We start from the raw sequence: 72089 nt of genomic DNA, 5'->3' as shown, positions 1-72089 counted from the left end.
CAGCAGAGTACTTGTAGTCTGGGTTTTAATACAACCTCGAGCACTGGCTGCCCATTATTTCAGACATGGAAAGCTCTTACTTCTCCAATATGCTTTTGTGGTGCATTAATGCTACTGTGCTTTTAAAAGACTGGCAGCTGACTGAACTGCCCTGTAATGGCTTCAGGGAGAGAAGGATTCAAGGGCAGAAATACATTCTGGCTTGCCAAGGTGACTGCAGTGAATTGGTGCCAGAAGTGTTGGCCCAGAGGAAGAGAATTTATGGGGTTCCACAAAATCATAAGGCCAGTTAAAGCCTGAGGTGCAAAGAAACATGGCACGGTGGTCATGACTGAATCTGTGTGTGTGTGCGCGCTTTCCAAAGAAAATGCTGGGCACTGTGAGTACGGGGAGAACTGCAGAATCAGATATCAGACACCTCCTCAGCCAGCAGCCACCATCTGCCTGGAGCAGCAGTGCTGGATCATCGTTACCCTGTGATACTTTGTGACTGCAAAATTAGTGAGTTTGCAAAGAGCTGAAAGTATAAGCAGAATCTGTGTCAAAGAAAAGAGGTCCCAGAATAACTCTCAAGAAGTCAAAACTATCAAGGTACCTGAGATCTGCTCCTCTCAATCACCAGAAGTGGCCCTTCACTGCTATTTCAGTCCCTATAGGACAACAGCTTTAAAAGACCAGTGTTTTCTGGCTAAAACCAAAATGATGGGCTGTGTAGCACTTCCTTGCTCTCCAGTCTGGGTGCAGACCTCTTTTGTCTCAACTGACACAAGACCTGGATACATGGCATCTGTCTTGGTCTCCTGTGTGGGTCAGGAAGCTGGGCACCTCCTAAGGCACAGGTAAGTCATGTCCCAGATGGGGCAGTCAGGGTACAGAGCCCCCAGGCATGCCATTTTTTATGGTTGATTTTTAGACATGGATGGAGTCATTCTCTCAAAACACATTGGATTAAATAAGCTCATTGCTACTGCTGTGTGTAAACATTTTTTATTCTACTCTACAATAAATGTTGGAAGGGTGGTTGTAACACTGACTTGAAATAAGAAATCATCATCCTGAAAAGACTGAGGAACACTGGCCTAGAACACAAAGAGGTTATCAATGCTTTTGAAAAATATGCCACCTGAGCTTGAGTCAATAGCCAGTGAGGCAATTAATATAGAGCAAGACTAACAATATATTTGTATTCTCTTTGTGTACAAGATGTAACTGAATAGACATAAAATCCATCCTGCCATTGTCTTTCTCTTCTCGTGGTTGTGATGGAAAAGAGATGAATGGATTTAAGAGTGGTTTCCTATACAGTGGTAGTCTTGTACAGTATCCCATTAACAATACAGGATAGGATTGGTACTGCAATGAATTATCTAGACAAGAAGCTCTATACATACTGCTCTATCACTCATGCAGGGTATGTGACTAGACTTTCATACAAATTCTCCAACTTTTCACAGAAATAAAACATAGCTACTCCTGTAAATTCTTTCTTTAGGAAAAATAGAATCCTGAAGATTTTTAAAATACCCATTTTGAGGAAAGTAAAATGATTTCTTGTTTGGGCCTTTTATGCATTTATTTTGAAATGTTTGGTTTATAATGTTATATTGCACTAAATCTCTCACTTCATGTTAGGTTGCTGGGACGCATGCTGACAGTTGATTTTAGAGCAAGCTGGTGCTGGAAAGGCAGGTTGCCTTCTCCCCACAGCCCCAACTGCATGCTTCCTTCCTCTCTTCATGCTGGAGCACCCTTTTGTGTGGTGAGCTGGGTTCACTTAGCAACTTTTTTGTTTTTCTGGCATTCTAGGTGGACCCTGGTCTGAGTGACAATTAATGTCATGCGTAAGTAGATGGGTGCAAACCAAATCAAGTTTCCTTTATTCATATTCCAAGGCAAGTTACTAGCTCAGGCATATGTAGCTACCCAATTTCCAAGCCAGAGTTGTATTCCAACTCAGATATATAGCTGCCTGTACAGACCTTGACTGGTTCACTCCCAAGCAAGATTTAAAGTTGTTTTAGAGTAACAAACTTTAACTCTAGAGGTTTTGCCAAAATAAACACAAAATCAAATCAAAGCAGACCTTCCTGATAGCCAGTCTATACAGTACTGTTCAAACAGCTGCAGCACCTGCTGCTGCAAGTCCCAGCACTGAAAGGCTGGGTGGAAAGCGAAAATGGATTGCAATATGCATCACAAGGTAAAGCACTTCAGTTACAGGTGACACAAGAGTTGCAACAGTGACTCTGTGTCTTGGTGTTTCAAAGATCTTAGAGCCTCATGCAAGTGATCTACCATTTACTGAAAAGACAGCTAAAGAGGATCAAAATTATAGAGTGAAAAAATAGAGAGATGCATAAGCAAAGCCATTCTGAGCTGTCCGACAGTTCTGAGCAGCTTTTCATTGAATTTGGACTGATGCATTGACAATTCCTTTGTATATTCTAAGTTTATTATTTAGAAAAATATTGTCAAATACCATTTACATTAAAGGACACACTTTTTTTGCCTGTGAAGCAACACAAATCTTCTGAAAAAAAATACAGAGAGAAATCAGGTCCTGCAGCAAGAAAGTTGGCAAGAAAAAAAATTGCTATAAGTGGCCCAACCACAGATTACAAGAGAATGAACACTGAGTTTCCCTGTACAAATACTTGCTTAATCTTCCATCAAGTTCTTTTCTATATTATTCCCATTTTCCATAAACTGTATTTTGCATGCTTTCAGGGTGCTGACAAAGAAAAGAAAATCATATTTTAGAATCTCTGAGAGGCAGGATTAATGAGTCACTTAACCTCAGTTCCTTTGAATGGGCATTTATTGATCCTCACAATAACATAAAGAAGTGAATGATGGAGAATTCACTTACTCACTTTGTCTAGCTCACTTCTCTGGTGTGGTGGACTAAAAAGGATTGTGGCTAATGGTAGTGAGACAGTGAAAGTAATATATGAGACCTAAGAAACTTGTGTCATTTAACACACCAGGCATTCTTAGTTTCCTCTTACAATCTTACCTTTGCAGTTTGCAACTGTAGGTGCACATATGCTATTTTAAAATGAAGAATTTAAATAAATCCACATAAGAAAATTATGTGCTCACTTTACAAGGTCAAATGCAATTTTATGTTTTCACTGACAACTCAGCTTGATTGTGTTGGACATTTAAAATTCAATCTATGTTCCTTCTGCTAAATCTAGTACATAAGCATCAGCAATAATGATTTGGAAGCCACATATCTGTAGAGTCTTAGCTGTTATTCCTAATGTGACCATAACTATAACGTCTAGGCAGAATACTGATAGCCTTGTTAAAGATTCATGCAGTGCCCGGGACACAACTATGTTCTATAGCTACATCAGTGCTGCTGGGCTGACAAATATAGCATTGTTTTTCTCACTGTGGTGTGACTCAGAGCGCATCTCACAGTAACAAGACAATACTTTTACAAACAAGTTTCTGAGCACTGCAGGATGCAACAATAACTTGTGAAATAAAAATAAATATAAATTAAAAATTAACATTTAAACAAACCGTCTGTAAATCTCATTCTCATTTAGCTTGGCTTACTGTGGAAATAGTAGCAATTACAATATCTAAGATCAAACTGTTTGGAAAACAGCAATGCAAGCTTCAATTTATGCTGTTATGCCTTAGTGTAATTTGTAATAATTCAAGAATTTTACAATCACTATTCACTACATTATTTTATTTGTCCTAATTTTATACAAGTCAACATCCTAACTCTTGGAAATTATCTTGATTTACACAGGTGTGAAGAACAGCAGTGGGTCCTTCTGTGCAAACACTGCAGGTGCAAATTCTGTGCTATGTCATGACCCACAGCGCCCTGTTGACCACGGTGTGACTCACACACGGCGTGTGAGACACCGCAGCTAACATTTCCAGAAGCAGCTCCTGTGCCCATCAAAGATGCCTGGCCCATATTCTATTTCAGCACCCAAAATCACAAGGCACCTTCACAAATGTGCCAAATGTTATGCCTCTTTCCTGACATTTCACTTGCTAGCTCCCCTATCATTTTTTCCCATTGGCCAGCTTAAAGTTACATCCTGACCTGATGGCTTGCTCGAACAGCTTGTGCTGCAGCACGTCTAAGCTGCCACAGGAGCTCTTCAGGTTCGCTAAGGAAACGCATCCATCCAAGCAGATCTTTGCTTCCCATTCTGCTGGTTGTTTCTCTGATCCCTCTTGAGCAACTGCAAGGAAAGAGGTGAGGAGTACAAACTATATTTAGTCCAAACTACATGTCCAATATGTCCAGAACTGGTTTTAATCCAGAGAGGAAGATTCTGCTACATTCACAGAGTTCTGCTCTGCTCTCTGAGATGCTGCAAGCTCTCATTGCTAATCATGCATGTGAAGAGCAAAGGAAATGCATGCAGACCTTTCATATGAGGTACACTAGGATACACACTTGAGGCCATAAGGGTGGGCTTTGGTGAGAGAAGCCATGATAATAAAGATGCCAAAATTCAGCATCTCCTCAGCTGCAACCCACAGAAGGCAGGGGCCGGTGCTGTAGCGCTGCCCTCCCACACTGTGCCATTGCCCGCAGACATATTTCCCATCACATGGACCCACATTACTCCAGCTTTGTGCAGACACTTGTCTGACCCATCACCATCACCACCATGTATTGGCTGATCTACACACCTTCTTCTGACCCTTAAGTAGTGTTCCTACGAAATGCTGCTTTTCCTAGAGCTGGATGCAGCCACACATGGTGCCACGGGCTGTGTGCGGTGTGTGCTGGCAGGCAGCAGCACCCCTGCCAAGAGCTCACAGAGCACGCGCTCAGATGGCCAGAGATGTGCTGTAGGATCGTGGATGTGGGGAACAGGTGTCATGGGCCATAGAGAGGTGGGTACATGACTCTGTACTCAGTGCAGCAACAGCACATGGGTCTTAACTTATAACTTCATTTTTCCCCAATTTTATTCTTTGAGAAGTGAGGCTCTGAGACTAGCTTTATTTTGGGGCTGGCTCAGAATGGTTTATCTCACACTTAGTGCAGTTGCATTTTGGTTGGCAAAAGCTGTGGCCTTATAACAGTTAAGCTGGTAATAAACTAAAAGTGCTTTTCCCAATTAAAATAAAATCTACATTTGTTTTATAGAAATAAAAATGTCTTACAACTTTTCTTCCTAATTATAGCTTTAAAGTGCCAAATTCTTTCAAAAATTCTTACAAGCCAGCTAAAAGGGAGGTGAAAAAGTGTTTTATCATAATTATACTTTTGTAAAGTTTTATAATAAAGAAGTATTTCAGAATTTCCGTTTGTCTAAAGTGCCTTGTAGATTTCTCCACAGTGTTTTAACTGCACAATCAAAACCAAACACCTGTTTGAAATTAGCATACATCCAAACAAGAAAAGAAGACATGCATTTTTGACAATGAGAATAATTAACCACTGGAACAGGCTATCAAAGGATACAATACATTCTCATTCACCCTCTTTAAATCAAGAGTAGGTCTGCTTTTAAAAGATACTGTCTCTTATCTTGGGATCACTTAGTTGAAGTTCCACGACCTGTGCTATGCAGGAGATCGTAATAATGATGGTCATTTTTTCCCAGAGATGTCAAAGAACATTTTGGCTCCTGGGACACTCACATACGACATCCCAGAGCTCTGGCTCCTGTCAGCTGCCATCAGCCTGCAATCCCTCTTTCCTGCAGGTGAAACAGCCAGCAAGTTTTAGAGATATTTGTCCCCATTTGGTCTGCAACTCTCACATTGCCCCTAGTACACCCCTCCACCTGGCCTTGAAATCTCTTCACTTGTTAGAATAAAAATAATATAGTAATTGCTCTGAAAAAAATGTTTTACAGAAGAAAAAGTTATCCTGTGCCTTTTATTAAGATGTAAGAGCCCAAGCCCAATTAAGAGGTGTTTTAGCTGTCTTTCATTGATTTCACTACCCTAATACCTTTAAAAATACAGCTGCCACTTCTTAGACTTAAATATTTGGACCCTGTTGTGCCAAGAGTTGTTCAAATACTGAATTAAATGCTGTCCCAGGCATGAATAACTTACTTACCTGCTGCAAAGCAGTGAGCCAAATTCCACTCCAGTGCAGAATTTTCCTTATTTCTACCCTAAGTTTTTCCTACCCCTGCTGCTCTGGCGGGGGCTGCGACTAGACCTGCCTTTCACTTAAATAACCAGAGGATCCAGGAGCCCAGGGGATGTCCCTGTATTCACTAAAGGACAGAGCCAGCCGCTTGAGGATTTGACACCCAAATCCAGCCGGCCTTAGTCCTATCCTAGGTAGGGGAGCTATTGCTGGCCTAAGCAGCACTTACAAGTCACGTAGGGATTTCTGTTGGGTAATCCACCCAAGCGCAACAGGTTTGCACTATAATGGTTTCTTCCTGCTTTTTCTCTGTCCTCTCTTCTGCTTTCCTCTCATTTCATAGCCCAGTGGAGGTGTCTGCAGCTCCCAGGCAGCAGGCAGGATCCTCAGAAAACATCCTTTATGTATCTGTAATTTTAGTCAGTGTTTTTAATTTTCCACTCAGTTTCAAGGGATGAACGTGTAACTGTGGTCTTAAGTATCTTGTTATGGGAAAATATTCAGCCCAAAATACACAGTTTCATAATACAGAGCACAAGTAATAACAGCAAGGATGTGTTGTTAATGTGGTGTAAGGCAATAGATTTTCACTGTAGCATATAACAAAGGCTGTAGCTAAAATTACCCCAAAGTCATACAGTTCCATTTGTTAGACCACCAGTCACCTTCAGGCAACACAGACCTGCTCCACAGGTTGTGTCCTAGGCATGTATCTTTTAAATATACATTTTTTGTCAGTGCTGTCTAATGCTCAGATTTTTACTGGAAAGATTTTTGACTAATACTTCGAGAGAATTAATTCCAAGTATCACTGTGAAATTTTTTATCAAATTCTTGAAATTGCAATTGTGTCATAGTAAAATGACGCAATGAAACATAATTTGTACAATTTTTTTATTTATATGAAGTCAGTAAGATTTTATGAGAAAATCCATGTGAAGAATTTGTCTCAGGTTCATGTATTTCAGATTGGGATTTGTGGAATAATTTGCTTGGCATGACTTTAAGTCTCTGCAAGTTTTTATTACTAATTTAATTAAGAGTAACATTAAATTCTGTTCAAAAATACTGGCTCTTCTCATGCACTGAAGAGGCTGGATAACATTAGCCTATATCCAGTAAAGGTCTTAGGTGCTTAAGACAAGAATTGGGTGGAGCTGAGATCTGTAAAGCCAAAACTGTAATCCAGTGACTCATGATGGCTTTTCATCATGATGTCTGGAAACTAGCGAATGTGACGGCCCTCTACAAGAAGGGTTGGACGGAGGATCCGGGGAACTACAGGCCTGTCAGCCTGACCTCTGTGCCAGGAAAGGTCATGGAGCAGATCATCCTGAATGCCATTAAGCAGCACATGCGGGACAACCAGGGGATCGGGCTCAGCCAGCATGGGTTTATGAAAGGGAGGTCCTGCCTCACTAACCTGCTCTCCTCCTGTGATAAGGTGACCCACTTAGTGGATGAGGGAAAGGCTGTGGACGTTGTCTACTTGGACTTTAGTAAGGCCTTTGACACTGTCTCCCACAGCATTCTCCTGGAGAAGCTGGCTGCTCACGGCTTGGACAAGCGCATTCTGCGCTGGGTTAAAAACTGGCTGGATGGCTGAGCCCAGAGAGTGGTGGTGAATGGAGTCAAATACAGTTGGCGGCCAGTCATGAGTGGTGTTCCCCTGGGCTCAGTGCTGGGGCCGGTCCTGTTCAATATCTTCATTGATGATCTGGATGAGGGGATTGAGTGCACCCTCAGTAAGTTTGCACGTGACACCAAGCTGGGTGGAAGTGCTGATCTGTTGGAGGGCAGGAAGGCCCTACAGAGGGACCTGGACAGGCTGGATCAATGGGCTGGAGCCAACGGTATGAGATTCAACAAGGCTGAGTGCCGGGTCCTGCACTTGGGTCACAACAACCCCATTCAACGCTACAGGCTTGGGGAGGAGTGACTGGAAAGCTGCCTGGTGGAGAAGGACCTGGGGGTGTTGGTTGACAGCTGTCTGAACATGAGCCAGCAGTGTGCTCAGGCAGCCAAGAAGGCCAACAGCATCCTGGCTTGTGTCAGGAATAGTGTGGCCAGCAGGAGCAGGGAAGTGATTGATTCCGTGTACTCGGCACTGGCGAGGCTGCACCTCAAGTACTGTGTGCAGTTTTGGGCCCCTCAGTACAAGAAGGACATCGAGGTGCTGGAGCGAGTCCAGAGAAGGGCAACAAAGTTGGTGAAGAGTCTAGAGCTCAAGTCTTATGAGGAGCGGCTGAGGGAGCTGGGGTTGTTTAGCCTGGAGAAGAGGAGGCTGAGGGGAGACCTTATCGCTCTCTGCAACTACCTGAAAGGAGGTTGCAGCGGGGTGGGGGTCGGTCTCTTCTCCCTAGTAACAAGCAATAGGATGGAAGGAAATGGCCTCAAGCTGTGCCAGGGGAAGTTTAGGTTGGGTATTAGGAAAAACTTCCTCACCGAAAGGGTTGTCAGGCATTGGAACAGGCTGCCCAGGGAGGTGGCTGAGTCTCCATCCTTGGAGGTATTTAAAAGAAGGGCAGATGTGGTGCTTGAGGATATGGTTTAGTGGTGGACTTGGCAGTGATAGGTTACCAGTTGGACTTGATGATCTTAAGGGTCTTTTCCAACCTTAACGATTCTATGATTCTATGATTCATTGCAAGGCAGGGTCCACAGTGTATCCCAAGTTACAGTCTCCAGGTCATCCCTATCAGGAAACCTGACATATACCTGGTGTCTCTTCCTCTCAGTGACCCCAGAGAAGGAAACGCAGATGTGCAGAGTGGTGGGGCAGCCCAGTCTTCCCCAGCCTGGAGTTTGGGGCAGGAAGCTCTTGGTGGGGTAGGACTCTCCAGAGTATTGGCACCTCTTCCCCCCTGTGCACACTCAACCACAGCTTCTACCTAATTCTGAATGTATTTAGACTCACCAGGTGTCTTTCTGTTCAAAAGAGAGATGAGACCATATTCAGTGGGTTTCTGAGATGTCCACTCCATTGGATAGTGAGCACAGAGGCCTTACTCAGGGCTCTGGGTTGTGTCCCTGCTGGTGGGCACCTGAGCCCTCCACTGGGTCAGACTCTGTGGGTGTGAAGAAAACTTGCTCACAACAGTATGACTGGCTTAAATATCGCACAGATTAAACAAACATGCAAATTGTGATGGCTAGTGCACAGCAAAAAATGTAGCTTTGTATCCACACAATAGAACATGGTTTAGCACTAGTTTATTAAAAATACAATTAATGAGATTACAGTTGTCGTGAATCTAATTTATAATCAATGTTTATTGAATGTGTAAGTTCTTGACTTTTGTAGAATTAGAAGGAAAGTACATGGCAAGTCATGCTATTGCCTTATGCAGTATCAAACAACACACTTGAAAAAAATCACAATGTTTGCTTCTCACTTGATATGTCTGCACTAAAAGATGATGTACAGCTACAGGTGTCTGTCCAGATCAGTTGGTCTAAAAGGTCGCAGCTGCATTTGCTAGTGTTGAGTTTCTTGCTCTTTATGCCTTGCAATGTTTGATAATTTCAAGATAATAACAGATTATTTAAACATCTTTACACCAAATTATATTTCATTTAGTGAATAAAACAGTGCATTACAGTACATGCAGTTTACCATGCACGTTAGCATAAGATAAGCATAAGATTGAAGGCAAGTGTCCGTGCTCCAGGACATAGGTAGCTTTGTTTATTGCTAATGGTCACATGAATGGGTGTAGGTGAAACGTGGAAGCAGAGTCCCAGCAAAGCAGGCTGATAGCAGGTCCCAGCCACACCATTCAAACACTATGTTTAGAGCAGCCTGCCCACCTCACCTGTAGGGCTCACAGAGGAACTGCCCTTGCCCCCAGGAACACAGAATCACAGAATGGTAGGGGTTGGAAGGGACCTCTGGAGATCATCTCGTCCAACCCCTCTGCTTGAGCAGGGACACCTAGAGCAGGGGGCACAGGAACGTGTCCAGGTGGGTTTTGAATGTCTCCAGGGAAGGAGACTCCACAACCTCCCTGGGCAGCCTGTGCCACTGCTCTGGCACCCCCACAGGAAAAAAGCTTTTTCTCATATTGAGGTGGAACTTCCTGTGTTCCAACTTGCGCCCATTGCCCCTTGTCCTGACATTGGGCAACACTGAAAAGAGCCTAGTCCTATCATCCTGACACCCTCCCTTTAGATATTTATAGGTATTGATGAAATCCCCCCTCAGTCTTCTCCTGGCTAAACAAACTCAAGTCTCTCAGCCTTTCCTCATAAGGGAGATGCTCCAGTCCCCTGATCATCTTTGTAGCTCTCCTCCAGACTTGCTCAAGCAGTTCACTGTCTTTCTTAAACTGGGGCACCCAAAACTGGACACAGCACTCCAAATGTGGTCTCACTAGGGCAGAGTAGAGGGGGAGGATAACCTCTCTCGATCTGCTGGCCATACTCTTTTTAATGCATCCCAGGATACCGTTGGCCTTCTTGGCCACAAGGGCACATTGCTGGCTCAGGGTCAGCTTGTTGTCCACCAGCACTCCCAGGTCAATCTCAACAGAGCTGCTTTCCCGTAGTTCAGCCCCCAGCCTGTACTGGTGCATGGGGTTGTTCCTCCCCAGGCGGAGGACCCAGCCAGTCATGCCATCGTACAACCTTCATCAGTCGGCTTGCTATTCCTGATGCTGCTATTATTACTAACACACAAAGAGAGGAAATGAAAAGACTTGCCTGGGTTTGTGCCCTTTTCTGGACTGCAGCATGTCTTAGAGAACAGGATGTGTTGATCACAAGCTCAACCTGAACTTAGAAGAATAAAAATTTCCTATTTCTGAATCTCTTGCCTGCTATGGAACAATGCAGACACATGCTTGCTTGCCTTTTCTCTCCCTTTTCCAGATCTCTCTCTCTTCTCTCTTATTTTTAAAGGTTTTTTAATAATTCTGCCACAATCCTACAAAAATACTGCATTATATAAAAGGTTTATACACTAAAATTGCATCACAAAATTGCTCAAAAGACTTCTAGTTAGTACCTAGAAGGTCCTTGTATTAGGCAAATACTTTGCTATGGATAGACCAGTAGTTTATCAACCAGTATTTCTCTTTAACACATAATCTTTTATAAAAGCCTGACTTCTGACCCCCACAACATGAAATTATGGTGGCTATGAGCCAAGTGCCCCTGTGACTGCTGGCTCATTTCCATGTTCAGGGAGGTAAGAAACATACTTGAAAGAGGCCTCCTACCCTTGTCATCTGTCTGTCATGGATCTATGCTCATCCATGCTGACCCGTGCATGGATGATCCATGCTCATCAGACAGGCATGTAGCTTGTATGAAGAAATAAGGAGTTTCTGAGGAGCTTAATCAGGACTTTCCCCAAAACAGGTCTCTGTTGTTGTATTTAAAGAGCTCAGGCTGCACCTAATTGTCCATGATTGCCCTGGGAGTAGATGGTATTCCTCCCTAATAAAGGGGCTTTAATTAGTAAGCTGGTTCTTTCACTGTCTATCCCTTGGCAGTTCTCATTTCCCCCTTCAGAGACACCAGGGAAGTATGGCAGTATGGAGCAGTCTTCTGTCTTCCCCTGGAGAAGGCAGTGTCAGGAGTACAAGCAGTTGGCACACTCAGCCCCAGAAAGATCCCCTGGTGGAGAGGAGAAGAAATTTCCACATGAAACAACCAGTATAGTGGCTTATATGAGTCTGCATGTCCTATGATCTCCCTGCCATCACACATATGCGAGGCACGTTCATGTGCTGTGGTCAAGGGAACCTGAGTGTCCTCCTGCAGCCATGCGTGATAAAAAGAAATTAAAGAAGCTCTTAGGTGGCTCTGAACTATACTAGACAACACAAAGATTGCAGGAGCTTAACTATTTACAGATAGTTTTATATTTCTTCACTAATGATCACAGGCTGACATGTATTCTTGTCACGTCACTGGGGATTGACCTGAGTAAATGGCCACAAGTGGTTTGTGGCTCTAGCTGGAGGCTTTCCCTCCCTGGAGGGCTACAGCATCCTGAGAAGGAGCCTGTTTCTGGTCCTCAGAGCTATGCTCTAATCTTGAATCAGTGACTATTAAGGTCAAGGGCAAGATATTCTCCACTATAATTCCATTAAATGGTAATTGATGTTACAAAAAGAAGTTAGCATATACTTTAATTTTTACTACTTTATATAGCTAACACTGTATTTGTGTTATCTGTCCAACCTACTCAGAACTTATTAAACTTTCACATCTCTAGAGAAGGCTGTTCAGAAACTTTCCAATTAGCCATTCTGTTTATTATTTCTTCTCCATTCACCCATGAAATCTAGTTCTCACCTTTCCACCCACTTGTCCTAGTGCCACCCACACACGTATGCACACACACATCTCCTGTGTACCACCAAGTCATACATACCTCACTCTTTAAATGACTCAGCTCACATAGTTCATGCCTGCTCGAAAAACAGAAATTATCAGTTCCCTTCAACCTACCCACCCTGTTTCACAAATATTGTCCTCACTCAGGCATATGTAGTTTTGGTCAAAAAATCTCCCCTGATACACAGAGAATACCAGAGCCCTGGATTGCCACCACAACTCTGAATCCTCAGCAGCATCAAGACCTCCTAGGTCAGCAAAGCATCCTGAATCTTGTCATTATCCATGTACCTCTATGGTGTCCTGTGCGGACAGTGCTCTCAGAAGAGCTGCAAGTCTTAGAAAGCTCAGGTGAGATTCATAAAAGGGCATGGTTGCCTGAAGTGAGACTGTGTTGGGATTTAAGCACTTTTGTAGGTCTGAGAGAGAAATGCACAAATTCCACCTATCTTTAGACATTTACACCATTTACCAGTCTACTGCCTTGGTCCAGTCTATGTAACTGAGCAGAGCAATCCTGACTGTGCTTGTTCAGGAGAGGCCTGACCTTGAAGTACAGTTATAAGATCAAGCTCTTCAAAAAACACAGTGGTATCAGCCATTGGAGGTGTAACCCCTTTTTCCTATGATACCTTCATGGCTAGAAAATTATCCATTTCTGATTCATGAGGCACTGGTGTAGGCCTGGAAGAGTGACTTTATAGACTAAGAAAGAAGTTGACCTCACTGAGGAGACATGGAGGTCTTGGTGTCAGTTTTATATTTTATCTAACTAGAATTTCACATAAAATGCACAAGTTATTCTTGGAACGGGGATTATAATCAAATATCCCCTCTTAGATGAACATCCTAATCCATGCTTCAAGGGGTTAAACTTTTCTTTTTCCAGTCCCAAAACTCTGGGAATTTTTTTTTTGCAAAGTGTTCTGTTTCTGAAAGCAGCAGCTTGGGTACCTCAGTGACAAGAGGGCTGCAGGATGTGAAACCTGATCTGATAAAAACGTATCCCAGCAACACAGCATTAAGTATCTAATCCCTCTGACAGGGCAAGGGTATAAGACCCAACTCTGCCATCAGGGTTTCCTATTAGACAACTTTGGCAGCTCCCTATTCAACACATCATCTATTTTGATTCTCATTCATAGGTTCAATGACTAGAGAGCTTAGGCATTTTATTCAGGGGTGCAGATACCACTAGGCACCTAAAATTTAGTGTAGCGACTCCAATTACCATATTAACCTTCCTTTAGGGATCTAGTTCATACCCTGTCCTCCTTATTTTTCATTTTGAATATTACATGGACCTTTAAGGTCTGTAGCTTGCTTCTGGAGCCTATCTAATGTCGAGCCAAAAGTCACTGATGGATAAGAAGCAACACAGATATTTGAGGCATTAATGATGTGGTTTGTTCTCACTATCTCCTAGCAAGGTATCTGGATACAGAACTTCCACTCCTCTCCCTGCTGCCCCAAATTTAGATTTAAGTAAATTCAACAGATTATAGATGCCACAATATGAAAATTAATGTATTTGTTACACCTACAGTTCAGATAATGGCCATGGGACACACCTCCCATGGTATGGGATGTGTATACCTCATATACCTGTAGTAATGCAAGCAAGCTTTTTCCTACATTATTTTTAATCTCTCTATTATATCAGAGTCAAGCCTTTCATGACCATGGGCCTGCCACATAAGATCATACCTTCTTTCTGTTGCATAGTCTAAACAAATAACTAGAAACTGCTAGAAATGAAAGCATTAACTAGAAGTGTAACTGAAGCCTAGTAGGCAAGCTAAATATGAATCATTGCAAAAATGCAACACATCACTTCTTCCCTGAAATAAGTAAAAGCCAAATACTTTGCCAATGTTATAAAGGTGTTGTTTTCATACTACAAACAAAAATAAGAGGATTTTTAAAAGATAGCTTATCAAATTATAAATAAAAAAGATAAAATTACTTGCTTTGTTGTCTTAAGTACATAAGTACTTAAAAGTTCAGGCACCTGTGTTCACAGATCAGTCTAGAGTCCTGTTTTGCAATCATAAGGTACGATAGGCTGACTAAATATCTTAAATATAGAACATAAAATCCCATTCCAAATCTGAGAAATGCTAACAGTATTCCACTTGTATGTAGATGAAATATGCTTATTCTAACATTCAAATATTTACCTTAAATTCCAACTCTGAATAACTGTATGTGTTAAAATTGCAGCCCCAGATGTTTAACCTGTTGCACACAGGAATACAGCTGTTTGAAACTAGCTTCTGTAGAGATTGAAGTAACTTAGCTAAACTTCAATTGATATTTAGCAACTGGTTTAAATATATTATGACACAGACTAAAAGCCCACTAATTTTTAATGAAAGTCTGTATTAATAGATCCTCTCTATTTATCCCCTGCATTCTTTTTGCAGGTCATATTGACTCTCCTGGGCTCTCTGTAACATTTTTCTGCCATTCTCTGGAGACTGGTTCAATCCAATGACTTTCTTCCACCCATAGTCCTGGGCCCATCAATTATCCCTGACCCCTTTTTCTTGCTGTCCAATCAGCTGAGCTGAATTTTTGACAACCAACCAAATATTTTGGGTTGAAATAAATGAGAGAAACCACTTTCAACTTGCACATTACATACAGAGGGCCACCACACAGAGGATGTCATGGCTCCCAGGTAAAAGAGCACTCCTTGGAGCCCCCAAGATTCAATAAAAACCACAACCAGGCTTTCCCACTTCCATGGTGGCTGAACTGCCCAGCAATAAGGCCTGTGTCCAAGATATTTAAAGTTTTTTTAGCTATCTTCTCAGATGCTTAAGCATTTGGACTAAGTCTGATTTATATTTCTCTAAGAAATAGACATTACATGTCTCTTTTAGGACCAAAGCTCTGAGGGAGCTTTAACCCTTAAAAAAAAAAAAAAAAAAAAGAAAGAAAGAAAACAAAAACCTTGAGGTTTTTAATCCTCAAAGGGAGAAGAAAACTGCCCTGGGATGTGAGCTGCAAATAACAGACTCTATCCCCAAATGGAAAGTAAAGTAGCTATTATTCTGAGCAGAGAACAACTTTCAGCTTAACTCAGTTGAGAAAGTCGTAACTCACCTATGCACAGAGGTACTTCCAAACCCTGGGGATAACAATCCTCCTGACAACAACAGTAGTCCAATGGTTAAAGTACATCCTGATGGAGGGAAGGCCCAGACTTGGTAAAGCTGCAAATATTCAAACAAGGGTTTGAATCCTGTGGTTTATTGAGTAGAGCATTACCTAACAGGACCGGAACCTGGGGTTTGGTCCTTGCTCTGAATTCTATGATTTTTGTTTTAAACAGTTATAGGGTAAATTAGATTGAAGAATGCTTTGAACTGGGAATGGAATCTAAGGATTCTTCTTTCTGGCATGGTGGTTTTAACTATTAGACTAAAATGTATCTTCTGGCCCCAGAAGCCTGGTACTTGACTGCATGGTGACAGTTTCAGTAGAACAGATACAGGGTGCTTTCTTCACCTTTTTAGCCCTCTGAGGACCTTGTCAGAATGTATTAGGCAGTACTCAAGGTCTCCCACGTGCTGGGAAGTGAAGCAATCCTGACGTCTCTATCCCAGTGAGGCTGAAATTCTGAACCACTTAGAACAGGGATTTATCACACTACAGAGGGGAAACGACCAAAACTAAGGGAATGTCATGCTTTTTATAAAAGTGCCTATAAACATCATTAAAAGGCTAAGTTTTTTTAGCATTTGTGGTCTCAGGTAAAGAAGGGTTTGCGATCATTATTTTGGACTTACACAGATTCAACCTCCATTCTGCTTTAAGTCTAAGCCTAAGCTTTTTATTGGGTGTAACTCTTAATGCCTATTAAAGTAATATCTTTATCTCAATTAACATTTAGCTCCTATATACCTTTGAACATCTGGACCAGTATTACAGCCTGCCGTGTCACTCTGATGCCTCTAGCCCATCACTATAACTCATTCATGGATGGCTGTCAAAAGTTGTCAGGGTATCCAGCCGTCACCACACACATCAGCAATAGATCACCCACACTTTTGCTTACCCCACTGAATGCACTGCTCCCACAATGGTCCAGAGTTTTGCCCCCCTGGAGAACAGGAATGCCAAGGTGCCTCCTGTAGCAGAGTCCCCTAACATCCTGAAACATGTGAATAAGTTTAAATGGACTTTAAAAGATTTACTTCAGAGCTAAGCTAACAACTAAATAACTTCACTATTATGTAGTTTCAGCCATACATTGCAACCAAGCCTTTCACAGTTCATGTGGTATTTCACAGTGGCAATGAGGAGGGAGAAACCAAGCCAGCTTCAAACCAACTCTGTCCTTAAATTCTAAGGCCTCAGTAACATTATGTAGCCCTGGTCCTTCTTTTAGCATACTACCTATGACGACATTTGTGACCATCGTCTGGAAAATGGCTGAAGCGCAATATAATCTGTCCATCCTTTTCTTTCCAGACAAACTTTGAGCATGACCCTATGTGGGAGCCCCACGATGTTGGAGCAGTGGACCTCCCAGTGTGCCTGCCCTGTAGGACTCCTGCTGCGCGGGATCAATCTGGGCTCTCCTTAGGGCAGATACCAGGCTTTTCTGCCTCACCCAAACCACACAAAGCAGCCTCACTGAACGCCAGGTCTATGCCCTGTGTTTTCTCTTCGTGTTTGATTAGCTCTAGGAACAAGCCATAAAAAAAAATCAGTAAACCTAATTCAGACATGCTCAACACAGTCATAGCACTCCTTTGTAAAATTTATTTAATTCTTTGTAGATATGCTCAAGTAACACTGATGGAAAAATGTCATTCAAAGGCTTTGTCTGGAATAACACTTAGTTCACTGAAATTCTCAGTCATGTTACACAGTCCTCATTTAGAAAAACCAAAAACATCCGTGCATGTGAGTGAACAGTAAGAGGCCTGCGGCTGTGGCCTTCAAGCTCTTCAGGGTGGAAATAGCACATCTGCTACGCAGTTGCATCCTGAAAGTTGCATGATGTTACTGACGTCAAAGCCTTACATTTTTCAAACAGGGGTATCACTGGAGCTTTAAGGGAACAATGAAGTAAAAATTTGGAAAAAAATATTAACCTGTCAATGGATGTCATATTTCCTAGAGCATTGGCTAATTACACTAGCAGATTATGGACTGCAATGTCAGTACCAAAATACCAAGTTAGTTTTTATACCATTCCTTGTGGTGTTATGTACTACACAAAACCTTAGAAAAAACTCCCAGAAAAATATGAAGCTTTACTGCAAAAGAAATTAATGCAAGAAAGTGGTGGTTTTAAGTACTAAAGAGATATGAAGCATTGCTTCTTCATACCCTGCTAAGGAGTAACATCTGTACTTCAATTTAACTTGACGTGCTTCAGAACTCATATTCATATAGGTATTTAATGATCCAAACATAATGGTCCTATATAGTATAATTTCTTATATGAAGGCTCAACTTCATATGTAATCTTTTAAAAAAGATGTTTCAGTGGAAAACTTGCTTTCGTTCTAACAGTGAATAAGCTCTTTAACGGTGAAAATGCTTTGGAGGGGTTGGAGACTATTGACCATGGATCTTGAGCACAGTTGAAGATCAATGTTATTCCTTCTTGACAGACTCCTTGTTTCTTCCTCCTTCACAGTATAGCCAATACAAGGAGAACAGGTAAAGTGCAAGACAAACCATCAAATCATAGTGGTAGAGTGTGGCAGCAAATAAAAGAAAGAAGAAGAAATAAAAGATTTTGCAAGCAATATGTTTTAAACTTGGAGACTCACTAGGTAACTTAAGTGCTTCACTCTTCTGGTTAGAAAGATCTGCAGAATCAGAAATATGCTGGTTTTCCTTCTGTGAGTGATCAAGCCAGTTTAGCGTTTTCCCCTCATTTATTAAATGGTCAGACTGAGAGGCTGTCCCTCCAATTTCTTCAGTGGGCTTACTAATTAAAACCTCTGGCCTTGATGACTTCTGTTGTTTGAATTCTGCTTGATCGAAACATTGACCTATATTCCTTCCTCTTACTTCTCTATAAACTGGTATGTCTGAAGTGGAAGGTACTTCTCTTTTTTCAGCTTCAGGAGAGAGGTTTTTATTAATACATGTCATTTCTTTTGGTAGACTTAAATTGTACCCTGACTCAGCAGCAACCTTGTCAATGACTTTGAATTCAAAGTGTCTATACAGATGTTCCATACCTCCTGCCACAGTGGACCCTTCAGAAGATGCCACTGAAGAGCTTTTATAATTGTAACTGGGCACAGCATTTGTACCAGAAGGTGGCATTTTTGTTTCAGCTTCAGCACGTAAATGGCTTTCTTCCCTACAGAGTGCTTCTGCTTCCTCACTGTATAGGTGCCTCTGGGAGCTTTGGGGATGCTTAGATACTTCTGAATAGAAACCCTGCTGCAAATCTTTCTTTCCCGTAGCAGAAGCCTTTACTGCTTCTTCTACAGGTAGAATATTGCCGATGTCTGGTTGTACTTTGGCACGTTTTTCCCTGCTATTGCATACAGACATCGTTCCTCCTTGCAGTGTTTCGTGTACGTGTGCATTATAAATATCTAAAACTGATTTCTTTTCAAATTCAGTGTCATATAATACACCCACTGTGTTGAGCTGACAAAGAGCATAATGTGAACCATCATTTCTCCCTTCATGTGTATCAAACGCTGTTTCCTTTTCCTCTGTGGGCCTGTCACTTAGTGCAGTCTCTTGAGGTAGCTTAGCAATTACTGCTTTTTCACTGGCAGACATTTTTTCTGGAGCACTTTCTGATGTTGTTTTAATTATATAAGCTGTACCTGCCTCTGCTTCCTCTGTAATACCGTGCTCAGAGACAGAAGACTTTTCACAACTCTCTGCCTCCTGGCAGGTAAACAACTCCTTTGTGGAAGCCGTACTCCAAGGCCCTGTGTTCGCTCTCGCTCCCCACCGAACCTCACTCCCCAATCCTTGCCACCTCTGCTCCACGGGGTTTGCTTTGCTTTCCTTTCCTATCAGTCTTCCCTTATTTGTGTTGTCTGACTTTCCTCTGTCTTTTAACCTTGTGAATCCTTTGTGTTCCTGGGTGTCTTCAGCTCTCCTTTCATCCCCCGGAGAGGGTGCCAGGGGATCTGCCTGTGCAGGCCTAGGTGCCTGTTTGTTGTCTTCGACTGACAGAGGCATTGTGTTCAACGCTTTGGTGGCCTGTTTTCTATGTGACTTGAAAAGCTTGGGTGCTTCCTCCTCGCCGATTAGTGCTAAATCTGCTACTTCTATGACTTTCTTCTCCTTCCCTGCATCAGTGTTATAGTTCTTTTCTGACATTTCACCAACTCCTTTTTTTTGCGTATATTGGCTTTTTGAGGAATCTATTGAGACATCATCATGTGCAAAAGTGTCGGCATATAAATCTCCTCTTAAATGTACCCGAACCTTGCTTTCAATCATCTTGATTTTTCCTTCATTTTTGTCAGCGTCTGACAACAATGAATCCAGAGTTTGGTGAGACATTTGCGGCGCCTGGTGCTCCGGAGCTGGATTAGCATTGCCATCCAGCGTTCCTGCTATGCATGTGTTTAATTGCATGGATTCATCATGCTCTGGAGAAATGGTTTCTGGTCTCGTTGCATAGGCCCCTTTCGAGGTATCAGCAGCATCCTCACTGATGAATAACCTCTCCATCATCTTACTTCCTGAGGCATTATCTGTTTCACCTTTTGAAATATCTGTGTGGCTCTCTCCCTGACGGCTTGAGACAGCAGCCATAATATCCATAGCTTCATTCTGCCTTGTCCCAGGAAAATATTTTGCCGATAAAAGGCTTTCACTGGTACCAGTATGTTCCGAAGACCTCTCACCACTGTTTACTGAGCCAGCAGCAACTTCCTTCCCTGATGGCTGACTGTTATAATCTCTTAGGGAATACTCAACTTTATCTTTTAATTCTCCTCCTATACCTTGTGAAGTGTTTTCAGATGAGGAACTGATAGGCACAGGGTGCCTTAGCAAGTCACTGCTTCTTTCTGTATAGGTTAGCTTTTTCTCCAATCTTTCAGTTTCACTTGGAAAATTAACTGGTTCTGTTGTGTATAAATTCCTTTCATCTCTGGAAGAGGTACCTCTAGCTCCTGTGAAGTGCTGGTTTACCTGAAACAATAGAATAGAATGATCAAAAAGCACTTTGCAAAAATATGCCAAATAAAGGAGGCAGGATTTTGTTATGGAAAGTTTTGTTTTCAGTAACAAAGCTTTTATGGAAACATGTTCCAAACCATTTGCAAAATTTGCATTGTATGTATTTTTTAACATAGGTAATGAGCTTTATGGTGGTGCTGAAAGGAGCAGGAAATAAAATAGCGTTCAGAACCCTCTCTCTTTATTCATGAGTTCAGTAAGCTGCTAGTGCATTTTATACAAATTCAATCTGAAGAGAATATTCCCTTAAAGGGAGGCTAATTCATTCTCTATACATTCAGTTCTAGGTTTGGAGAAAGGGAGGCGTGGGGTGAGGGGAGAGGATTGGTGCTTAAATGAGTGCATTGATACAGTGCATCAAAGCCTGGTAATGTACAGTATTGTCCAGTAAAACAAAGACACATTTCACACTGACAAATACTGTAAGGATTATCTGTGCTTCATTTCTCTCAGAGGCCATTTTACAGTCTTCAAACCAGACTGTTTTTAGACATTCTGGTAAGACATGAGTTGGAAATGAGATTAGGGAAGTAAAAGGCCAGAAACTAATCACTCTCCCTCCTAGCTCCCAAATATCATATTGTATTATTCGGCTATGCCTGCTTGTCATTGCACTTTAGCATAGTCACAGTGATAGCACTAGCTGATCAATTAGAGGCTAGCTTCTTGGGCACCCCTTTATGCATTTGCACTTGCTGTAGATACCCCCATTACAGTTTCTCTTATTAATATGTTTTCTGCAAAGCCTCTGCAAACTATTAATAGTAAAACGTCACTCAAAGAAAAGTGAGGGAGCTAATGTCTCTGCAAATTCTGTTTTAATGACCCTCTGCCAACCAGTGCTCAAGTGTATTTGAGTTCTTCGGTGATGCCAACTGTCAGGATTTAACAGTGAGATGCCTGTGTTTTTTTCCCCTCCTCATAACTGACATTTGCATGATCTCAATAATTATATGCAAATCTTACGATTTCCCCTTCTTCTCACATAAGGCTCATGTTACTTGTCAACTGCACAGCTGTCTTGTGAGCCAATGCCTGTGCGTTTCAAAGATTTGGTTGTATTTCCATCTATTATAAGCCTTCATTGTTTAATTCATTAAAGAGCGCATAGTGCAAATTAACATCTAAATTATAGTTCCCCCTTCATTTATTGTATGGACAATCCTGGCAATTGATAAACAAACGGTTATATTTGATCCTGCTTTTTGTAACAGGGTGGACTGAGAACAACAAGGGATTTCAGAGGTCCTCCTTTTTGTGTTTTACCATTACAAAAAAAAAAGAGAGAGACATTGACTTTCAGGCAGTGAAAGGTCCCACAAAAGGCAACAATTTTCAACTTTTTTTAACTAAAAGACAAGAAAAATTTATATTCAAATAAGAGGAATTTATTCACTCTCTATCAAGAAGAAAAAAAAAGAATGGTTCTCATCTTCCTCTCCTGTCTGATTCAGCATTCACATTTTCACAGGTGATAGCTATTATAATCTATGATTATGAATCTATGCACCCAAATGATATGAGCTGAGAACAGACACTGAGAATAATGGATTGCTGTACGTGTCTCATTTATTGCCATTTTTTCTTTCATACTGGAAAATGCAAGCCAAACCACACACACATGCACATATACACAAATCCAAATAGATTGAATGTTCACTGAGTGTGAAATTTAGTATAAAAAATTTAATGTCAAATACTGCTATAGAAAAATCCGCTAATATAAATATATATATTTATTTTGCTTATATAGCATGTTATATCGTTATCCTTTGAAAAACCCCAAAAGCAAACCGTACCATAAATATAAGAATTTTACCAAATATAAAGCATTTATTTAAGAATATTTCCATCCTAGAGACTAGGAGGGGAGACTTTTGAAATGCTACTCTTCTAATTCCTTCAAACTGTCATTTAGAGCCTCTGGTAAAGAAGTAAAAGGGAGAAGTCATTAATTTAAGTCCAGAAAAAGTTGATGCACTATGCTGAAATCAAAGCACCTTCTATTGTTGAATCAGTTAGAGATTCAATGAAAGTACAGACCAAGGCATTACATTTGTAAATTAGTACATCAGTCAGTTCTGTTAAAAGGGGGCATTTCACCAGCTTTGAAGCGTAAATGGATTCATATCATTTAATACTGTAGATATAATTGTATAACACTTACCAGCATCTCTAATTCTTTTTCATCATCTTCATGATCACCCTGGTTGTATTCTGTATTTTTATCTTTTATATTTTCATTAGCTGGTTTGGTGTCTTTGTCTTCTGGTTGTGAATAAACAATCTCTGGGATGTTTGTGTCTGAAGAGTTAACAAAAACATACTTGAATAATTTCCATGAGGTTGTTTGTTACATTATTTTTTAATTAACTTGTGCAGTAAGGAAGAACTAATTAAACCGCGTGTTGTACCTGAAGTCCTTGAATTATTCCATGTGTCATCGTCAGATGTTGCCAATATTTCTTCTTTGCTGTTAAACAAAAAGAAACTTCCTGTGTTATTCCGCAAAAATTATTGTTCTAATTCCTCTTAGATTCAGCTGTAGAGACTGCAACTTAATTACACAACATTTTGAATGCTGTTTGAAATTCTGAAAATAACAGCTTTATAAAATGTAGCTTTTTTTGAGTGACCTGATATTAAGTCTTGGTCAAAGAAAGAATTGGCGGAGAAAATGAAAATGTGTTGACCTTCAGATTACATTGCAAAGCTGATGGGTTTTCCCAGGCCTTTTCCGAGAAAGCAGCACAAAGGTGATTAGATGGGTCAGTGACAGGAGAGCGTAAGTTTGGGGTCAGGCAAGGGTCTGGAAGGATATATGTGTTCAGGAGAATGGGCCTCTCTCTTGCTTATATTTTTCAAATATTTGTGTGTATACAGAGATCGCTGTAAAAAGACATCTTTGTTACCTGAAATAAATCAAAACATTCTCCCTGCATGTACACAGTATAAATCCTGTTGCTAAGCTATGCTTGGCCGGCAGGAAAGAATTCTGCTTCCCTGCAGCCGGTGCAATTTTTGCTGTTGCTTTGCTGGCTGTGAAAACAAAGGCCAGGTCCAACACAAAAACACCTACAGAGAGATGCTGAGTGCCTGCAGTCCTCATCAATATCAATGCAAAGTGGTAGTAGTTTGAACTGCATGCTTACAGGGATGTAACCTTTAGTGGAAAAGGGAAAAAAAATGTAAAAAGACTGTCACTTATGTAAAATGTAAATTACTATATCACTCCTAATGACTTCTCTATAAGAAGCAATTTTTTTCCTGTAGGTCTTAATTTATGCGTTTTTCAACAAGCCGTCCACCTCTGTTACTGAAAATTACTTTATAATTTTCAAATATTAATCTTTTCCCCTTCTATTTTCTTCTAGCGTCTTTCATTTGAATTGATATAACATTAACTCTGCCACCTAAATGCTTAATTCAGAAGGAGGATGCTAAATTTATACTCTATTAAAAGAACCTAGACATTGACTGTCACCAACTTTTTAAAATCCAGCCTCTATACAGTTTGCCAGACTAAAGCAGGCAGAAGATCCTGCCAGTCTAGCATCTGAACTCTGACACTGGCCACCATCGGATACTTCAGGGGAAGACGTGAAGTGCTTGTAGGAAAATACTTGAGTAATTTGCACTGCCCTATTAAATTTCCTCTTGGCCTTTTGTTGTTAGAAGCTGTCCTTGAAGCACAAGATTTAATGCTCTCTCAACAGTTCTTTTTCACCATTAATTGCAGTAATGCTGAATATTCTTGCTATCCATATGAATGTCATGTCACTCTTGAATTCTGGTACATGCATAGCCTCCGCACGTTTCTCACTCTCCTACTCACACTGAGTTGTACTTTCCCCTGGCAGCAGTTGCTATAATCTGCATTTCATCCTGAAAAGGCTGGCAGAGCCAGCCACTTTTTTGAGTAGATCTGTCGGGTTTTTAAGGTAAATCATTACTGTTTGTTATTTATACATCATTATTCTTCTTTCATTTTTTAATTTTTTTTACTGTTCAAATGCTTGTCTTTATGTTACATCTAGTTCCCAGTTTTCTTCTGCTCTTTTGCATCTTTTTTCACCCACCTGCTTCCATAAGCTGAGACACTGTGTAGGTTGGGGCTTAACCATGAGACAGCTGCATTAAAGCATTTAGGCGTTAATATGGTGTCTGCAAAAGCCCCAGATTAAGAGCCAAGACATGTATAACACATAAGATGAGTCAGTTACCCCAAAAATAATGATCCCAAAACAACATGGGCACAGCAGGGAACCTTCTACTGCTTTCCAGTGAGAAAAAAATAGTGTCTCAAAGCTTTTCGTTGAATGTAGCTGGCTACCTGCAGCATTCAGCTGTGTGCATGCAACTCTCAGGAAGCAAGGATGGCACCCTTTGCTGCTAGAAGGGGCCCTCATCTAATTCTTAAAAGAACAGAGTTTAACACATTTTTTTCTTTCAAGAAGCATTCCTAGAAGGAGACATGTTCATGCCCACATCTAATGTAACAGTCTACTGGCAGCCAGAGCTTGCAACCAAGCTGCAGTGGCACTTTCAGCTTCTATCACGCCCTGATGAGATTAAAAACCCCCCACACATCCAAAAAATAGCCAGATTACCAGGATGCAGACCATCCAGGGAGGAATTGGAGGGCATATTTGCCTACCGCTCTTGAAGTTGGATGTACAAGCAGGATACTTGCCCTTTATCTTACTCTTGGAGAAAAGAGAAACTGGATTCTCTCTCCCATTCCCTGTGTTCCCTACCTGGTGATTATTTTTAGTTTTGATTAACAACTTTTCAGTGTAAAAAATAGACATAGTCTTTGAATAAGGATGCTAAGGAGGAGCACCTATTTTCTGAACTTTAAAATAAACAAGTATAAAGCTGCTTCTGGGCATGTGCCAGGATGGGGTTTACCACATCTAGCCTTAGTTTCCTAAGCACCTACGCTCAGGCAGCTGTGTACACCATCCCTACCTCCCTACATCACTGCCTACATAACTTCCCTACATCCCTACATCACTGATTGTGAGAGTTTAACTGTTCCAAAGAGAGATTCGTTCCCTGTGTCATGGACATCACAAGTCAGATGGAGTGACATATCCTTCGAAGGATCTTCTCTGCCTCCAGAAGAGACTGGCCATAAATAAAGGGAACCTACAGTAAATGCCTTAGGCTGAAACCATAACTATTAAATAACTGAAATTAGCTAAGTGAATCTTACTTTGTAACTCTAAATTCAAACTGGAACATAGCTATTGAGTTTTAGTGGCTGGGGCTATAACACGTGGTGTGTGACATGAGCCCCTCAGTTTTACTTTTGTTGTGATTAGAGTTGAATTTGCCCTTAGCTCTTGTTCTAGTAGCATCTGGAGCTCTGGTCCAAAAGTTTCATTTCACAACTCCAACACAGGTAATAACTAGCAATGATAATACAGCCTCACAGCCTGGATCCACACTGCAGGGCTTGTAACATAACTTCTTGCATGTTGCACTGAATTTTATAAAGATTGCAGGTTTATAGCCCATTATTTGTGCACACCTGTCCTGCAAATACCTGAGTACAGGGAAAGTCAGTGTAACAGCTATTTCCCTTATTTTACTTTTACATCAGAAATATATCTCCTCATATAATTATTCTAGCAGGAAATCTAGAATTAACCTGAATTGAGGATATTGATACTGCAGTCTTTGAGGATCACAAGGAGCATAAAACAATAGTCATTTAACAGCACTACTTCAATCTAAGAAGTGATACGAAGATGATGAGACTACGGGTGCATACAACTAGAGAACAATCTCAAACATATATTTACAACCTAAAGCTGAAATACTTCCCAAAAAGCCAATAAAAATTAGCCCCTTCATCAACCAGTGGCAATTAGAAAATGTTGTCTAGCTTGTAAGTTTTTTGACTGGCTGCTTTTTCTCCATATTTCTCTGAAAAGTGCCTAGCTCACTATCAGAATTCAATGAGCAGATTTTTAATTATAATTCTAATTAAGCTTTTGTTTTCTGAATTAATCATCTCACAGTGTTGTGGAAGGTGGTCTAAATGTACGTACATTGTGTAGTGAGAAACACAAAATTTGTGTTCTGTTTAAAAATGTTTGTTTTATTTTTAAATCATCCAGGCATTCTGTCAGCAATGCAAGCTAAAAAAATCCATTCTATCAGCTGATGCAGTTCCCCTCCAACATAAGTACCTGTATACCTGCAGAAGTTCAGTTGCTTTTTCTCCTTCAGCTGAATGAGGCACATCTTCATAAAGTACATCAGGAACTTAAGAATTTCTACCAGCTTCAAAAAAAATACTTATGCTCATATGATTCATTCTTGATGGAATTATCATTCACTTGGACTGAGTGATAAAAAGAAAGCAGGAATGAAAACAGGTTATCACTATAATTTTGCATTTAGAAAGAATAAATGGGAAGTTCAGGGACTAGTTAGTGGGACTGAGAAGGCTGAAATTTGATGGGCATTATGCAAAGGAGTTCAGAAGTCCCAAATTTATGTGGTTTTGGCATCCCAAACAGAGAAAAAAATGTTAAACTTGAATCCTAAATATGCAAGGAGTAGATAGACAACATATAAGTGAAGAGAAAAAAAATTAATTAGCCAATAATATTGCTTCGGCTTCAGAAAGGGTTGGGGTAAAGTAAGACATGTCAAGGCTTTGGAATTAGTCTTTTTAAGTTAAACAGGAATTTTTTTAAGAAGTGAGGTTTGATTATGGTTTCAGATAACCCCACAATCAAAAGACTGCTCCTAAACTTTTTTACCACAGTCCTAGCAGAATCTTATAGGAACAGAGGTCTTACAGGGCATAACTAAGAGGAACAGTGATTTAGAAAATGATATTATTTCACCCAGTCTGGGAGCAGAACTTGGTGTTTAAATATGCTCCAAATAAGAGGAGCAGATAATCTCCAACCCAAAATACTGAAAGACTCAACAGAGAAAATCACACATTGGTTTAAAATCTTCGCTATTCAAATCTATCAAATTGGTCCTGATACTACTGTAACAGTATTAGAAGAGTAGGAAAAGTAGTATCTAGAATTAGGGAAAAGAAGAGAAGTAGTGTCAGGGCAACTACAGGCCCAGGTGTCTTCAAAAAGTTTTCACAATAGATTTAGGACAAAACTTAAAGGAAAGAATAAATACAGATAAATGGAAAACGGCATAAAAATGCCAGACTCACCTGATAATATCTGCCTTTGATAAGATTACTATATTTCCCTTGTCTAAAAATCAGTTATCTAATCTATCTGGACTTCATTAAAGCATTTGTTGTGCAGCCACATGGGAAATATATTAATTAAACTGGAGAAGAGGGAGATGAGTACAAGAGCTGGGCGGTGGGAGAGGGGCTCAGTGCCAAGCAGGGCCCCACGAGCTGGGCTGCGTGGAGCTGGCAGACATCACCGGGGAATTGGAGAGGACCGGTCGTGTGATCAGACTTACTCAGACATGTTATTACAGACCAAAGCACAAAAAGTCAAAGTTAAATTAAATCTGTGGCAGATCGGAAGTTGGGAGACATCACCAACACAGAGGAGGATTGAAAGAAATGGGTGGCCTGGAGGATCAAAATAATAGATAAGGGATGCAATTCAAAATTATAAAGTGCCAGGTTATACATTTAGGGACTAGAAAGAGTTTATGCCGCAAAATGAAGGATCAGAAATTGGAAGAAACAGGCGAACAAGAAAAATCTGAGTTTGTTTTTGGCAGAAAATACTTCCAAGCCACAGCAACAAGATGGCCGTGGCAACAAGGCAAACAGAGTTCTGCAGTAATGTGTCAGAGAAGGTATTCCCAGTAATGAAAGATTTCCAGGAAATATTCATGTCGCAGCACCAACCCCTATAAGAACTCCTCTGGAACATTTGTATATGATGGTCAAGAAAGATTAATTCAGACTGGAACAGGTGCAGAAGAGGACTACAAGAAGACCGGCAGGATGAAAAATCTGTATTAACCAAGGAGACAAATTGAGTATTTCTATTTTCAGCCTAGCATAATAAAGTCCAAGAGCAGAAATAAACACCCTCTATTAATATAGCAAAGGGGTAAATACTGAGACAACAGAAAATATATTAAGCGGCAAGACTGTTAATGTATTAATAGAAAGACTTCACAAAAAAATTTGCTGTGGAAACTGAAAAGAAGATCTGTAAGCACTAGAAAAGTATATCCTGTAAGTTTTCAGTGCAAGTACCAGGCACAAGAAACTGAGAAGCTCTCGGTATGGAAACAAGGATATATTTTTGTGACCAGGATTATGCAACACATTTCCCTTCGTGGTCCTATAGTCCCAGTCCAGCCTTATTTCAAATGCTCCTATGCAGCTACATGCCCTGAGAGTTACGCTTTCAGGAGCGCACATTTCACTGGGGAACAGCAGGTGCTTTGATCTGGTCTGAAATAGGCTTGGGACTATAGCCATGAGCTACTAATCTCTTCATAATGGGTGAGGTTGTTATAGTTTGTCGTGGTTTTAATTCACACACCAATATTTGGCAGAAGTTGTGTCTGTATGTTTGTATAACCCATAGCATCATTCACACTGTTGTGTTATATCCACTGATGCTACACCTTAATACCTAAATCACAGATATTTATATTACAGACTGTGGGAAAAGGCTAAAATTGTTGGAGTACAGAGTATGGAAAGATAAAAATGTACCTGTAAAACTCTTTAAATTAATGCAGCCTGAACAATGTTATACTATCTCATATTTAAAAGAAAATGTGGAAAGATATTATTTAGTCTGAAATTTAAAGAGGTATGGGGTCATTAAAGTATTTAAAGATTATATTTCTCAAATATTTAGTTAAAAACATGTAAGAGGGAAATAACTTTTTAATACAATTTCTTTTAAAAATCCAGGTAGGCTTAGGCTTTCACAGAATCTTCCATGCTTCTGATTTCTACTTCAAGGTGGATTCAAAATAAAAAAAAATCCTCTTCTACCCTGAAGTTGAGGTGAAGCTAAAATGTCCTCATGAAAAAAGCTGGCAAGATTGAAGTTGCTAACCAAACAGTAATTCTATTTTAATTTCAGGTCAGATTTCTAAACCTAAGAGGAGCCTAATACAGCAGCAACCTTCAATACAACTAGTGCTTTTGGATCTAGTGCCGAAAATAGCCAGCCTTGCTGAAGAATGATGCCACTGGGACGTAAACAACATACGAGATCCTTGAAAAGTAGTAGTTAAATGTGTCAGCATTATTTTACTGAGAGGCAGAAGAGCAAAAAGTGAATTAGTGCAGGTAAGTGCTCAGGTTTGAGATGGCACTTGAGCCAAACGGGCATCCTGCACAGAACTGTAACCCCACGAAGCTGGGGAGAGGAGGGACACATGGGGAGGGAAGGGCTGGTAGTTTGGTTTGGTTATTTTTGTATCATTAGCAGCAGATGTCATGTCAAAGGAAGTAAAAAAGGAAATACCTACATGCAACGACAGGAACTACTTTAAAAAATTGACAGCACATTGGAAGTAGAAAGCCTGTGAAAGGTTTGGAGGACTTGGGTTAAAGAACATTTATGAGAAACTAAATAAAGGATTTTCCACATGTAATTCTGAACTTCAGTGGTATCGTATGCAATGTCATTCAAAAGCCATGAACACATAACAAAAATAAATTTCTGAGGAAGAAGGAATTTTGGAAAGAAGTATGAAAGGTTGTGTATGTGTAAAGTTCTAAACAGCTTTAAAATTCTATTAAATTGTTTGTAAGGCACAGTAGAGTAAGAATTCAACCCATTTTTTTACTAATATAACCCCCCTAAATAGTTAGCTTACTGGAAAATTACATTTAAAATATTGCTCTGTTAATACTGGTCTCAAAATACCAGTTGGGCAGGGGAGAAAATACCGAGATAAGAAAATGCAAAAAGGCAAAAAAGCTGGTTCTATTAAAAAAAAAATTAAAAACATTAGCTTGATTTTGGTCTCTTTATCATGGTGAGACTACCGCTGGAGATGCATTCCACCCAACTCCTGCGACCTAGATCAAAATCATGACCTGGCCTCTGGCTGTATGACAACTCAAGAAAGGAGTTCGGAAGCCGCCAAAGATACTGGTGTGGATCTCCACAGTGCAGACTTTGACTTCTTTTGTGAAGGGATGTCCATAGTTAATTCTATTCTACCTCCCTTAATATATGAACTAAATATTTAACAAGTAAAGATAAACTCATTCCTTGCCTTCATAAAGCTCAGTCCAAAACTCACTAAAGGGACAAATCTCCTACTGATTTAAATTGATGTCCATGTCATCAGCTGTTGAAGTTATAGTCTTATAATACAACCAGTCCACAATTTCTTATCACACGTGGTTCCAGCACCCTATAAATATTAGTCCCAAGCCCTGGTGCTGCCAAAGAATTCACAACCTAGCTTGAGAATGGGAGGAACAACCTTGGCTTGAAGCCGCCTTTGTGCTTCCTGGGGCCTCACTTCACTATGCCTCAGCACAAGCCAAGCCTGTCAGGTCATGGGGAGATGACATGGGTGCTGAGGGTTACCTGCCTATGCATCAGCATAAGAGAGCATATACTTCATTTCTCCCCTGAAGAACTTCTAACATGGGACACTGTGCCTGCTGGAGGTCTGTCAAACAGCCTGCCCACCAAGCAACGCTTGACCTGTTATTTCTGGGTGTTTGAAAATCAAGAGGCCACAAAATGTCTTCAGCAGAGCCGCATGTGATGGTTATGTGCAACCACCTATGGACTGTGGAGAGAGGCCATTGAGTAAGTGCTCAGCTTCCCAGGAGCAGACCAATACCATACACAGAAGGCTCCAGTGCCCAGTAGCATCCAGCACTGCTGGCCACACTCGAGCCAGCCAGGCTGGTGGGCAACAGGATCCGACCTCGTCCAGAGGTCTACCTGCAAATTGTACCTACCCAGGCTTTGAGCTCCCTGCAGCTGAAGAAGAGAAAGAGCCTTGATAAAGCTAAGGAGCAAGATCATTGTTATTGCAGGAACTGGTGCTTATTTCTGATTTGTTTACCTGCACATTTTGTCTAAATGAAGGCAGAATATTATTTTTATGAACGGTATGCTCTCATTTGGAATTGACACTAATGAATGCAAGGCCCTTTCCCCCTCTTGTTTGTACCATCAAATTAATTAGCTCTATTGTGACATCAGTATTTTTCTCAAGCAGTTCAAGGCTTGAGCATTTTCCTTTCTTTTTCTAAAGGGCATCTTCAGTGCCCTTTATCTACCATAAGAATCATGCATCACTTGTATTTTTCACAACTAATGCTGTTTATTATAAAAACTGATTGTGATGTGAAAATTGTTATACTGTGTGGCAAATTGCCCAAACAATTACTGTAAATGCATGAGCTATAAACTGTACTGCCAAGGACACTGGTAGGTTAGCTCCTATAAAAGAAACAATTAGAGTCTGAGGTGAAAATAATAGAGATGAGATGACAGTTATTGAAAAGGCAGAACATCCAGTTTAATGTTGTAAATATAGGTTTGTGGATTACACTGATGGTTTTAAAGTGTTCATGGCTTATTGAATGGAATAGAATATTACATACTTTAGAATGGGGCCATAATTATTATTCCTTTTTAATTGTGATGTCTGATGCATTTGTGAGCAGTTGTTGAGAACATCCTCACATTATACCGATTCTAGCCCTAAATTATCATCCTGCTCCAAGGGTTTCTTTTTTTTATTATTTTACTTTTTTAGCATTTTGTTGTTCAGGGTCTGTTCTGAACAAAGTATTTTCTCTTGAGGAACTTAGAGTGCTTAGAGGGTTACAGCAATAATTATTTCAGTTTCAGCCTACACACTTCACTGCTTTAAATCATCATTAGAGTTTCATCCCTCAGCAACTCCTGCCGAGATGGGTCTGAAACTCCTAGAAACCACTAGATAAGAAGAGCGTATCTTTATAACAATTTGTATATAAAGGTATTGATAAGAATTTGCTAGAAATTAAGGGAATACTTTTTTTCTTAGGAATCATCTAAATAGAGAATAAGGGTTTTTACGATTGCTAAAGAATTTCAATCATTCAGACCAGATTTGCAGCATATGAAGATTAGGGTGCATAAAAAAAGACTTGCACCCTACTGGAAGACATGTTGTAACAGACTGTGGTAGATATGAAGAAAATACAAGAAAAGTGACATTACTGCAAGAGAAAATTAGAGTCCTCTGCTCTTTTAAGACAGGACATAAGGATAAAACCCAATGAAAGAAAATTCAAATATTACATCCTAGGGAGAGCCCTAAACAACGGGACACACAGTTACGACTGACCAAGAAGGCAACGGTGCTGGGCATGTAAAATCAGAACTGGAGAGAGTCTGCCCAGGGTTTGCAAGGAGGTGACAAAGTGAGCCGCAGAGCAAAGATGACAACCAGCAAAAGGCAGTCAGTGTCAACACTGCAGCATGTGTGAGCTCTGAATTACCAAATCCATTAGCAGGGGTGGGGAAAAAGCATTAAAGTAGCTTTGAAAGAAAGTTGCAAGGAAACTAAGTACTCAGCTGTACCACCTTTCAGGGAAATGCTCCAAGTCTTTTTCAGGCTTTTACATACTGTTAAAAGAAGCTGATCTTAATGCTAGGTAAGGGCATCACAGCTGTGCTGGAAACCGATGGCGCCGGGCCGAAGTTCAGGGAGGTGTTAGGGAGCAGAGCTCAGGAGGTGGCTGGGCTGTGGGTCTGGGCAGATGGCTGTGCCCTCAGGCTGAAATAACTGCCTCCTACAAAAACTCCAGGCAGAGTCCAGGGAACTAGAGCTTAGGCAGAGCAGAAACCAACAGCTGCACAGAATAGAGACAGACCAAGAAACTGCGGAGAGTGGTGTGAGTGCAGCATGGAGCACTGCTGTGCGGCTGACAACAAAGCAGAGGGTGACAGAAGCTCAACAAGCACCATTCCTCAGTTCTGGGCTCCTAACACACACCCTGGCATTTCTACTTGAGGGATGGCTTTACCTGAAAATATGGCCAATTCCTACCTAGGAGCATTTCGGTCTCAAACGATCCTTCCTTGTGGAGATGTCATGTTTTGTGTGCCTGAACCACAACGTTGTTATTGCATGTCACATGTATCAGTATGTGCCTTCTGTTTATATGTTTAATTTTTTCAGGAGGTATTTAAAAAATAGAAGCAGAACAGAAAAATTATTTAGTTTAAACAGTGCAGAAACCAATAATTTTAATTGCATTGTTAGGTTCCAAACCTATTGAGGCCACACAGGAAAAGATTAAGAAATTAAAGCAAAAAACTGCAGAGAAAATCAACAGCCATAAATGAATAGCTGTGTGAACATTAAGTAGAAATTACTGAATAACATTTTAAAATATTATGCCATTACAAGCAATCCTATTAGAATGAAGCTGTACGTAAAATCAGAGACCTTATTACAAATCTAGGCAAGACTGATTTTCTTACATGACCTTCAACTACCAGCAGTGCTAGAGAAGGCTCAATCTAGTTCTTAGTAAACAGGTGTCACCAAACAAACAGGACTGACACTAATTAGCTCCCTTGTTGATAGTCAGGACACAGAGGATAGAGGCATGGAGACGGAGTGACCCAGTCATCATTAGAGTGGTAGGTGAGAATATCTGCACGCTGGCATGGCAATGGAGGTTTGCACTGCAGCTACCATTTTGAAACTACACTGTGAATAGGAGACTGAATTATCAGGAGAAGCAGTCTAGCAACTTTCACAAGCATTGTGCACAAAAAGAGAGCCACAAAGAACCTCTACTTAAATATTTGAAATTTGAGGAAGAGAATATTAATCTGTGGTATTCCCCCGCCTTGAGGAAATACCCCTTAGTTTTGGTCATCTCATCTAAGAAGAGGGGCTGAGAGCAGAAGAGGAGAAAAGATGGGCCTGCAAAAGGACAATAAAGGACTGTCAGTAGCTTCTAAACAAGCAAAAATTGGAAAGGAAGTTTGGAAAGCAAAGTGGAAAAAAATGCTCAGAATAAGCTGTATATAGGATGATGATTAATAGTGTCAAGGGGGACAATTGATCAAGAGAGCAACTGTAAGGGAATGTGAGTGTTTTTTCTGAAAAGATAATTCCCAGTAGGGTTCAGGCAATGTTTGTAATAAAACTATTTTTATTAAGATTATTGGATTGGTGCTATCCAGGGGATTATATTTTCCAATTACTAATATTTTCATTTTTCAGTCTTAGTTTATGATTGAAGCAGGGACATAGGTGGCACAGAACAAAATGCATTGGCCTGGTTTGGGATGAGAATAATCATAGCCTCAAAGCAAGCAGAGTCCCAAGAAATTAGTCTTTATTTTCTAGCTCATTAAAAAAGACCTTGAGTTTTAATGGCAAAACATTCGTACAATTTTTTAAAAAATATAGATGTATATCTGTCCATTTGAAGATTTTAGTTCCATACAGTACAGGAGCCCAACACCAACTTGGTGCCAGGCTCAAACATTTAATATAGCCCTGTCTACCCCCAATTCGCATGACTATAGGTACAAAGACTGCAGAAAAACCCGTCCATAATAAGTCAGTTATATCTCAAATTAAGCTACAGAAACTATGAACAGGAAGATTGCAACTTTTATCAGACCCTTTTATAGCTCTGTCATGATTGTTGTACCTTATTATGATATACACATAACAATGTTGCAAAGAAACCTGTTCAGGAGCTTTTTACACAGCTGTTTTGTACGCAGATTGGTCAGAAAATTTTATAAATCCCTCAACAGAATGGGCTAATTATTTGAGAAACAAGGAAATTCTTTAGGAAAGACTTCCCTGGACAAGGTCAGAAGATCTATCAACAGCTCAATTGTGAATTAGTAGTGCAGCACCTTACTATTGAGATGCCTATCTCCAGGACCAGACTACTGAAAAAGAGGAAGAGATGAGTTAGAAGTCAGGTTTCCTAAGGGCAAAGCTTGGCCTGAGGTCAGAGGAGACACTTCTTACATTGCTATTTTGTCTGGAAGGCCCATGGCCAAATATCAAAATGGTGTTGTAGAACGGAGCTGGAGGTAAAGCCCCTCTGTTCTTCTCTTGCTTTTGTCTCCCACTGTTTTAAAAGATGGAAGGAGAGTAAACCAAGTACCATCAACAGGTCTTGCACTTCTCCAAAGTTGTATCAATTTTTGATACATCTGAGAATTAAAACACTTTAGCCTATGTGGTGCCTGGTCCTTCCCTGGATATCAGGGGGGATAGAGAAGGAGGAGTCCCCTACTGGCATGTTAGAAAAGACCCATTTCCTAGAAGCTAACTGCAGTTGCTGATGCATGTATGCAAGAAGGTGACATGCCTTAGAGAAACTGTAGATAGATAGATGGCAGTCAGGTGAGACCAAGACACAGATACCACCCCTGGAGAGGAGAAAAGAATGGGTGACCATAACATGCTTCAACCGGTTGTTCTTGAGAGAGGACAACTATGATGTAAATCTTGGATAGCAATTGTAAATTCAGTAAGTATCTCAAGAGGATAAAATTCCCAGGTGTTATCATGACAAGAAGAGACTTTTATAACCTTTTTTTTTTTTTTTCACAAGCCGTCTTACTACCACACAGCAAGAAGACAGCTGTGTGATATGTATCAATATTTCTGTCAAGAAGACCTGGAATATAACCTAGAAGACACCAGTACATAGTTACTAGGGTAGCTGGGGAGAAAGACAGACAAAATCCCTAACCCAGTACCACAACAAGAAGTGATACAGACTTGAACATTTTAGGCTTATCATCCGGCAGGCATAATCATTACTGCAGGGACAATTATTATGCATCAGAGCAAAACATAAATGCAAATCCATTTGGTGCAGGTAAGTGCAAGGTAAGAAAAACCTGCCAGCTTTACCTAGTTCACATTCAGTGGTGTAGCTCAGTGCTTTTCAGTGCTCTTTAGGGCTGCTATTAGTAACCAGCAGTAATAAATCTTTGGGTTTAGTGTCAAAGTATCAGCTGGTTCCACCCATCAGGAGGAGAGTGGAGAGACAGTCAGAAAACCAAGCCCCCCATTATGCTTTGGCATATCAACTAATATTTTCTGTGTGTCACTGAAGGCCTAAGGATCAAATAGCCACTTCTAACATGCTCCCACAGTGTTTAAAAGTTCTTATCTCTTCCTTTGCACTAAGGCAGGGACTGCATTTAACTGGCAAAGTATTTGTTTGGACCATTTTTTCTACCTTTTGTAACTGAGAAGATAATACACATTTTATCTTAAAAATACAATGGGTGATTGGTTCTCTGGACTTACATTGTAGCTGAATCAATTGCTTCAATTTCAGAGCTGCAGTGCTGTGGCTGGATCATGGCTTAAAGTTCGTAATCAGAATAAACAGCTCAAATGACACTGGTAGTGAATGCATTGATTAAATATGACTCCAGTGCTCTCAGTTAATGTTTCACTGACTTTAAACATCTTTTCAGGACTAACATTTAGCCAAATCAAGGTGAATGTAATGGAACAATTTTTTTTCCCACTGAACATTTATGAACTGTGATACCTGAAGAGCGGACAGGAGACAGAGTATTGAAATGGTCATTACCAGCCTGGTTCAATTTGCAAAACAGATATCTCACTAAACAAAAGAGTCATTGAACAATGGAATACAGGAGTTTCTTCAGCAATATATTTCTATTTGTCCAAAGGTCCTTAATCAGTTGTCTGAAAGAGTGTAGAAATAAGCTCTAGTCCTGTAAATATTAACATTCAAGGATAGTTTTACACATGCAGAATTCTACAAAGTTCAGTGAGACTCCTGATGTTCATTACATTATTTATTGTGCCTATTGCAGGATCAAGCCAGTTGCTGCATTAAAGAGCTCTAAGAGTCAGTTGTAATAGTGTTACAGTATTGGCATATTTAAATAAACTGATGAAATTGTAGCAACTACAAAAAAATTCTTACAAGTGTAAAGCCAAGCAATGCATATATAATTACAAGTACTTACTTATCATGTGGTTGAGAAATGATACTCAGATTACAAAACATTGGTTTTTATATGGTTTTATGCAAACAAGTGAAAAAGCTTTATAGTAACCAATATTTCCCTTACATTAGAGCACACATTTCTGTTCTCTAATGTTGGCAAGAGCAGTTTCTAAGGTAGGTCACGGAAATGAGTGAAAAACCACCGATACGAATAAGATCCAGAGTAAATACTACGCTAAGATTGCCCGCAAAGCAGCATGTTATTTTCATGTGTTGTTACTCAAAAGTTCAGAAGCTTATTTTAATATTTCCAGGGCAATAAATGGATGGCACATGGGAAGCACAGTTCACAATCACCAAAAGCAAAAATAAGACAGTTTTTCAGTCTGCAGGTACTCTCCAATTAGGAGACCACAAGTATGGTTAGCAGGTGTCTGGTCTGTGCATGCCATTCTCCTCCATAACTTCCACCTGCTTCTTTGGCATTTCTGCGATAGCATTCAGAGCCTTATGCCATTAACTTAGATACCTATCTTTAGGGTCTTTAATGTATTTCATAATTCAAATAGTAAGTATGCCAGGATTTTGAATTATGATTAGACAGATAGAAAAAAGACCATTGAGTGTAATTCCTGGCCAAGTAGGATTGTTCCCTGTAGAACATTTTTCAAGTGGTTTATCTTAACTTATTTTAAATTACTTTGGAGAGTAAGGCTGCAGCAATTTCCTTAAAGATAACTCGAGTTGCTATTGAGAAGTATGTCCTAATCTCAGCCTCTGTTCCACAGCTTGCTTTTACCCTATTTATGTGAATAAGATCTTTTAGACCACCTTAAATAATTATCCTGTGTCCCTGATAATCACAGTCTTCAAGTACCTGGAGAAGTCTGTCTTTGGTGCCAGTGCTACCTACTTCTACAACCAGCAAGGACTGGCAATGACCAGGAGGCAAGAGAAGGGCTGGGAACACTGCATCAGACTGACTGGCAGAGGAGTGCTGCTTTTATCTGGCTCCCTGTGAATGGATAGCTTCTCTAGCAGCTGCTCTCCTGGTAAAAACAGTGACTGCAGTCACTTCCTAATAATAGTAATAAACTTTAGTCAAACCTCATATCTGTATGCGGATCAAGGTGTAACTTGTGACTTGAGATGACAGAAACAACCTTGAGATTAAATAGCAGTACACAAAGAAGATGTGTGTTTTAACACCTTTTCTGCTCTCCTTTTCCCTTCCCGATTATGATGTGCAATAATGAAAAGAGCAAGGATTAAAAGGGAACATAATTTAAATGCCATATTTTAAATGGACCAGCTGGGAATAATACAGTTGTTCCTCACAGCAAAGTATATGTGAAGCTATTTCCAAACATCTTCCTCAGAAGTCTTTGATTTTTTTAATCACATCGTGGGTTTGTGGGAAGGCCGAGAGGAGCTGATGCAGAACTGCGTTTCTTGAGGCAACCTAGGCACTGGTCTGCCATCTGCCTGGGGAAGACTGACTGAGCACAGTGCAGTCCTGCCAGGCTGGATCTTCAGCAACTTACTTCCTTTGCCTTCCATCAGAAAGGGGATGAGACAGCAGCTGAAGATGGGAGAGTACTCATGCACAGAAGAAATTTTCTCATCGGCCTTTGCTTTAAGACCATTCAGTATTTATGCTGAAGTTGGCATTGGCGGCCCACAGACCTGGGCTTTTAATCTCTTCCTTCTCATCACGCATTGTACATAAAGCAGCTATTGTATGAGACATTGCCCTATTTTGTGTTCTGTCTTAAAGTGGCACCACAGAGGGAAGTGAATTGATGTACTATCATTCAAAGAAAGGAACAGTCTGGCAATTACAAAAAAAAAAGCACAGGAAAGACGTCAGTTCACAGTGATACACTAGTGGGCTCAGAGAGGTAATAAGGGGGATAACTCTAACAGTTATAACAAAAATACTGGACTCCCCCTTCCTTGTCAGAGGACAGGAGTCTAGTTACACATTTTACCCTTTCGTAATACAATTCTCATGCTTATCAGCCATTTTCCTTGTGCTCTTGCTCCCGCTGCTCTCTTGACAGATGGCAAACCAGGACCAAGCACAGAAATGGGGCGCAGCCTCACCAGTGATGGGGGAAATGGTTTGCAGGTCGTTATCACTGCGCCATGCAGCATGATCTACAGGAGTCTGCCTCATGCAACACACAACCAGTCCCTGTCTGATCAGACCGATGCAGGAGCCTGGGGTCCACAACAAAATCATGTGGTCCAAACCTGAGGACCAGGAGAAATTTCGGTTCAGAACCATTACCAATGTCCCAAAGCACAAGAGTCAAACAAAAAGAGAAAAGAGTGGAGCTGATACAATTACTTTACATTTTCCTGAATGTTTAGATGTGTATATTTACAATAGAAACCAGGGTTGTTTGCTGACAGAAGCTCTCTCTTTTCTAGTGACAACCTTCAAATTTTAGGAGTAAATTTTTTTCACCAGAGTATATTTATAGGTATGTATAAGCTAAATGCACATTTCCAGATAGACTAAAATATAAACTACTTCAGTCAAACATTATTTTTTCAAACTATATATTGTGCCTGTGAATCCTTTCAAGATTTTTTGAAAAATATAAAAATCGTTAAAATTTATGGTGGAACGAATTTTAGCTTGAAAAAATACAGTTAGAAGCAAATACTTTATGAAACTTCAAGAGAAGTTTATTTTTTCATGCCTAGACATAGAAGAAAAAGCAAATTAAATGTAACGAATAGGCAGGCTTTTAAGTCATGTGGTTCTGAATATCCTAATCTAGACAGTTTTCAGCATTAATTAGTCCAGGCAGTTTTGCTTTTCACTATCTTTTTTTTTTTTACAGGTGCAACTTTTGAGGGTTAAGTCAATTTTTCTTTTATTTCTTAATAATTGTGTCAGAAGCTACCCTGTTGCCCTCATTCACACAACTTTGTCCTGGCTCATATTCTTAAAGGTAACATGATACAGTCATATCGTGTTTCTTCAGTAACTTCCCCTGAAAGTGCATATTATTCCTTTCACTTAACTAACGCAACTAATCCTCACTAATGACATTTAATGAACCACACAAATATGCCCTAGAGTGGATCAGACTCTCTGCTTAAAAAACGTAATTCTTTAACAGTCCTATTTTTTAACCAAAGAGGTAAATCACACATTTTAGGAGAAAGTATAAATATCTCAGAGCCAAGATTTTTAAAAAAAAAGTTATAACAGGTTTCAAAATTTGAAATAGGGGCCTAAATAAGTGTCCTGTTAAAATATCCTTCCATTGAGGTTGCTATAAAGAAATCTTTAATTTAAGATGTCCAGCTCATGGGAGTGCATAGCAATATTTCTCACCTGCATATTTGTTGTGTGACCCATAGGTAAAATTGCTATTTTTGTGCATATCTGTTTGCATTGCTGCAGCTCCTAAGACAAGCTAGTTATTGCCCAGGACTCCACTTTGCTAAATGTTCTATAAATATCCAGCACAGCGTATACAAATGCTGCAGAGTTTATCATCTGAACATAAAACAAAAGGCAAGAGAGAGATGGGCTGGTAGAGAGGAGCAGGGGAACAGACAGCACTGTTCAACGAGATATGAAGGAGTCATTGCACATCAGCAGCCTCACTTTGCCAATTTTGGGGGGTTTGTTTTTCTTGCGCTTTTTTCTGGACATCAAAGCAAAGGAGTTTTAATGAGGGTCTGAAGGAGAATAATGAGGTACTTTTGCAGATGTCTGCAGGGTGTTCCTCCTCACTCAAAGGGGCAACATGTACAAAGACACTTTGAAAAACAAGTGAGCAATGGAGGTTGGCATCTCAGTTCTTTTGAAACGAAAGGCCCTGATGCTGACCTCATTTACACTGGTGAAAGCTGTAACTCCTGTGAAGTCAATGAAGTCCCTGTAGCATAAAATTGGTCCTGGATTACAAACTGCCAGAACTGTCTTTCAGAAGCCTTGGCGACCACTGAAACTGTATTCCAAAAAAACTTTCAGCTCATTTTTGCATTTACTGTAAGGTCTCTTTACATCCTTCTGCAGCTAAAGAGGGTCTTGAAAGTGAACGTTAGTTTGCCAAAAATGTGTAACAGAGCTTAATGTAAACAAGCATCTGACCACTTTGGTTTTAATATCACAAATATACACGTGTGTATGTGTATATATGAACAAATGTGCACATATACATATATATACATATATATATGTGTGTATACACACAGATGCACACATACACACACACATACATTCCTCTGCAGCCTGATATGGAGGGAGATACCTTTACACTCTGATTAGAGACAAGGTAATTTGATGCTAAGGAGTAGAAATGTTATCTCCTTTCCCATTTTTTAAAATATCTCTCTGTCTGACTTACATATTATATACACTTAGCTTATACATGTAAAGAGGATCACCCAGAAGAAATGCTTCTACAACTTACACTAACAGTAGGTATGTCACAGGAGATTTCAGGGAATTAAATTCTTAGGAGTCATTCGACCTCAGATGCCTAATTGTACTGAAATTTTCAGGTCAGTCCTGCAAGCATCTGGAAGCCCAGGGCTCACTAAATTAAGACTCAGCTCTCTGTGTCTATCACCTGCTCCATGTGGGCTACCTGAACTCCAGCTGAAGTCACACTGCCTGCATATGCCTGTGGCATTGGATATCACAGCCCTTCTGCAGGGGACCTCAGGCTATCTTATTTACCCAGAATGGGTCATGTGACACTTCCTGAAGGACAGATACGACGTACAGAACCAGGCACAAATGTCAGGATCTGATCATATGGCAGGTAAAGGCATCATTCCCTCTGCTCTGACATACCGGGATGTTCCCCCACGGAAACATCATCGTGGTGGCCCCAGAGCTGGCCCAAGGGACCCTTATCAGGAGAACTGTGTGGACTGGCTATGAATCAGACCTCAGGTTAGCCCTGGGACTGCTCTTACACCATGGTGTTGATGCAGGCAGTAAGCCATACTGCACACCTCTCCTCACAGGGCTGATGTGCGACTAGCACTGGCAGAGGCTCTCAGCAGCAAGTCTGGGTGTTGGGAAGGTTGGTTCTGCACAGGGGAAGCCCTGGCTGCCTCCCTTCTCCTTAAGCTCCCACCACTGCTGCGGTGCTGTTCCTCCTTCCCCACCAGTTCAGTCCAGTGGACGAGCACCAGGGAAATCAAACAGCACTGCCTTAGTTGTAAAGAGTATAGGAACTAAAAACTCAACATTGATTCAGTTCTGGGATCTAAGTATTGCAAAGGACGCTGCAGGTAAAATATAGATTCGGTTCTGCAGAACTCCAACTGTTTTATAGCAAACTTGGTGAGCAAAAATTGAGAATTAGATTTTCATGGGCAACTTTGTTTTGCTTACAGAAAGGAGTTAAAACCAGTTAAAAACCCTAACCCTAACCAAAAGTTACTATTCCAGAGTGTGTCTCCTTATGTGGGGCTAAGTTATAAGTTAAACACTGCCACTTTATAATTAACATAGTACTTGCCTGCATTTAATTAGAATAATATGTATGAGATAAATTCTATATATCTTTTTTCCTTTAATATCTTACCAATTCTGCCTTATAAATCATTATTCATTTCACCATTTGTGAAACAGAAACATCAAACAGTGGCAGGAAAAAGGAATTATTACCCTATTATACGACTTGCAGAATAGCCCAACTACTTGCAGGAAAGTTTGTACCAGCTATTCTAACTACAATAGGATCCTTCCTTGAGTTACCAGCTTCTTGAAACACCAATGCCATTTCTGTTTTAATAGTTACATGTAGAGGGTGAAATATGAAATAAATCACGCGAAAGTCCAGAATTTTGTTTTGCTTTGAAATTTTTGTTGAGTTACAAAGGAAGTGGATGTAAAGTGTTTTAGCTGTACAGCTACCTCAATCTGGAGCAAAGCTCTCACTGATGTCAGCTCAATTTGTAGCCTAGAGAGATCAAAATCGGTACCCAGCCCATAATTTATAGACCCTCACACTACTTTTCAAATGAGTGGCATGCATGCCATATATTAAAACTATGATCCCAACCAATCTGTCTGCAGAAAACTACTGGCTGATGTATACAAGAGCTTTACTGAAAACAAGTCTTGGTCTAATTTATCATCAAAAACCCCAACAGAATAAAACAGCATGGGCAGTCTTAGCTCCAGCAAGCACACTTAGGAAGTTAGCATTAGCCAACTACATTGTAGATTACCAGAACTTAAGGTGTAACCTCACCTGCTTTGTGTTGTCTTTAAACAGCCTTTAAGATGTCTGTCAGTAACCTCTTTGTGTGGTTTATTATCCATCTTGGGCACAGTTTCTTTCTTGTGACAAATCAGTGTGTAATTTTTGTCATCGTTGTTTGCCCAGAAGGTGCCGACCGATGTCTCGTAGCGTATACAGAACTCCACCTTAGCTCCATCTTTCTGGTAAGGAGGCACCAAAGAAATCTTAAAGCAGAACTGATCAGTTTCACTACCACAAGAATTAGGCATGAACTCTGCGAGGATATCATAATAACTGAGCCAGTTATTCAGTGTCATTCGAACATACACCATTTTTTCAAAGGATACATTGAGGACTCGTATAATGCCGTTCATACAGGTAATCCCAGGCAGGAACACGATTGACTCCAACAGTACTTTCTGCTCTCGCACCTTTTGCAAAAGTTCTTCTTGTGAAGCAGGTAACGTAAACAGCTGAGAGAAAAAATATTCCTCCTGAGGGAAAACTTCATCTTCTATGTCATCATTTTGTCCTGTATTTGGAATTTCCCAGGTATTGAACTCTTTAACAGACACAAGATCAAACCCAAATGCATCAGCAAATGAAACTTTTCTTGCGATGGTCGTGGGGGTGTCTGCTTCCTCTTCCTCTGAAGAAGCAGAATTCCGCCTTCGGGGAAGTGGAGAGAAACGATGTTTAATGTCAGGTTTAACATCTTCGTCCTCTGAAGAGAAATAATTTACAGTGGGGACTTCTAATAAGTTAGCCCTGCTAACCTGACTAGATCCTTCAAAAGACTCCATTGGGCTCTGATATAAACTGAAAGAGAACTGTACAACTAGTAGCAGCTGATATTTGAGACACTGTGGTTTAAAACAAGGATTAATGTTACAGTTGACATTGCAAAAGGGAGTCAGACCTATTAATAGATGCTATGGTGTGTGAGCTATGTTGGCCTGTTCTCCATCTGACAGTATTAGGTGTTATACTTTTCAAATATTGCGTTCCCTATTTTTTTGTGGCTCTACGTGCTAAGAAGAAGAATAGTATTTAAAACCTAACTTTTTTGCATTGTTAAACTGCACAAATAGAGCTATTTTTAGATGATCAACTTAGGTTGTACAACAAATTCATCACATTACGCAAATGAGGAGCTATTCATCTCTGACTGGGATGTACACTTCATCAGGTAAATAGTTTCTATATTGTAAACTATTCCTGCATATATTTTCAAGGCCCTTTTTTTACAGTGTTTTCAGATATAAAAGTGCAATGTCACATTCTGCCCTGGCTTTATACCATGGGCAGTGGGCCAGATCTGAGGACTATGCCAGCTTTTTCTAGCTAAGGATTAGCCATCACAACCTAAACGACCCAGGAATGCTATAGAACACTGAAGTCAGTACACTAGAGATGAACTAGTAATGCACCATTGCAAATATGACTGAATTCACTACTAATTAGATTATGAAATCATCTAGTGCTACACTGCATTTAGCATCATCCAGCCAAACAGAGAGAAAAGCAACTTGCAGAATTAACTTGTGCAGCCAACCCTGAAACACAAACCCTGTGCCACACAGCTATAAAGATGAGGAAGAAACACTGCTTAAAGGGTTTTCAATCCTTGTGCAGGGCATCTTCCCATGATATGAATGAAACCGTGGCTTTTCAATCAACTTAATCAGTTGGCATTTGGCTTTTACTTTTATGGCATTACACACATGGAAAGATGCAGTCTTTATGGGACAAAGATCATGAACTCAACACGTCACCTTTTTCCTTCATGTTGCTTAACCTCCCTTGTTCCCCCTGTGTCTGTCTCAAAGGGTAAGCCTACACTATAATCTAATGGTGCACTATGAACTAATAAATATAACTGGACTTGCTTGGAATTAGCCATGTCAGAGACTGACATCATTAGTGGCATCATCACAGATCTCAGCACAGGCTAGAAACCTAACTCTTCATTCACGTTTCCAAATGGCTCAGGTCTTGCAGGCCACTTTGAATCCTTCCACCTGTTGTTACAGTGACACTGGTAACTTTAAAGCTGAGCTGGGTATGTCTGTTACCAGACAACAAGGTAAACCACATCTTTCCATGAATCCCCTTTTCTGATGAGGCATCCTTCCACACCATGAGAGCATCTGCAGGTCTTACCAATGCTTCTCCATCTTAACCTCTCAATAGCCATCCCACCTGCTATTCCAAAAACATGTATACCCTCCTAGCACCATAATACTTTGAGACAACAGCATAGAAGGAGACATTTATAAAATAGCTTTCCTCCACAAACTACATAATCCCTACCACAGCCCATAAACTTCTGGGATATTACTGATTTTAAATCAGTACTGTACAATGCTGTATTTTTCAACAAGGGCCAACAGTAAAAGCTTTCAAGATTTCTTGTTTAAAGATAGATGGTAGTGCTATCCAGCCATGTATTCATGAGTGTGTAAGAAAAGAGTGAGATCTCCAGAGCTCCCCCAACAGAAGAATTCAGAGTTTTTCTCAGTGGGATCCCAGAAGCATCACTTCTGCCTGCTCCTGCTTGCTGCTCTGCACGTAGCTGCAGAACTGACTTGCCACATGCGTATTTTGGGTTTGTACTCTGTGAATTAGGTACAGTTTGGGAAATGAGGCTTCTTGCTCTAATGGCAACTTAATTTCTTCTGTCAACATCATCTAAGAAAATACCGCTGTAGTAATTATCCAAACAAGGAGAACTTATTTATGACACTGTTACCCTAATGGTTACAGTTATTTCTGTGAAAAACCGTTTCACCTTTTTCATTCTGTATGTTTCTTTACAAAACGCTGCATAGACAAATGCAAATGGAAAGATAGTTTATCCGGTGGACTCTGGTGGGTCACAGAGGTAAGAGATGGAGGAAGGATGAGGGCTGCCCACCCACCGTGCTTGCAGGAAGGAAGGGTGTATCTCAGACCAAGGCATGCTTTGAGAATGGGTTCATTCCTAGTTGAAAATGGAAGGAGAAAAGCAGAAAAATAAAAACCATGGAAACTAGTATTGCTGCTAGACTGTATGAAAACAGGTTAAAGTTCCCTCAAAGAGGGTTTTAATCTGTTGATTCTTTTTTGCATAATTTTTGTTTTCTTAACGCTTGCTGAAACCAAACAGTGAGTGTCTTGGTCTAGTCCAGCACCAGTTCAGTCAAGGAGACCCTTTCCACTGGCTTCAGCAGGTACTAGGTCAGACATTCTGCCCAAGCCATCAAATCCCTACATGCCATGACAAGGGCTGCAGGATGTTCTGAAAACAAAGATGTATTCAAATATTTCTTTTTCAACCAAGTAATATGAGTGAATTTAATTGACTCAGATTATTCTATGCACTTATCTTGCCATCCATTGAGTTCAAATCTTTTACTTCTGTCCTGGTTGTAAAGAAGCATAGGAGTTGGAAACGAAAGGGTTATTAAGAAGTTTAGCCTAACTGCTACCACTGAGCAACGAAGTCTTCAGTTTCATGCTGTTATCTAGTGAGAGAAGCAGCATGTACTTAGTAAGGTCAACTAAAATAAGAAACACAATAATGGTGTATAAGAAATAAACAATATAAAAAAGTGAAAAGATTCTGCCTTCAGACAAGAAAGAAATGTCACTGGTTATAAGGGTGGAGACCAACAAGCACAGCTGAGAACAGAGGAAGGCCACACTCTTGTGGAATGCAATTTCCTACCCACAAGATTCCTTTTCTTCAGTGTAGAGGTGTAGAAACTTATGTCTGTTCTCCACCTGATTTAGGACTTGCCTGGACAGTTTGTACTGGGTTAAACTTTTCGTGAGAGTGAAAGTTTTTTATCAAAAATGTAGAGTTACAGCAAAGCAAGCATAGTTATACAGGTAAGAATTGGATTAACACTGTGAAAAGATTGTAATGAAAAATAATATCATTTGTTCCCTGCATCTTGCAAAATGGTGCCCAAAATTACCTAAACAAGACAAAAGAGTAAGTATTTCATTTCAGACTGTAACAGCAACAGGTAATTTTAGAACATTTTAATGGGACAACTTTATTAATCACTTCTGTTCTAAAGCCTCATCTTCATTACCATTTTTGAACACACCAAATTCAAATGTTGAATCAAGGCAAATGGTTTCCACGTGTTCTTAAACACTGTTTAAGTAACAGTGGAAACAACAGGTAGAATTGAGGAAGGTTGTGTAAAAAATAAGACAGGTCTATATGGGATAGCTTCTCTATTGAACAGCACAGTAAAAATTACAGGGAAGAATGTCACAGAGTTAGCAGGCTTGGGACTTAATTAAACACATGGAAGAGCACCAAAAGGAACAGCCAAATAGACCTTTAATTAAAAAATACTTGCACCTGCCTATGTTTTTGGCATATCTATTATTAGCACTGGCCAGCTGATCTTTCTTGGCCTTAACTGGAAGGAGAGAGAATACACCTTTCTGTGTCAACTGCAAAACAATTTTGTCTTAAGCATGGACTAAAGATAAGCAGTATAAAATCTGGTTCCACTTGGCTTCCTAACAGTGTATTCCCTAGTGCCCTAGAAAACTACACTTCTTCAGGAGAGACTATGAGATGTATCACTTATTTCACTGCTGTTAAATATATCTATTAGGATAAGGTATAAAAACATTTTCTCCTTGCAGAGAACATTATTCTAGCTGACTGTTGAATGGTCAAAAGTGCTGAACAAGAGGTAGAAGAAAGATTTTAAACGTTATATTCTTTAGAAAAAAACATTGCTGGCATATTGCAAGAGGTATTTTGAAACAGCAATTCATTCTTAAAGTATGCACATCTAAGGAAGAAAGCACAGCATTTTACTTAATAAGATTTTCTCTCTAAATTACAAGATTGAGGTTAAATATCAGCAATAAAGGCTTTGTGAGGGCAAAGGCTGCCCTCAATTGTTTTCTGGTCTTAGTTACAGGTTGTAGGCACTGTCCGAAAGTTTTTTACGAAAACTTTGTCTACTCTGTGACCCAAAGCAGAAATTAGCTCACTCTATAAAATTTGTGCTCTTTTCACAGCGCCAAGCAGAAAAATTGCAGTCTTTATAAATATATATATAAAAAAGCATTAGAATTGTTGTAAGGGGAGAGTCCATATTCATACAATCACAACTAAGTCACTGACTAAATTCTCTTTAACCTAAATTGATGTTAGAAAGCCAAACACTGACAGAGAAAAAGACAATCTTTGCACAGTGAAAACTGAGAACAGACTACATTACTGCAACAGAATTTTCAAATACTCTGGTTTCGCCATTCGTCTTTTCAAGAACATTTCAGTTATTGACAACTCAAAATTATAAACAATTTAACTAGTCTGGTTGATAACACTAGCCCCTTCTTTGTTATGGTGTTTTGTGTGAAATCTCAGATTTCTATCTATCTGATGTTCTAGCAGCACTGTAGAGAATGCAGTAGCAAAAATGCTGCTTTAATAAGGTGTGTGTGGATATTTAAAGAAGAACCTGCTTCCTCGGATTGGAAAAAGTCTGCATAGTAAGAGTGGATGGTATGCTTTCCCTGCCTTTGATTCTTCTTTTCAGATAAAACTGGACATTGAGCTAGTGAAGGTGGTTCTCCCTCTAATGTGAAAGCTTTGTAGACATTCCAGGCAGTGACAAGAAGATTCCCACAAAGAACAGGGATAAAACAGGGAAATTGCCTTATATTTTTAGAAGGAACCTCAATTTGGGGAGAGAGATTTTCAACCTGTCACCTTTAAAGATAGGACTCAGAGGAAAACAAAAGTTAATTGCAGAAATAATGTGGAGAAAGGAGGAACAAGCAAGATGCCCAGAAGTATGGGATGAATATTTTCCTTCAGGGCATATCTGAAATAAAAAAAATCCACCACAACTTTATCTCAGAGATCAGGGCTTTCAGCCCTTCGAGATGAGGCTCTTTTTGCCTACTTTTTTATCTTTCATTCCCTGTAGAATCTTCCTTTACTTCCTGAAAGGATTGTTCACCTGTTCAAGTATGGAGCCCTTTCCTACACATTTTTTCGTCTTGCTTAGGATTTGAGTTCAAGTTTCATGCTTTCAGCTTTTAGGCATTTACTACATTTAAATTTCTGAACTCTTCAGTCTGTCTCCCTTTAATAAGCTCAGTTTCTGAAAGCCCACCCTTAAAACTGAAAACCTTAATTAGATAATTTTGCTTACTCTGGATTTAATTTGGGTATTTGTGGGCTCTCAAAGTCTAGTCTCCGTGCTTAGCCCTTCTTTAAAATCCTTTCCATTTACAAAGTCACTACTAAAATAGCATAACATGTGACTGAATCTGTGTTTCTTTGTTGGAGATACAAGGGAAGGAATTGAGTCCTTGCCACAGTGAGTGGCATTTGTTCTCCAGTCTGCAACTGCAGTGTTCCATAAAAACACAAATCTCAGTAGAAATAACCTAATAATCTATAGCGAATCCAGTATTTTGAATTGAAATCAAACCTTTGATGTTATTATTGCAGGAACCCCTTTAGGCATGACCTGCTTACTGTTGCAGCCGCAGAAATGGGATGATTTGTAATAGTCTAAAGTGCCAGATCACACATTTCAGAGCTAATCTCAATAATTTCTGCTATGATCTGGCAACTGTTCAGCTGCAAATAAGAGAGGAGGAGAACAAACTGGGTAAATTAGTCATCAGAAGGTTATGAAAAGCCACTGGTAACTGAAAGATGATGGCAACTTTGGGATGTGCCAGGCAGGGAATTTCTGGTAGGCATAGAGCAGGTCAAATGAATGCCTTAGTCATTCAAAAGAAGTCATTGCTGAGAGTGCAGACCCAGGAATAACAAATTAGTAGCTCATTCTGACATCAGTAGGATTTTTGAACAGCCAAAGCTGTTAAAATACTAGGTACATCCCATTCACAAAGGTTAGTGGAAAAGTCCTCTGTTAAATCTTGCAAGCAAGCAGGTGCCAATTCTGCCCTGACGCAGAAATGCTGGATAACCCATGTGAGCTATAGCATTACGTTGTGAGTCTTGTTTCCTGATCTGAAAACATTGTGGCTACCAACTGAAATGTAGGCTGGTGGACTTGAAAACCTGAGAAAAGGCTTGCAAGTGCCCAATCAAGATTATCAGCCAGGAGGTGAACTTCAAGTCTGGAGGAAAAGGGATTGGTTTAATGAGTGCTCTGGTCCCTCTCTCTTTTTGCCAGGATTAGCATCTGAAGGAAGCAACCAAGGGTTATTTTCAGAACTCATCAGAGCCTGAACCACATCACCTTCAGCATCATAAGGCTGAATCTCTGAGGCTGTTGTTGATGCCTTGAAACATGGATCTCATTTGGGAATGCATGTTTTGAACGTCAAAAGTGACACAAAAGAAGACAATACATCTACTTTCAAAGCTTCTATCGTTTTGTTTTGATTTAGAACATATTTAAACATACTTAATTATCTTCCTTGACTAGTCACAGCAGATGAGTATCTTGTCCTTAACAGTGTCAGACCTCAGAAGGCTGAGGGCAATGTCAAAGTTCAAGCAACAGTTCATGCTTTGAGGGTCACAGAGCACAACTCTCACTTTCTCTGAGTGGTACTTGCTCCCTCAAGTGGTTTCCTAGGTCAGCAGGACCAGTCACATGCATACTCAGCATGAAACCTAGTTGCACAATTGGGATCAGAGAGTTAAAAAGGAAAATGAGGAGCAATTTGTGGGGGTTTTATGCTTTAATTCAATTTCACCAATAATAGGTATCCTGCAGCTACAAAATTTGGTAGCAAGTTTCATTCCACACAGTACTTTCTTCTAGTGTGAAAAACAAATGTTTATTGTACTAAATACAACATGTTTGACTAAGTGTAGAACACAGGAACCAACGTGTTGGTTTCAATTTGTTCTGCATATCACTGGAGGGTCTAATCCTTTCACAACTCTATCTAGCCACCATCAATTTTTCATTAATCATTATGTTTCAATGGGGAACACTGAAGGGTGTTTTCTCAGATTATAATGAAGTGAGAGGCTAACGTCATGGTCTCTTTATCTTCATACTTAACACAGTATAATTATTTTGTCTTTTTTTTTTCATTCAGCTAGGACTTGCACCTTGACTTTTGTAAACATAGGCAGTTCAGTTTTCATTGTTAAGGATGTTGACTTAACAGAGTATAAAATAGGAACCTGGGTACATGCAAGCAGCACATTTAAAGTCCAACTTTTATTTCTCCTGCTGGTTATATTCAGTGGACCAATTATTTGACTCACTACTTGCAGCAAAATATCAGGACGCTTAAAATAAATGCTGGACTTCATGCTGCTATAATGAGTGAAGACTTTTCTGGAAACAGTGAAGGAAATCCAGACACCCGTACAGCAGGAGGAGAAGAAGAAGGAAAACTGATTCACAGGATTCCACCCCGAATGCCCAGCTCTCACACAGTTGCCAAAAACGGTCTTTCTGTGAGTGCGGATGAAGCAAGATTTTTGGAAAAACCACCCCTATCTTACATAGCCTTAATTGCAAAGGCAATTCTTTCTTCCCCTACAAATAAACTGAATTTAGCTGCTATCTACAAATATATTGAAGATAATTTTCCTTTCTACAGGAACAAAGGTCGAGGCTGGAGAAACAGTGTAAGGCACAACCTTTCACTAAATGATTGTTTCATCAAGGTGGGCAGATGTGAGGACGGCAAAGGAAACTACTGGAGTATCCACCCATTAAATTTAAATGACTTTGTTCACGGGGACTTCAGGCAACATCGAAGGTCAAGAAAGCGAGGGCGTCAAAAGGAGCTAGAGCATTGCTTTTCTGTGAATTATTTCATGCCATGGGAACACTATCCTTCCTACCCAGCACCAAACTGGCTTTACCAAACACATTATTTTATGGATCCTCTGTGGCAAATGCTGTATGCCGACAGACTGCAGTTTGTGCATGAATACCAAAAATGGAAAATTAACAGTGGTTTAATCGTGGGCAAGTTTTCATCTCCACTACAGACTGATAAACCACAGACCACTTCTGTGGACTGGTTTTATGGATCTCCTGCTACTTCAGTTATGCAGCAGAATGTTTTCCTAAATATTCAACAGGCTTTCCCTAATTCCCTTTTCTTCTCTTCTCAAAAGCAGCAGCAAAGCGAAGCATTCAGACACATCTGTAAGTACTAGAAAGTACTTGAAGTGCAGTAACTTCGCAGGCAGCTCTGTTTGGGACTCCGTCAAGATACAATATACTGGTATATATTGCTCAGTTTTGAACATTCGTATATGTTTAAAGACAGCAAAAGGACTTACTAACTTATGTAAACCAATGATTACTAGTGATTATTACCTAAGTGTATTAGCTTTGAAATTATAACAGTGAATCCCGTTTTTAATAATGCTACTAGTCAATGGCAGTGTATAGATTATTTAGTATAAGAGGAAATACATTAGCACTGCTTGGCCAAAAACATTATTTTTAAATTGGCTTGTATTAATCGTATTACTGTATACTAGTGCTCTATTAGATTCAAATCAATACACATGTATGTGTATTTATAACTATATGTTCAAACATGTACACCTATATATTTACTTTTATATTGTGTTGAGAGGAAGCATTAATACATTTTCCCTTTGTCAGTTGCAAATGTCTTTGAAATGCTACTTGTCAGCTCCCATACTTTTGGAAGCACCGAGTGAGTTATTCTTCTAATAATTTAATTTTATACATTGGTTAGAACTCACGTGGCATTATTAATTCCAATGCATTGTATTGATCCAAAAGTCACTGTATATTTATGTATCTTTAGAAGTTGAGTGGATACTTGCTTCTGTTTGAATAAATGTTCACATGAATAAATATTTCAAGTGAAATAGGGCTATGATATTATCTTTAATAAGTTTTTGAGTTCAAATCTGGTTCTTAAATGCGCAGCCATATATTTTTTAACCTATTTAAATGATTAGCTAATGACAGCAAAACTAATTATGAGTTTATCCATTAGCTGGGTATAATCCATTTAAGAAATTTTTCCAGATAACGTCACCTATGCAAAATTGCTTAAGTTATATCTGTGCTTTTAATTTACATAGTCATACGTAGGTACATAGTTGCTTACATAGAGTATACGATGATCTAAAGCACTCACTTAAACATATTTGTTAAATGTATGTATCTATCCAGCAACCTCATTGTAACACTTTTAATCAGGGAAGTGTAGCAAGCATTCCGGTAAAAACATCCAGCTTTTGCGATGTTATAAACTTTCAGAAGAAGTTGCTTTGAAATATTTGTTCACTGAAAATGTAGATTTGAGTAGTAAAGCCCTAAAGACTCTGCTGTGCCTTTGTCATGAGGAGGCCTAGCTTGTGAACAAAACTTGAGACTTGGACGGAAAGATGGGGGAAGGTGGGATTCCGAGGCTGGCCGGACGGGGAGACTGGGCTGAGGAAACGACGGAGGTAACCGGGGCTGGAACAAGGGGCCCAGATGTGCTGAGCAAGGAGCTATGAGAAGCCTGAGGAATACAAACTGTGAATGCCAGGCAATTATAATTAGATGAGAATGAAAGCTAGGGATAAGAAGAGTCAGGGCAGGTTTAAGGAGTAGCAGGTGGGAAAAGTCTCTGCCTGCTATAGTTTATGTACTAGAATGCCTGGGATGGAATTTAATACTCACAGTTCTTTAGCTGTCAGCAAATTACTTTAAAATTACACGAGACAACAAGTTACTCCTGTTTGTTCTCACTGTCTCCATTAACTTACTTGGCAAAAGCTTGTGAAGTGCACCTGAGGATATTCCTAGAAGGACACACTGACATTTGACTTCATCTTCCCTGCTAAATAAGAGTTGGAGGATGGGATTAAGTGTATAACATGCACTTTGTTTGAGGTAATACGTGACCTGTCACTTAACAGGACATCTTTTAAGCCTGGAGTAACAATTCTAGCTTGCTCTGGAAAAAGCATTTTGCCAGATTAGCAGCAGTGGTGATGTGGCATGTACCAAACCATACGCATGCGTCCAGATCTTCGTCCCAGTTTCCTGTGGGAATGCGATAAGATGAACTCACATGTAAGAGAAGACATTCTTCTGCTCAGATCCTCAGATTTTATTTGAAGACCACTTTGAAATAGTTTTCATACCATTAATGGTACACATACCATAGCCTGAGAACTCCCATCTTAGATATTTCCAGTCTGATTATGTAGCTGTCAGTATGCTTTCTTATGGTTTTTTTAATGTGTTTTGACTTTTGGGGTTTTTGTATAGCACCTGCATGCTGCAGTGCAGGAGGATTCTTTTCATGTAATGAGCAACTATTTATTTTGTCCTCATCATTCAGCGGGTGTCTGTGGCTTTCTTATTGATCATAGTTCAAACACTGCTCTGAAGACAAAATTATCCAATCGAGATTTTATTATTATACTTGAAAGCCATAATATAATTTAATTTCAAAATATCCTTAGAGATGAGGAACATCTTGAAACATAGTCTTAAAAAGACTGAGGTGAAAATTACATGCTCACTTTGGACATCACATTTGTGAAATCGTGTAGCACCTTATATGCTCAAATCCCAGCTCCCATTGCCCTGGCTTTCAGCTCTGGATGTTCAGAACATTTTCAACGATCCCAAGAAACAAGGAAACGGTGACCATCTGTGAAAAGTTTGATTTCAGTAAGTTGTCCAGAAATATTACAGCAGATGAAAGAGAGGAATCCATCTCTTTAAGGCAAACTTCAACCTCCATAATAGAGACAACCCTTTTTCTTCCTGTTATCCCCAACCGAGTTTGCTAAATACCTTCCAACTTCTGCAACAAAACCCAGCATTTCTTCATTACGCAATTCTAATTAATCTACAAAACAGGTCTACTTTGGATATTAAATAAGGCAAGGGAATAACAGACTTTTTCATACAATTAAATGCGATATTGTGATGCCTTCAACTGAGGCAAGGGCCAAGTTAGGAATGCACAATTTAGACAAGATGCCATGTTTTCCCCCCTAGCTTCTGAAAGCTTGACATTGCAATCTTAATAATGTTTTTCATCACAGCTGAAGGGGTAGGGTTAGTATGTCATTTTGTGATGAAAATGTCAAAGTACTAATTTGCAAGCAACCTGAAGTAAAAATTTAAAAGCAATAAGAAACAAATGAAGTTATGTATTCTACCTGATTTCCAAACCCCAAATCCACTTAGCATATAAAAATAAATAATTTTCTGATCTTGAAATATCATCCTACAACTAAAGAGGACATTAAATTTCTGATACAGAAAACTACTGTTTAATGAGAAGACAGAAAGATTCTTGAAACTTCAATGGATGAATTGCATGCTTGTACAGGAATGTCTGAGACAACAGTACATGTGGTGTAAGAGGCTCCTTAGAAGTAAAAACAACAGTTACAAATGCTGAATTACAGAAAATCTGACACAATATCCAAAAACTGCATGTTGACAACTTCAGCATTAGTCAGCTGAAATGCATTACCAGAGTTGATAAAAATGTTAGGAAGTCAGAATCTCAGCATTTTGACCATTTTCACCTCTGTTCTGTCCATAAATAAGACAGAGGTCATCTTTTTACAGCAGATCTACTTTGGGAGTACACAGATGAAATGCCAGTGTATGACATAAATAGCTGGAATGGAGGTCACGCACGCTCTCATAAACAAATCCTGCCAATTGCTCTCCTCTTCTTTTCACACTAAAGAAAATGACTTCTGCGTAATGGAATTATGTTTGAACCATACATTTGCTAACACTTCCAATAAACTGTATCTTAATGATGAGCAGTAAGAGAACTAGGCCTGAACATGAGGACCTTTTATTAACAGCACTTTAGAGGTAATAATTTTAAGCCAGATAATAACATTGCCTTTGCAGTTGACCTTCACCAGTTTATACAAATATTTATTCTAAAAGTTCAATAAAATGTCTCAGCCTATAAAGCCCAGGAAGTTAGTATACAGTTGAATTTCTGATACATTTGCTGCCCAGCATAACTGCTGACTCTGAGACTTGTCTTCTTTCATATTGAAAATAACCACTGTCCAGGGGCACAAATAAAAGCTTTGCAGAAGAAGCAGCCTCCAAGCTGTGTAGCCACTCAAACTTACACACACTAATTTATCCATTTCTTGTACTCCCTGCAACAGGTCATGGAAGACAACTCTCCCCTTAGGAGGCAGCAGAGCATAAATACCTCTTCCAGCATCATGAAGCGTATGTACTTTGATACATAAGGATATGTCAGGTTTGGCCTGTAGTGACACCATGAGGGAAAAAAAGAAAAAAAAAAACAACACTTAAAGCCTCTTTGAGAATGGTTGTATTCAGAAATTAGATTATGAAAATGAAAATGCTCCAATCACACAGGAACAATATAGCATGACTATAGGCCACAGCTATGGCTGATTGATTTAAATGTGCCCTCCTGTACCTAGACCTTGGAATTTCTTTGAGGTGTAATTTTAACCAGGACCTTCCCAAGCTTGTATTATCTGGCCTGTGTATGGTAAAACTATGCAACAATTGTAACATCCCGATCTATCTTTTATGCCAAATAGTGATAATTACTTGCAAATTTAATTCCCCCTGCGTTAGTAAGATGTAGTGTCATGCCAAATGGATCGTGTGGACATGGGTCAAACTACACAATGTTTGTACCATAAACCAAGTTTTGAACCTTTTTGCCAGCACAGACTCCTCACCAGGTGCATCAAAGCACCTGAGAAATGCCCTGGAAGGGCCACCTCAAATGGCAGAAAGCTACTGTAGCACCCACATCACCTTGCCTCAACAGTACTTTGGCACAGAGGATGTGGCTGAAACAAGCTGGAGGTCAGACTCTCCTATGATCTTTAAGGCTGCTTTAGTCTATATTTATACTATGTTTAGGTAGAAAATTGGATATAACATCCATGAATGGGTCCTCTGCATCTTACCTGTTCCAAGTACAACTAAGGACCTGGCAAGATGTGTTAATTATTTCATCCTCTCTTCTTCCTCCTCCAGCGTTTACTCTGTTCTTCTGTGTCTGCGTTCACCTTGTTGTCTTCCAGTTCCAATCTGAATTTCCCACTTCAGGTTCTCCTGTGGCCCTACTCTGTTACCTTCTTAAGTATGGTTCAGTCAACACTGTCAAAGCAGAGCCCTGCATCCCAATATTCCCAGTTTATCTGCGATTGAACTAAGCTTATGTCAACACACTGGAATAAGACTTTAACAACTCCTGTAAGAAGAATGTAGAAAGGTAATATAGGGCCTGATTCTGATCCTGCCAGCAACAATGGAAACAAGAACTAATTTCACTGGAAGCAACAGAGCATAAAGTTAGTAAAACTCAGGTTTGCAGACTTTATTTCCATCATAAGACCATACTGCACTAATATTCCTGTGCGCCCAAAAGATTTCCCAGCACAATCTGTAGCAGACTTGACTCAACCTGATAGCTCAGCAAGCAAAGTCTCAGTTAAAGGACTTGCTCCTGGGAAGTTCTTGTCTCCAGATAGAGCTGTCATCTATTCAAAACCCCTTTGGAGCTTTCAACACTTAGAATCATAGAATCATAGAATTGTTAAGGTTGGAAAAGACCCTTAAGATCATCAAGTCCAACCTCTAACCTATCACTGCCATGTCCACCACTAAACCATATCCTCAAGCACCACATCTGCCCTTCTTTTAAATACCTCCAAGGATGGAGACTCAGCCACCTCCCTGGGCAGCCTGTTCCAATGCCTGACAACCCTTTCGGTGAGGAAGTTTTTCCTAATATCCAACCTAAACCTCCCCTGATGCAAATTGAGGCCATTTCCTCTCATCCTATCACTAGTAACTTGGGAGAAGAGACCAACACCCACCCCGCTGCAACCTCCTTTCAGGTAGTTGTAGAGAGCGATAAGGTCTCCCCTCAGCCTCCTCTTCTCCAGGCTAAACAACCCCAGCTCCCTCAGCCGCTCCTCATAAGACTTGAGCTCTAGACTCTTCACCAACTTTGTTGCCCTTCTCTGGACTCGCTCCAGCACCTCAGTGTCCTTCTTGTACTGAGGAGCCCAAAACTGCACACAGTACTTGAGTTGCAGCCTCGCCAGTACCGAGTACAGGGGCACAATCACCTCCCTGCTCCTGCTGGCCACACTATTCCTGATACAAGCCAGGATGCTGTTGGCCTTCTTGGCCACCTGGGCACGCTGCTGGCTCATGTTCAGACAGCTGTCAACCAACACCCCCAGGTCCTTCTTTCCAGTCACTCCTCCCCAAGCCTGTAGCGTTGAATGGGGTTGTTGTGACCCAAGTGCAGGACCCGGCACTCAGCCTTGTTGAATCTCATACCGTTGGCTCCGGCCCATTGATCCAGCCTGTCCAGGTCCCTCTGTAGGGCCTTCCTGCCCTCCAACAGATCAACACTTCCACCAAGCTTGGTGTCATCTGCAGACTTACTGAGGGTGCACTCAATCCCCTCATCCAGATCATCAATGAAGATATTGAACAGGACCGGCCCCAACACTGAGCCCTGGGAAAATTAGCATTTTTATTTAACTAACATTCACTTTAGTACTGCGTTTTCAGCACATAGCGCTTACCTACTTCTGTCCTTTGAAGACAGTGCATGGTTTACACTACACTTGTGAAGTATTAGTGCATCTAACGTCTGGTATGTCTGGAGATGAGAATGAACATCTGATCAGCTAGAAACAAGACAAAGTGCCAGGCCTGCTGGATTTTTAAATGGCTGCCTCTCTCCAAGTGAAAGAGTAGAAAAATAATGGGGGAATCCTCAGCACCAGGAAAAAACATCAGATAAATCTGAACTTGCAGTGAAAAACAGCCAGAGAATAGGCTTCTTTTAGAGAATATTGGTTTTGTTTTGGAGAAGGAGACATTTGCCTTTTTAAGCAGTGAGTTGCAACAGGACAGCTCACCTGCTTTCATTAGTAAGAAAACTATATTAATCTGCTTGCTGGAAAAGTGTTTTCATGCTTCCGTGCTGTCCAAATGGATGTAGGAGAAACCTTTAGTAAAGATATGACATTTAACAAAGCCAGAATTAAAAAAAAAATAGGAAAGCCCTATATATCAGTTAGTATATACTTGATTTTCCAGCCTGCGAGCGGGAAGGGAATAGAGGGCCACCTAACTTGTTACAGAAGGTGCAGCTCTTGAATGTCGTGCAAAACTATGAAATTGAAGACTCCTGACCCTCAGCGCTCTCCCCTGTGCTGGCCTTCCCTAGGAGAGACCAGCTCTCCATGTCCAGGAGAGCACAGTTCCTCTTCCAAACAGCTGCACGCCAGAATTTGTGACATAAGAAACAACAATGTGGTAATAGGTGAATTTCACCCTAAATCAACTGATTTAACACGTAATTCAAGCATTTTGCTGCTGTAGAAACCAATTCCAAGGCAAGTCTAAAAGAAAATAATTAGTGTTACAGTATTCTGCTCCCAGCAATTCAAATATACTTCTATTGTTGATGTTGACAGATATATACATATTTCTGTATTATAAACAGATTAGACTTAACCATATGTGCTCAGACTGGATTTTTTAATAACAGAATATACAATTCAATTTTAAAAATAAGCATATTAAAAATGAAAATATATAATTAGAATACTGTACTGTTTCAGAGCCCAAGAAAATATAAAAAGTTAGATACCAATTCAAAAAAGCAACATCTCTATAGCCTGGGATATACAGCTCCACTATAGAAGAAAATTTTACTCTCCTTCTTTGCTTCTCTTCCACAGAAATTCTGAAGCTGTGGATCACAATCCAGCCTGTTCAAGTATTTCGAAATTATTCAGTCATTCTAATACACAAGCAACATGCTAGGGTTCCTGGTACAACAGTAATACATGTAAGTACTAAGGACAATAAAATTATCTAAATAAGCAAGTAAAGCAGCCGTTAAATGCAACTGAAACAGCATATATTCCACTTTTCCCACCCTACACATGGATTCCACAAATTAAATTAATTTTCTTTCTAACTTTCAACCTTCTATTAATATTTTCATGGCTATCATCATGTGTAAAATCAGTAAGTAAAATTACTGAAATTAGAAGTTGTAAAGGAAAACCATTGCAATCAGAGATTGTTCTAAATCTGCAGCCTGAAGGAGGAGTTTGAGAAAAGCCTGCAGACACTTTGAAATGGATTTTGTCTGATAATAACTTCTAAAAAAGGTTGTGAAAGTATTTTTGCAGAAAACATACATACACTGAACTTCATATTCCAGAAGAGTTTACACAATTAAGAAAGCAACATTGCACATGAACTGAACTATTCATATATTTTCTGTACAAGACATATTTTAAACACCTCAGTAATAAGTTGTTGAAACTGTCTATCTAATATAAAAACATTCACAGACATTTGTGCTATGTGTGTGTGTCTGGGCATGCACATAAGAACACGTGCAAACTTATGAATGCTTAAAATCTCATACTTAAACGGTTTAAAATTTTGCCACAAGTAGAACAACTATATATAAGTACCGCTGGTGTAAAAAGCAAATCAATGATGCTCCAGTATTAATAGCTGATGTGTTTGCTGCCTTCACTGCTCCTCATATTCATGGAAGAGAAGCTAGACATGTGGAGATAATTATCCCATTATGTTAGAAGTACCATCTCAAAGATAAGATTAAAAACCCTAATTCTATTTAATCCCCATAGCCCGTGACACAATCAAAGAAAAAAGGTAATGAGAATACAACTCGCAAAGCAGAAGTAAAAATAATGTCACAAAGGATGCTCCATCAGTTAAAACCTCTAGATGTACATCTGATTTCTGCAGATGAAGAAATCATTGTATAAAACATCAAGCACTGGGTTCACAGAACGATTCTGAAATGCAAAGCAACAAATTAAACAGCACACAGTAAGAGTCAGAATCAATCAGGACAAAATTTATGTCATGCTTGAAAGCCTTACTAGAATTCATACAGCAATGCTTCAGTTAGTAGATCTTTTGTTAATTGAGATACAACAATACATACCAAAATTTAGTAAGAAATGGCAGATGTGCTACTAGCTGATAATTACTTTGCAAATCGGAATCAAATAATAGCTTTCTAACAATTAGAGTAATCATAGTAATTTTAAGGGTGGAGAGAACAAGGATGATATCAAGTTTGCGATATAAAAAACTGGAATTAATACTTGAATAATCTCCATCATTAATCAAGAAATAAATCCATCTTGCAAGTGGATTTCTTGAGAGCAGTTAATAACTGCCATCACACTTTCCTGAGCCTGCAATCCAAATATAGATAGAAGAATGACTGATATTAGTTGTCTGAAAGTGACAATTCCCTTCTGAATATCACCAGAACATGTGACCTGTATAATATGAAGTTTTGAAGTTAAATGTTCTTATAAGATATAATTCAGCAGCCAGCTTGATGACTACTGTGCATCACAAGCGTTGAGACTTAGATAAACCTGCTGCTCCTTAAAGCTGAGAAAATAGTGCTCCTTTTGATGTGCGTTTATTTAAATTAAAAATCAAAATTTGGTTTCCACCAATTTCAAAGCATTTATCTGCATTCCTAGTATCTCCAGAAGATTTGAACCTCACTTCAGAGGCATATGCACCACCCAGCAGGCCATGGGATATTTCCCAGGCATGCAGATCTTCCTGCGGAAGCTGTTCCTCCGCGTTGCAAAGCCACACAGCACACAGCCAGTAAGAGCTTAACTAGGCATTGTATGTTCCCACAGCCCAGTGGCAAGGGGCAGCTTTCGGCAAGGAGGGAAGTCTGAGATGCAGTCCCTGCTGCAGCACATCCTTCACTAGTTACTCCAAATATACAGTGGGTCAGGATCTGGAGAAAAGGTCTTCTCCGCCTCTCAAAGGAATTTCATAACCATACTCACAAAGCCAGATTCTCACTTGTTCTTATCCTTTCTCCAGTTCTCCTTCCTCTTTAATTGTTTCAGACTATAGTCAAAATGGACCATATTCAAGACAATCTTCTGGTCTTCTGGGGACCTGACTTGTGAATGTTTGAGATTGCTGGTAGCACTGGAGCTTGTTAAGAAAACAATCTAAGCAACAGAAAATTAAAAAACAAACCAAAATGCTTTGGTCACGATAACTCTGAGAATACAATGCAGGATTCCATTTGTCAAATATATATTATGATTCATTTTTCCCTTAATAGCCTGATCCTTAACTCATGGAAGTGACCTCTGATTTTTGTGCCAATGTGAATGACTGGGAAGGGCAGCAGAGAACAGGCCCAATGTAATACAGTGAATATACTGTTTTACAGATCCAAAACACATCCGCATGCATTTTTAAACCCATCGCCAATGTGCAGTCTGACAAACTCCACAGAGGCCAATGACTGTTTGTACATCTGGGGTATCAAACATTTCAAACAATTAGCCAGGGGAAAATGTATGAATATGAAAGCAAAGTCCTACCTCTCAGTGACCAGAAGGCATCTATTCATATAAAACAAGAACAGATAAATGAAACCCTGCTGGAAAAAAACAAGGTGCTCGCTAAACCCTTGGAATTAACAAAGTAATCTGTTAGCAAACAAAAGCAAAGACAAGTTTCCGAGATCCGACATTCCAGGACAATGAATTGTTTCCTAGAATGGCAGTTTGATGTATACACGTGAAAAGCAACTGGAAAGGCTAATTTTTCTGACTGTACTTCAATAGAATACTCTCACTTGAAAGACCAAAGAAGAAATATGGCCTAACATGGCCAGCAGATGTTGCTGTGAATTTATGCTGTGGTTTAAATAGTACCTTACAGGGGACAAATACTAAAAGAAGAAACATAAGTTTAATTATACTGAAAAAAGGAACTTTATTTTTCAAAAGCAAATTAATTTTTTTCTGAAAAATATTACAGCAGTTACTCTGAAAAGCAAGATTACCCCTTCGTCTGTGGGATGGCAAACTTTTCTGTAGTATCTTAACAAAATACCTAAGACTTATCTACACTCTTTCCAAGTACGTATGCAAACCTATTGCAAAATAATGGTGTCCAGGATTTTAGTGAAGCGTATATGCCAGTGACGACACAAAGTCTGGCCCTCTGTGGCTATGTGGGTGAAGTCACCAGTTTCAAATATACTTTTATGAATTTTTATGTTCTGTGACTTACAAGAGGGGACAGACTAAATGAAGGGTTTGCTGTACCCACTATGCAGAACTGTGCACTTTCTTAACTGTGTGGCAGACCTGTATTCAACATATTCAATATACCTGGCCTTTTGGCAAATATAACATCTGACACTTGAAACAAACCAACTCCATTTTCCAAAAAGTGCCAACACCATCATTTTGAATAAAAGAAGGATTCAAAATGCTTTAGCCCTGGTTCAGTGCAGATGATCTCGCAGATGTTTATTGTCCCAGCCTCTTGGAGATATTTCAGATCTGGCCAGAATCTTGAAATGGCACTGAATGACAAGAGAAAATGGGGTGAAGAGGGACAGGCTGTGGCAGAAAGTCTGTCCATTCCCGAATCAGCAAGCTTGCTCACTCTCTGGCTTATCAGACTCCTCTCTCAAAAACCTTCTTCAGTCAGAAGCACAGGAGACAAGAGAAGAGTGGCAGTGACCTGGCACAAGCAGGAGCTGAGCTACTGCATTCTCACAAAGTTTCATCACTACTTGGGGTCCATCATATCAACGGTGTGAGTCAGGGAACTGGGGACAGTGCTCAGAAAAAGTACGGGCTCACAAAATGGTGATCTGAAGCTCTAAAGGAAAAGCTAGATATTAGATAACGTCACAGCCTGTCAGACCTGCGACCTTTAATTAAAGCATGTGCAGTCATGCTTTTCAGTCCTCTCAGCAGCGATATTCAGCTCAAAATGAGACATTTTCAGAGGCAGAAGGCTGGTTGGCAGTGGGTCTGAAGGAAGGGTGCTAGGTCAATCTTTCTGAGGTCCTGGTTGGATCTGGGTGAATCAATAGCATCCTGGTATCCAAAGTTGTGCCTGATATCAGTCTTCATCATGGAGGCAAGTGTCACTAGACTGACACAAGAGACTGAGACAGGAGACAAAATCCTTTTGTGCATTGACCGTGTCTGAAGCAATATACTGGCTGATGCTGGCAGTCTGTGTCAACTGCAGTCTAACTAACTGCTCAAACATGTCGAGTCCTTAGCTTTCTCTAAGAACATCTTCATACCCTTTGTTTCAGTAGAGCTCTGCATGACATTGCAGCGAAGATTTTGCACTGCCGTTTTCTTAGCAACTGCCTCCAAAATGTTTGAGTGACTACCTCTGAACTCCATGCATTCCTCGTCTCTACTTTTACAAAGAAATTGAGGAGCTTCAAGATGCTCTTGGACCTCTCACTGGAAGCACAAATATAAATATGGCATACACATATGAGCCAGCACCAAATGAGATGTAACTTCTAGCCACCATGATGATGGAGTAGTAAAGATCATTCAGGTAAACAGACCAGCTGGTCAAGACATAACAAGAGTTTACAGCCTCAGAAATCCTCAGTACTAGCTAACTGATTGTAAGATTAAATCTCTGATGACTCCAGTGGAGTAAAACCACCAGAGTACTCTGCTAGCTACATCACTGCAGTTATACTGCACGGATGCAAGTCTGTTTAAACAGATGCGGTTCATACTGCATGGGTGAACTACACATGTAGATAACCTCCTCCTTTCCCCCAGACTTTCACAGTGTCAGTGTTCCCATTCCTCCAGGTACTGGTCACTTGGTTAGATCTGTCAGCAAGGCTTCTCATCATGGCAAATTGCAGTGGTGGGTTTCTTTGGTGACATGGTTATTAAGCTTTGGAAAAAACTGAAACTCCCATGCCACTGGAGGTTCACTAATGGGTTACCAAGGTGTGGTTCTAACCTACAGATGAGAGGCCCTGTGTCCTGTTATCACCATGCAGCCCTGGATTTGGCCTTTTTTTCACAGTTTTACTGCAAGAATTAGCTTGCAAAAAAAAGTGCTTATTAATTTTCATTAAAGATTAATGATGTTGTGAGAGAATCTGAGAATCTGCATACCAAAAGCTATGCAACTTCCTGCAAAATGGAGTATGTCTTAAAACGCTTTCCTGATGCTCCTGTTTGTCAATGAGTTAAGTACATGCTGATTTAGGGATACATTTTCTACATACTTACCTCCCATTTTTGTCATTTGCATGTCTAATCTATGTGCAATACACTGTTAATTTACCCCGTAGTGTTCCTAGGAAATATAATTTGTATGCACATAAAATATCAATGTAATATCTAGAGATGAAATCCAATGGAAATAGTTTACCGTGAAATCCAGTCTTTGTTCCCTCATTTTTCCACCTCACTGGCTGTTGCTTTTTCAAAGTACTCCTAGAGCTCTCCTGCACAACCCTTCATTATGCTGCATTATTTCTTTATTTGGGAAATATAACTAAAAAGTAGTTTTATACAACCTAATTTCCCATAATTGTTGGGAGGATGTTAAGACAGTTTTTCAGGAAAGAAAATGCTAATCAATTTTATTTCAAAACCACATTGAAATTCCACATAAATTGGTGCCAGAGTGCAAATGCTACTCAACTGGGAATGGAGAGGGAGGGAAGAGAAATTTATGCCAACTCTCACTGTAATACAAAGGATGTGAGATACATTTTATTTGAATCAAGTGCTATTTAGCAACTTAAGCATCTGGAGCACATCTGATAACTTGGGTAAAATGTATCGATTTCTCTATTGATTTTTTAAATATACCTTCTCTATGAGGGAGCTATAACTGAAAGTAGAAAGTGACTCAGCTAATGCCAACTCTGAGTAGCGTGGAGATGTTCAGGTACGCAAGATGGGTCATCGCTGAATTCCAGAATACAGTGGGCCCTGGCTTTCCACCTGGAGGCAATACATGGCATTGGTATCTTTCTCTCTTGGCTTGCAGTATCTGTATTTTCCCAATATAGGTCTTTTTATGCATTTTTCCATTGCTCTGAACAGTTGGCTTTGTTCATTAACTAGAAGATGTATACGTGGATTGTGAAAGTATATAGCCTTTACACTATTATACATTAACTTAAACCTTACAATGAGACACATAGAGCCTTTTTCTTCAGTCCCCAAATCGATTTGTATTTTGAAATAATACAAAGAACTATACGTAACACCTGTGAATTTCTGGTGAACTTATTTCCAGAAATAACTCTGACACTCTGCAATGTCTGTCACACTCTCTGGGCTGTTCTACACAAAGGACAGCAGGAAATTCTTGCACTCTTGAAAACACTAGAACTTCTATCATTGCCTTCAGTGGGGCCAGAATTTCCTGGGCACAAACAAAATCTGCCACTGAACGCACAGCAAGTTTTACTTTGTACTGTTGCATTTAGCCTTACTGTTTTCTTACATTTAGACTGTAGTGACAAAATATGGCTCAGAAGCAAAGGAGCAAAGGAATTTTTTCAACAACAACAAGAAAAAAAGCCTAAAAAATCCAGGAGAGGCAGCCTTGACTTACTCTTAACATTCTAAATATTTGCACGTAGTAAGTAACACTTGAAATATACTTTCAGCAGTAGGACCCCAGACTTTAAGTTTCAGCTCTAAAGGTCCAAGAATGGAGTCTGTAATAGAGTATTCAGGGCCCCCAAGTCCTTTAACGAGCTGCCCACAGGATTTTTGGCGTGCCCTGACTGTGAAGAGAAGGTGGGTGCTGCTCCTCAGACCCTAATTGCCACAAAGGAAGGGGAAGAGCTGGGACAAATAGGTAAATGGCTGCACTACGAGAAGCTTTTGCTACTCTTTGTACAGATGCATCATGAAATTTGTGGTCACTCTTCTTCCCCCAGTAAGCATTATGCTTACTCTAATTTCTCTGTCGGACTTTATTCAGACATTGTTTATCACAATAAATGGAGTGGAGAGAAACATCCCAAACTACACCACCTTCAACACACTCCCCGAATTAGGTTCGGGGCTTCCAGACGAAACGCTTCCAAGATGGCACACACCTGATTCACCTCAAGACTCTTCCAATTTCAGAAGTCAAAATTTACCCTGAGACTTATTCCAGGTTCTCTAGTTTTATAATATTTTAGAAGCAGCTCCTGACCTCTGTCACAATGTTAAGAGAAACAACGCACCCAGTGATTCTAAGAGATGCACCCTGAGAAGATAAAGTTTGCAAAAAAAATAAGAATACGTATTTTGCAAAAAGAGAAGCAAACAAAGAAGATGACTTCAGTCTGCTGCACTCCCGGCGTCACGGACTGCCCAGAACCACCACTCACAACCGTGACCGCTGGCAGCGGACCCGCTGCGTGCAGAGCGAGCAGTGCGCGATCGCGGGGCTGGACAACGACCCAACCGGCGCTCCAGCTGCAGCAAAGCTGCAACCCAGTTACCGGCAGCCAGCACATCTCCTCCTCCGGCACTAGCAGGCCCCCCTCTTCAAAGTTTTGTGTAATTCTACGCAAAAAAAAAAAAATTAAAATACCCAAGGATTTTTTTTTGCTAAGTGCTGTTGAGCCCTGGAATCTTTCCCTGCGCGTCTCGCGCAGCCTCATCCTGGACCCACCTCGGCCTCGCTCCGCTGCGTTAATACGGCGACGAGGAATTAACCACGGGGAACGGTCCGGGGCGGGGGAGGAGGGCCCCCGCCCGCCGCCCTGCTCCGCCGTCAGCCACGCGGTGGCACCAAAGCGCCGCGCTTCCCCCCGCCGCCGCTGCGCCCCGCGCCGCGCCCCGCCCCGCGCCCCGCGCCGCGCCCCGTCCCGCGCCCCGCGCCGCGCCCCGCCCCGCGCCCCGCGCCGCGCCCCGTCCCGCGCCCCGCGCCGCGCACAGTCCCGCGCCCCGCGCCGCGCACAGTCCCGCGCCCCGCCCCGCGCCCAGTCCCGCGCCCCGCCCCGCGCCCCGCGCCGCGCCCCGCGCAGCGCACAGTCCCGCGCCCCGCCCCGCGCCGCGCCCCGCGCAGCGCACAGTCCCGCGCCCCGCCCCGCGCCGCGCGCCCCGCGCCGCGCCCCGCCCCGCGCCCCGTCCCGCGCCCCGCGCCGCGCCCAGTCCCGCGCCCCGCGCCGCGCCCCGGGCGGAGGAGAGCGCTGCAGCCGAGGCGGGCTCGCTGTGCGCGCCGCGCGGGCGCGGGTCGCTGCGCGGGGCGGGGGGGCGCGCGGTACGCAGCTGCGCGGCGGCGCACCCGCGGCCCGTCGGCGGTGCGGCCCCGGGACAGGCAGGCACCGCAGCGACCTGACAGCCCGGAACCAGCGGGGCTCTCAAGGAAGCGGGGAGCCCCCTGAAGGGTGTTGGGGCCGACGTGTACGTACTGCCCCGTCGGTCAGGTGTGGGTGGGGTATTTACCGATGCCACGGTTCAGGTGTCAGCGTTTGCAGGGTTTCTCTCGCCCCTTTTTAGCTCTTCTCTGTCTTTGTTATACTTGTTATTCGTGGCACATGGAAACAGGACAGCAAGTCATCTGCATCCACCAAAAAAGTCACTGGTCCCCTGCTGCTCCAAATGCTGCTCTTTCATCCGTGGCAGCGGTGCCAGCAGGGCTCCTACCACCACCACCAGTGTGCAAATAAGCATATGTGCTTATAAGGACAGCTTTTACACTGCCTTTTCATCATCGCCTGGTTTTTACACTATATTCACCAATCATAACAGCGTCCAAGACAAAAAACTCTGCCTGTCTCTATGTGGGTGCTACTTCATGGCTGCACAGAGTCCCAATGTAAGAAAAAACATTCAGGCACAGCCATATATGTGACTATCTGTGACATTTTGCTGGTATCACATCTATAACTTACAAGTCTCCATCAGGCCCTGAGTCCTTTGAGCCACACAGTGGACAAAGCCTTACCCAGTGCCCACGGAAGGCAGCGGAGGTTGGACGGGCCCCAAGGGGGATGTTCTTAGCCCAAAGAGCTTACAAGTCCATAAGGACATAACAGACAATGACAGACAGAACAGGTACGCAGGCAGCTGCCTTGGCCCTGACCCTGCCATTTTTTTCTGGTCTGGTGTAACCCTGAGAGGGTGCACGATCTGGGCTCTTATTTTAAATGTAAATCTTGCGTGCTTACTAATCCGAGGAAGCTGAATATACTTTCTTTAATGCATTCTAAGTTGAGCCTTTAAAAGCAGTATCAGTATTAAATATGTTTTTCTGTATTTAAATCATCAACAGAAAATAATAAAGTATCATTTTTTTCTACATCTAATTTTCTTATCTCTTTTAAAAATTACGTTTGCCCTTCTCTTTCCTGTCTCCAGTTCTTTTTTCCTCAGCCCTTCCTATTTTGTATTAATTATTCCCTGTTTTCTGCACCATTTCCTGTCTCAGGTTTCTATTTTGTGTGTTTATCTTTACTCGTGTGTATTCCCACCAGGTATCAATGAAACCATTCACGTGCTTAATTAGGCACAGACAAAATATTTTATTATTTTGCTTTTTATGCAACTATTAATCCCTAGGTGTTCTTTTCCTTAGCTTCTTCCACCTTACCTACCTTTTGACTGAGGCTCTAAGGCAGTTGTTCCAGAGGTGCTTCAGTTCAGCCCTTTACCTTTTCTGTGGGATTTTAGGTCCCCACGCTCTATCCACACTGACCATCCCTGGAGTGCAAGAGTCTATTTCTCCACCCTGCAACTTCATTTCAAGGTCCAGCTAACCTGCCCCAGTCCAGCTTTCCACCTTGCCCTCCCCCAGGTCCTTCCAGCAGAAGCCCCCCGGAATCCCTCATCACTTTGCCCACCAAGTCAGCCTTAGCTAGATCGCCTCTCCCCTGCCACGTCCCTGTCTTCCACCTACTGCCAGAGCTTCACAACAGCCCCCAAAAACTCATCTTCCCCCTGCACAACCTTCCTTGCCGAGGAGGTATCTCCTGCCTGGACAGCCATTTGGTGTTGACAAGAGAGGAATTGGATGGAAAATTCCTGAGGGTTTTGAACCTCCCTCAGCTCCCCTTCATGTGGTATCATCCCCTCCCAGCTTGAGATCTAAACTGAGCCGAATTTGACTGTAAAGCTATAAACCATGGAAGTGCCATTCCTTCCCCCCTTTTTATTCAGTCAAATTCTAAATGTCGATAAATTTGCTGAGCCTGATTTCAGAAAATTGTTCAGGTTACCCTCCCTCCATGTTCAACTCTTCTACCTGCAGTTCTTCTCTGTCCTCAGAGCAATGAGACGGTCACAGGGAAGAAACCTTCAGGTTAGTCTTCACATTTTGAGCACCTGAGGTCTTTTTCTTCCTCCTTGATCAGATGGTCTCCAGGAAGAGCTGTAGTTGCTCTTCTTTTTCTGGGAGTAGCATTTTGTGGATCATCAGTAGGCATCACACACATCTCTGCTGAGCAAAGTAACTATTTATGTGTCTCATTTTAAGAAAACGTAAGGCAGCCAGTGAGACTCCTTTTGTGCTTACGTATTTGCGTAATATTTTAGTATGTTGCTAAACTGAAAGTATCAACACAGTCTGGAAGGGATATTTGGTATACCTGTGTACTTCTTATTAAAGATCTACCAGCAAATTAGGAAGGTTTCATATGAACGTGTTGCTGCTTACAATAAAGCTGCGTTTCTCTGGACCTTGATATTTTCTCTGCAGATTGCATGACAGAGGGACTCATTAACTCTCCCTGCCCCCTGTCCTCAGGCACATTCTTTACTTTACAGAGCAGCAGGCTGCTTTTTTCAAATGTTCCATGGGAGGTATTCAAGATCCCCACCTTCAAACTTGAACTTCAAAGTAGAGGAGTATGTCTAGTGCCCATCTTCTCAGCATATTTTTCAAGAACAAATTATAAACATTTCAAGCAAAGTACACTTATTACAAGTTTGTTTGCCAAGTACTGCTGCCTCCCTTCCAAGTTCCAGCTATGTCAAAGCATCTGGTTTACAAACAGGTTCCTCCCCTCAGCTGGAACATGGATGCCAGGGCACAGAGGCTTATCGCTAATAAAGGAGTTTCCCGGATGAAAGGGGAAAATGCCGTGGGAGTCACTTGACAGACTCTCACTTGTCACAGAATGTGTAGCTCTGTTGTAGTCACTGAGCAGACGAATGAAGTGATGTGCAGGAGGAGTGATTTCCCCGAGTTCTTCCAGAGCCTGATCTAAAATTCCCTGAAGTCAATAGATTCCTGTTGATTTCTATGGATCTTAAATTGGGCTTTCAGGTAATTACTTATTCTAATCGTGAGATACTGCCTACCCCGGGTTTATCTTCTTTCGAGGAGTCTGAGGTCATCTGAAGTTCCTGAATATTTGCAACTTATCTTACAAAAAATGTTTCTTGAGGAGATAGATATGTATCAGTCTAAAATATTTTGTTCAGAAAGCAATGCTG

General features: G+C 40.7%; 1 protein-coding gene across 1 annotated transcript; it reads right to left on the bottom strand.

Annotated features, from left to right (window-relative positions):
- Positions 1–17206: 17206 nt before the first annotated feature.
- On the bottom strand, positions 17207–44619 carry PPP1R3A (protein phosphatase 1 regulatory subunit 3A). The gene is made up of 4 exons (XM_064447265.1): positions 43826–44619; positions 23056–23114; positions 22809–22945; positions 17207–20593 (listed from the first exon to the last, which is right to left on the bottom strand). Exons 1-4 carry the CDS (start codon positions 44617–44619, stop codon positions 18065–18067), a joined length of 3519 nt encoding a protein of 1172 aa, XP_064303335.1. The 3' UTR covers positions 17207–18064.
- Positions 44620–72089: the final 27470 nt, after the last annotated feature.

Source organism: Phalacrocorax carbo, chromosome 1 (assembly GCF_963921805.1).
Source record: "Phalacrocorax carbo chromosome 1, bPhaCar2.1, whole genome shotgun sequence".
NCBI classification, from domain to species: domain Eukaryota; kingdom Metazoa; phylum Chordata; class Aves; order Suliformes; family Phalacrocoracidae; genus Phalacrocorax; species Phalacrocorax carbo.
Note: the sequence above shows the minus strand (reverse complement) of the source record. Positions and strands in the feature narration are given on the sequence as shown.

Bases quoted from the DNA above. Each gene is read 5' to 3' on its own strand.
- PPP1R3A (XM_064447265.1), bottom strand. From the start codon at position 44,619: ATGGAGTCTTTTGAAGGATCTAGTCAGGTTAGCAGGGCTAACTTATTA. The intron at 22,946-23,055 runs GTACAACACGCG...TTAACTCTTCAG, and splicing joins GAATAATTCAAGGACTTCAG to ACACAAACATCCCAGAGATT. The intron at 20,594-22,808 runs GTAAGTGTTATA...CTATTGTTTCAG, and splicing joins AAAAAGAATTAGAGATGCTG to GTAAACCAGCACTTCACAGG.